Source organism: Mixophyes fleayi, chromosome 7, assembly GCF_038048845.1.
Source record: "Mixophyes fleayi isolate aMixFle1 chromosome 7, aMixFle1.hap1, whole genome shotgun sequence".
Taxonomy (NCBI): Eukaryota; Metazoa; Chordata; class Amphibia; order Anura; family Limnodynastidae; genus Mixophyes; species Mixophyes fleayi.
Genome location: NC_134408.1, coordinates 41,530,895 through 41,602,983, shown reverse-complemented (window position 1 = coordinate 41,602,983; position 72,089 = coordinate 41,530,895). Strand labels below are relative to the sequence as shown.

Genomic DNA, 72,089 nt, shown 5'->3' with positions numbered 1-72,089 from the left:
CAAGGTTAAATTCTAGTAGGAGTGGGGTCATTGGAACCAATAGTTTACATGCTTTAACTCAGTTGTAGACAAAAGACAGCACATGGGTCACCAGTGGCCCATTGGCTTTATCTGTGGTCTCCAGCTATCACTGTCTTATCTCTACTTTGTTATATATGTGACTGCACAACACACTGAGGTCACGCAGCATAATCAATCAAAGAAGGAGGATACCGCAGTAAATTCTGCACCACATGCCCTCCTTCCTCTGTAGGCTGTGCAGGCAATAATTTAATACCTGCGGGAGAGTGAGTGGCATATTGGGAGGTGTGAGTGGCATGTAAGTGGCATGTGGGGAGGTCTGAGTGGCATGTGAGGAGGTCTGAGTGACAGTGGCATATGGGGGAGTTTCGGAGTACATATGGGATCTGAGGACTGTGGGGGTCTGAAGCCATGTGGGGACATTTAATGACAAGTGGGACTCGGAGGCCATGTGGCACTCTTTTAGAGCATGTGGGAGGTCTCAGTGGCATGTGATGGAATTTTGGGATGAGTTATGTGGGGATGTTGAGGTTGCCTTGGGGTTGTTTTTTTATTCTTGAAACTAAGGGAGATCCACAGCCCTTTAAGGGATGGACAGCTGCACACATGACCTTTGAAGTATATCAGGTTGGTCATCACTGCTTTTAATTGATTTAAAGAGCTAGGCAAAGCATTTGATGGTAGTGGGTAAAGGGGATTCTATGAAAATAAACCTTATAAGCTATAGAGCATACTTGCCAACCTTTTAAAACCTTATTCCGGGAGATCCCGGGCAAGGGGGCGTGGCTGGAGGGCGGGAGGTGCGGAGCGCGTCATTTTGGCCCCGCTCCCGCGACAGAATGCCGTTTTTTCACCGGGTGGGGCCAAAATGACATGATTCATCACGAATTGCGTCATTTTGACAGCGAGTTGCCGTATGCGGGATACTTGCCTGCTCTCACGGGCGTCCGGGGGACCTACACGATTTTCAGGAGTCTCCCGGACATTCCCGGAGAGTTGGCAAGTATGCTATAGAGATGTGTTGGGGCTCACCAGTGGTTTCCATCTTATTTCAGCTCATCTGAACATAGGATGATACAAGCACTGGGATCAATGATCCCATTATCTGCACAATGGGCCTGATTCATAAGGAAAGTAAAGCAAAATTGTAACTTTGCACATAGGCAAAACCATGTTGCAATGTGAGGGGTGCAAATTAGTTTATTATTTTGCACATAAGGAAAATACTCTGTTTTCTGTAATCTGTTTTTCCATATGGGACACAAATACTTAATAGCTTTATTTTACACTGACATTTGAAGTTTATCAAGGACATAGACTACCCCAATTAGAAATCTGTCCCCATACTTTAAATTTACCTCCCACTCCAATGCAATATGGTTTTGCCAAGGTGAAAAGTTACTCTTTTTTGTTTGCTGTACTTTCCTTAATGAATCAGGCCCTATATATTTAAAGAAGTATATTCACATTGAATAACAACTTTTAACAACTGAATAAGCCAAATGTTGCAAAGACTTATCCCTTATTGTTATCCTTTATTATTATTATCCTTGAAGAACTTGTTGGAATTAATTTTGCTTTCTTTCCAAACTAGTTCCTCAGTTTCAATATTTGTTAAACTGAATCAATTTAACATATTGTGATACATCAGGTATGTTTCTTTATTCTCACCTACAAAAATAAGGGTAATAAAATAGTATTGGTCTGCAGATTGTATTCCAATGAAAGTAATGTTATTTAACAATTCTAGGAGTACAAAATTCTCCACCTCTGGGTCTCTCTTCCCCCCGTCCACCCTTCCAGTCAGGGTCCCTCAGGGCTCGGTTTTAGGACCTTTACTCTTCTCTTTATATACCTCTTTCCTTGGTGAACTCATCAGCTCCTATGGCCTCAATTATCACCTCTACGCTGACGACACTCAACTTTACCTCTCCTCTCCTGGGGGTAAATGTATGAATCTCCGGATTCTTCATCTCCGGCGTGTTCGGCCTCTTCAGCGCTTAAATTTAAAGCGGCGCTGCTTTGTAAAGGGAAGTTTCCCTTTACAAGGCAGCGCCGCTTTAAATTTAAGCGCTGAAGAGGCTGAACAGGCCGGAGATGAAGAATCCGGAGATTCATACATTTACCCCCGGATCTCTCTTCCTCCCTCCTCTCTAGGGTGTCCGCCTGCCTCTCTGCCATCTCCTCCTGGATGTCCTCTCGATTTCTCAAACTTAACCTCGCCAAAACTGAACTCATAGTCTTTCCTCCCTCTCACACCTCGCCCCCTTCTGACCTCTCTATCACTGTCGACAACACCTCTATCTCCTCTGTCCCCCAACTTCGCTGCCTCGGTGTCATCCTCGACTCCTCTCTCTCCTTCGGCCCCCACATCCTCTCTCTTGCTAAATCCTGCCGCTTCCAGCTGCGTAACATCGCTCGCATCCGGCCCTTCCTCTCCCAATATGCCACCAAATGTCTTATTCACTCTCTGATCATCTCACGCTTGGACTACTGCAACCTCCTCCTTACTGGCCTCCCCACTCTCATCTCGCTCCCCTTCGATCAGTTCTTAACGCAGCCGCTAGGCTCATCTTCCTTTCTCGCCACTCCTCTTCTGTCTCCTCCCTCTACCAATCCCTTCACTGGCTCCCCTTACCCTACAGAATCCTGTTCAAGCTCCTCACACTTACATACAAGGCCCTCGCCAACTCCACTGCACCCTACATCTCCACCCTCCTCTCTATTCATGCTCCATCCTGCCCTCTCCGATCTGCCAATGACCGTCGCCTCTCTTCCCCCCTGATCACCTCCTCCCACGCGCGTATCCAAGACTTCGCCCGCGCTACCCCCCTCCACTGGAACAAGCTCCCTCCCTCCATCAGAACTTCTCCTAATCTGTCCAGTTTCAACGGGCTTTAAAAACCCACCTTTTTCTTAAAGCCTTCCAGTCTTCCACTTAACTTCCTACCTTTTCTTCTGCCTCTTCCTCTTCCTCCCCCTTATCCTTATCCTCCGCTCCTCCATCTCTCACCCGTGTCTCTCTGTCTGTCTACCCCACCCCTTAGATTGTACGCTCCTTTGAGCAGGGTATTCTCTCCTCCTGTCTTCACCACTGTTACTCTGCTCTCCAGATACTTAGCCCTCCTCCTTGAGGACCCTCTTCCCCCCGTCCCCTCTCGCTCCCTTCTCTCCCCTTGGGGGTCTCCCTGTTATCCGTGCCTTCCCTTTTGGACTCCGTCGTTGGCGGACCTTCCCCTCTCCCCTCCCCCGCCCTCTCTAGCTGTGCTTTGAGCTCACCGAGTTACTGTGCTTATTGTTTACTGTACTGTACTGTGCTGTCTCACCTCGTATTGTAATTTTGTTTGTCCCTGTACAGCGCTACGGACACCTAGTGGCGCCCTATAAATAAAAATGAATAATAATAATAATAATAATAATAAATACAAAATTGATAGGGGAAATTCCAAAAGAAAAGTAAGGTTATATTTTACCAGAGAAACATACAAAATTCCACAGACAATTGCGGAATGAGGTATATATTCTGCAGTTTTGAAAATGTCTTGTCTCTCGTATAAAGGTTTTCACTTTCATCCACTTCAATAGGAATGATTCACTAGTTACCCCTGGGACTTGTGCCGTCAATCTGCGATAGTGAATCCTGTTGTTATCCAGTGAGACATCAAAATAAAGTCTTCTTTTGTAGATATAATGTTATTTATAGCAATATATTGATCAGTGTGAGTCAGTTTGTCAAATGACTTACTTATCCAGCTGCAATGTGATGATAATATAGTATGACACCTGAGAAGCTTAGTCAGTCATCCATTGCACATGAAAATCATGCAGAGTCTTTAAGACAATATATTGTGGAATGAGCGGTATCAAATTTGCGGGGTACATTTATCAAACCCTTTACTAGATAAATGATACTTAGAACCTGATTGGTTGCTATGTGGAACACCTACGCTTTTTTTTTTAGAAGGTTTTATGTATCGACCCCTAGGTGTTCTTACTGACAATAATACTCTGACCGTAACACCTGAATGAAGGGACGTGAACATGAAAGTTTTGCTTTCCTCTGTATTTTAGTGGGAACACAAACATTCACAGTCACGAAAGATATTCACATCTGTATTTCTACTAGAGATGTTCACTGACCCCCGTTTTCTGGTTTTGGATCTGCATTAAAATAGTGTTTTGGTTTTGGATCCCTATTTGTTTCTAAAATCCCAATTTTTTTTGCTAAAATCTCTGCATTATTATTAGCCTCAATAACACTAATTTCTAGTCATTTACAGTCAATTTTGACCATCTCACAGGTCACAATAATATTTTCATACACTTTAAAACAAAGACTGCAGCGACCTGGCTGGATGGTAAGCGACACAGCAATGACACAAACACACAGCAGTTAATAGCACATCTAGGAAACATTGCCACACAGCAGTGGCAGAAAAGAAAAGTGGTGCAAGATGAAATTGTCCTTGGATCATGAAAGTCAGTTATGTTTCTATGAAAGGAATATTGTCACGAAATCTGATGATGTTTACAGGATCCCTTGGTTCTGCCAGGTTGATACGGCTCACTCAGGGGTGCGGAGTCTAAAGGGTAGGTGGTATTCACCAGGAACCTCCGCAAGGAGGTATTGTCTTAGCAGCCCCTATCCCGCAGGTCGCAGTCCCCTGAGAGAGTACCGGGTAGGAGGAGCCATGAGCGGAGGAGACAGATGAATCTGGACACCAGAGGTAAGTAGGACTATCAGCAATAGAATCACTGGTGCAGCAGTTCTATTGAGGCCGCGGTGTGTGGATACCGAGCTGACACCATGGTAGTAACTCAGGAGTGGTAATGGACTCACTGGAACAGCGGCAGTTCGTAGAGATCTTTCCTACCGAGCTAGAGAACACGAAGAACAGGCATCTGACAGGTGAACACAGAGGGTTTAAATACCCCTCCATGATACTGTGGCCAATGGGAAGCAAGGAGGAGGTCTGAAGAAGGAGGGACGGGTTTGCACATGCGCAGAGCTGACGGGAACGTGGTAACCGCCATCCAAGATGTGGCCGGAACGCAGGAAGGAGGTACAGGCACCATTGCCCGTTTGTGGGGCCGGTGAGTGACAAATATTGAAAGGATGTGTTAGTAGAGAACTAAACAAGTTTGAGCACAGAGGTATAAACCAGTCGCAAATCATCCAAAAGGTTGTATGTGTTTTTATAGCACAGGACTGGCAGCTTTTTCCCTGCATTGCTTTAGAGATGACCCACTGGGGGGAATTCAATTTCCACCAAAGTACCGCCGCGCTAAAACCATTACTGTTATTATGGTAGTTTTAACTCGGCTTTCTAAAAAGCCGGTGTTAGATCTACCGTAATAACGGTAATTACTCTCACCATTACTGTAATAACGGTAATAATGCGCAGGCCGCGCTACTTTTAACAGTAATGCGGCCAATTGAATACCCCCCACTGTGTCTAAAGTCATCACATCTAGGTTTTCCTAAATGTTACTACAACCGAATTCCAGTAGTTCTAAATCCTGGCTACTTTTGTGTTGGCTCCACCTCCAGTTGACTTGGTCCCACCCACAGGAGGCCACTTCAAGAATTTTTTCCAGGGCCACTTTAATTTCCCAATCCACCCCTGGCTACATATGTACATTATATTACTATATATGATAAACATTAACATACAGCTAGTCAGTAATATTGTTTGCATGAAATAAAAATATTTTTTTACAAATAGACTTGAAATTTAGAATCTAATTTAGCACTGGAAAACTGTCTGCACATACTTTAAAGATATACATGAATAAAGCTACAAAGCCCACACTGAAAAAACAATTTTGTTGACAAAAAGAGATCATCTGGTGGTTCTGAAGATAACTTTATTCTTACAGTATCTGATGAAACACTTGAATCAGAAATAAAATATCCAGCTCTAGAGGTAGATCAGACCCAAGTATTCTCTTTAATACTTCTTTAATCCGAGTCCCAGAAAGAAAGGAGATTAAAGAACAGTTTTAAAAGCAACAGATGTGATACAAGGAGCCAATTTGGCAACAGATTTGTAAGCTCAGTACAGCAGAGTGTTAACGTGACCATGCACACAACAAGACAGTCGTGTTTAAGGAAAAGATTGTCAGGAACCAAGGGTATCAAAGCCCAATTTAATCATATACTATTTGATAAAGCTTGTATGATGTGATAAAGCCATTGCACTATTTCTGCCATAGATATTACATACTTCCCAACATTTCACATGGCCAAAGAGGGACACTTAGAAAACAGTTTTACAAAATTTAATTTAAATTTAGGAGCACTTAAGGAACACTTTTAAGTAAATAAATGCATTTATAAACAGAACACTTAAAATCCATCAAAATGACAGGAAAAAAATAAAAGTAAGATCATGTTGGACCCTTTTGCACCTAATTTGACTTTACTCTTGGGGCAGCATTGATTGACTAGTTTGTCAGATGGCTGCTCAGCTGCAAAATGCTTAGTGTGGCAAAATTTAAATACTGTTCATGGGACCACAGTTATGAGCATTAATATTTGTTTCATCAAAGATACCGACACCAAGAATGGCGTGGCATCTTGCTCCCTGACTTTGTAGGCGTTAAAGTGATATTACCTCTGTCCTGTTCACCCTTCGATTGTTGTCTCTGTGACGGCAATTTGCCGAAGAGTTATATTTGCATGTTGATGACGATCATGTTCGCGTTCTCTCTGGTCATCACTCATAGTTTGTCGTCTGGGTTTATCCCGCTCCACTCTTCGCCTTTTGGCTGCTTCTTGCTGTGTAGTTACTCCCAATGCAGACATTTTAGGCGACCTCGCAGTTACACTTTGTTTCTTAAATTAATTAGTATATTCTTCTTAATTTAACACTAAGTGCAAAAAAAAAGAATGACTACTAAATCAAGTCAATTTGGAATAGCAAAGGTCATTATAAATGGTAACTGACAAAAAACTTAATTAAACCAAACAGAATAAGGCCAACTAATGAGGAAAATCTAGTCAGTAGGAATAGTCAGGTACAAATTTGTTTGTGTATTTTGTGTGTGTATTTGTAAAGGTGAGGAGGAGCATTAGCCTTTTAGATAGATAGATAGATAGATAGATAGTAACATCTAGTTACATCAAATGTATTTCAGTACAGTTATCTGTTGTGTTATAACTCTTTACTGCCACCTAGTGTTTCACCACACACATGTAAAGGTGAGGAGCAGCATTAGCCATGGATAGATAGATGGATAGATAGATAGATAGATAGATAGATATACAATAGACATGAAGAGGGACACATTTGAAGGAAAGAGGGACAGAGGATTTGGGTCCAAAATGACAAGTGTCTCCTGGAGACATATGCTCTATATTATTGCTTAGCTAAAATCGTTCAATTGCCACATAGAGGTTTCTATCCCATTGGATTTCAAAACACAAATGATTGACATTTTGTATCTCAAACAATCAATTTCATTTGCAACTTTTATAACTAGAGATGATTTTTGTCAACCACACACAATTCCATGTCTGGGACAGGGCCGTCTTTCCCATTGGGCACAATAGGCAGGTGCCCGGGGGCCCTGCAGCCCAGGGGGGCCCGTCGGAGGCAGCAAAAAAAAAAAAAAACTTTGAAAAAAAAAAAAAAAAAGACAATACTTACCTTGCGGTCAGCTGGCGATCCGGCTCCCTCCATAGTCTCCTCCTCCGTGCGGCGCTCGCAGTGCATGTCGCCGCGTAACGTCATCACGCCTGCCCGACATCCATTGCGGAGCGCGACGGAGGAGGAGACCATGGAGGGAGCCAGATCGCCAGCTGACCGCAAGGTAAGTATTGTCTTTTTTTTTTTTTTCAGGTTTTTTTTTTTTTTTTGCTGCCTCCGGCGGGCCCCCCTGGGCTGCAGGGCCCATATATATAATAATTTTTTTTTTTTTTTTTGTATATATAGGGGCCCCGGTGCAGTGCTGTGCCCGGGGGGCCCAAGATGTTCTTAAGAGGGGCCCTGGCAGGGCCGTCTTCCCCATTGGGCACGCTGGGCAGGTGCCCGGGGGCCCTGCAGCCCAGGGGGGCCCTCCAGAGGCAGGAAAAAAAAGAAAACCCTGAAAAAAAAGAAGAAAATACTTACGGTGCTGTCAGCTGGCGATCCACTCCCTCCCTGGTCTCCTCCTCCGTCGCGCTGGCAGTGCATGTCGGGCATGACGTCATCACGCCCGCCCGATATCCATTGCGGAGCGAGACGGAGGAGGAGACCAGGGAGGGAGCGGATCGCCAGCTGACAGCACCGTAAGTATTTTCTTCTTTTTTTCAGGGTTTTCTTTTCCTGCCTCCGACGGGCCCCCCTGGGCTGCAGGGCCCATATATATAATCATTATTTTTTTATTTTTGTATATATAGGGGCCCCGGTGCACTGCTGTGCCCGGGGGCCCAAGAGGTTCTTAAGAGGGCCCTGGGCCCTGGTCTGGGAATATTAAATATGATGTAACTTTTGATGCACAGGTGGAACCTTTTGCAAAAATTGTCCAACAAACCGTATACAGTAGTTTGTAAAATAAACATAACATGTACCATACCTTTATATTGAATTCCTATATTACAACACAGATTGAGTTACTGCATATGAATTAAAATGAAACACACACTTCTCTTCAGTGGATGTACATACATTTCAGTCCCAGCACATCATATGTACAATCAGTTTAAGTCCATCTGTATGCAGTTATCATGGTCTGCATGTACAGGCAATATAAAGCAATTCTTATAACTCTTTTACTGATTCCGGCATAGACTCTAAATAGGTGTCCTTCCCACACCAAGGAGGCCAAAGATATAGATTCTGGATTGGTTGGCATCATCTACTGCTGTAGCCACAGTTTAGAATGGGGATGGACAACTCGATATGCTTATGATTCCCCCCAAAAAATTGACATTTTACATATTTTATATTAAACTTTAAAAATAATAAACATAAGCTAAACCCATACAAGGGATAGTGACAGTGGGCCTGATTCATTAAGGAAAGTTAAGCAAAAGTAAGCTAGTAAGGCAAAACCATGTTGCATTGGAGGGGGAGGTAAATTTAAAATGTGATAACAGATTTATATTTGGGGTAGGGCATGTCCTAGATCAACTTTAAATTTTATTGTACAAATAAGCTATGAAGTATTTGTGTGCTACATGAAAAAAACAGCCAGTATTTTCCTTATGTGCAAAACAATAAAGTCAATTGCACCCCTTGCATTGAAACATGGTTTTCTCCTGAAAACTTGAGTAAGAAAACTTACTCAAATTTTTGCTTAACTTTACTTAATGAATCAGGCCCAGTGTCATAAAATGAAATATAAAATATCAGATTACAATAAACAACAGATAATATTAGTAATCTTGCATATAATGTTATAATAAAGAAACATTAAAGGGAGGAATTTATAATAAGTCAGTAGCCTCCAAGAGTGGCATCTATCCATGAAGCTTCACCTAATAGAAACTGCAAAATATTGTATATATTCGGGGGCAATAAATAAATTATGTAGTTGAATTATCCTAAATAAAGTATTTGACTTCTATTGGCTGTGTATTAGAATGATAGTGGCCGGATGCCTGTTCCTGGCGCAACATCTAAGAGAGGGTCACCTCTATCATTCCCTATTCCTCAGGCTGTTTGAGAAAGAGTATATTATTATTCATTATCATCACTTATTTATATAGTGCCACTAATTCTGCAGCACTGTACAGAGAACTCATTCACCTCAGTCCCTGTCCCATTGGAGCTTACAATCTAAATTTCCTAACATACACACACACAGACAGAGAGCGAAACAAGGGTCAATTTGTTAGCAGCCAATTAACCTACTAGTATGTTTTTGGAGTGTGGGAGGAAACCCACGCAAACACAGGGAGAACATACAAACTCTACACAGATAAGGCCATGGTTGGGAATTGAACTCATGACCCCAGTGCTGTAAGGCAGAAGTGCTAACCACTAAGCCACCGTGCTGCCCTATTAGTAGTAGTAGTAGTAGTAGTAGTAGTATTCTTAATTCCTAAAGATCGTTAACAAATTAAATTCCTGGGAAATCCAGAAAAGAAACCAGTTTCAAGAAGACAGACTAAAAGTGAAGTTGATTAGCAGTAAGTGTTGAAAACAACTATGAATGGACCCACTAGTGGTAGAATATGATGGGGAGCACATTCAGATCACTTTTGGTCAGTTGTGGGAGTAAGAATAAGTTTTTTTGTGCAAACACTATGTTATAAATTAAATAAACTGACTTTATTACATCTGCTGCTGCCATAACAACACCAATTTCGCAATTTCCTGAAATTGATTGTTTATCACTCACACAATTAATTTCTGTAATTGGTGCTTGTTTTTTTGTCACATGAAAGTCTTATTTATTCAGTCAATCACAGGACTGCATAAACCATTACTGCTACGTTATCTAATCTAAAATAAGTCACCATGTTTATAAAATCAATGAAAAAAGATGTTCTAAATACAAGGGCTGTTTTGCACTAGAGTCAGCAGTTAAGGATGCTTTTAACTTAGTTAATTGAAGAGTTACATATCACTAACAAATAAATATGCAGTATAAATACATAGTATGTTATGAATGTATATTGCAAACTAACAACAAAGCTTTGTATGCTAAATCATACACTAATATTTTATATGCATCAGCATGATTATTCCTAAAAACATGTAAAATGCATTAAAATACAGTTTTAGAGGGAATAGCCATCTTCATAGTATTCACTTAGGGAGTGCCTCCTCAAATAAATTGTCTGCCTATAAATAATTTTTGTATACCCCTCCATCTATTTATGGTCCCTTCATAATGCTTAAGCAGTTTTTAAACTAAACTTAACTAGTTTGTGATGCAGTGCTGAACAAATTGGTTACAGAGATTGCATAATCCCTGCTCCCAGCCTGCATGAAAACCAATGTGATGAGTCTGCAGGCCTGTGTTTACATGCAGCCCTCCTGCTTGTCTAATACACTGAAATATGCTATAAATCAATATATAATTGTGACAAGACCAGGCACCCCAGGGGGAATGTTGGGCCGACCCGGTCTGTCAGTCAGTGGACCAGTTGGGCGTCATTGGCCCACTCAATTTTTAAATGCCGCCCGGTGGCCAGATCTAGCATTGCTTTATGACCAAAGAGGAAAAGGGAGGTAGCCCACAGGAAGCATGGAACAGTTCTGGACCCTGTGACATTACAAAGTAGTGGAAGGGGTTAATTTCTGGAGAAACTGTGTGTATCTAAGATCTGGAGGTGAAGGCCAATTATTACACACGGTCTTCCACAGGAATGGCCCAGACATTTTGGCAGGGAAACAGCAGGTGGGCTACTGTTGAGGTCATACTCTATTCCTGACCCTGTTATTACCTAGATTCTATCCACCACCAATGAAAATGGATAATGGCCCAGAGAGCTGGCCAAGGGAGGAGACAAGGATTGGGGGAATTTTGAGGGTGTACAAAATGGGAAAACAGGAGGGGAGAGGGGATTGTTGCTGGGAAATTTTGAAAGAGAGGGCTTGGACTGATGTTGAGTAGCCATACTCTATCAGTGCCAGATTTCATTTGAACCAGGGACCTGCTCAGCCAGATCGGGTGCTGAACCTCTAGGACTGTTTTATCATCACTCCACCGGGAGATACTCATACATTCTGGGGAATTGTTGAGCCTACATCAGTAGGAAGACTAATACCCAAAGTCCCTCCAAGCTGGTGTAGAGTTGGCCAAGCAGCCAGGATCAGAACCCCTGGCCCACTGGTGCCATTGGATTGTTCAATTGTGGCATGTGTTGCCGTGAATTTGCGCCTTCTGGGACTCTGAGCTGAGAGGTAACCTGCTGGGGACTTTGTTAGGGTTTTTACTGACATTGGTGAACTTACTGCCTTCATTCTCAGTGTCGTTTACATATTTTTCATTGTTTTAAGTACTTTATGAAGCACAACTGAACACTGGTAGCGAGCATAACACGGGGGGAAAGAGGTGTTTAGTGATAGAAAGATAATGCAAAATTAGATATGAAATGGGTGCAAGTAAGTCTGAGAAACAATAGTGGAAAATAATTTGAGAAAATATTTATATAGGACATTCAAATTATGGTTCGCTGGGGTGTATGGAGGGAGGTGTGCCTCCTGCACATAGCTTAGACATTTGCAGTGTGTCAGTATGAAAGTCACAGTACATATAATCGTGATCTCCCCTCTGGGGACGGGACCTACAATGTTGGTGACTAAGATATATATATATATATATATATATATTTAGCAAAAGTATAACAGACCAATAAATAAGTATAGTACAGCCGATACATACGCTGCGCGGTGCTGCGCAATGCTGGGTCCGACATACAGTCATTCAGTCCTGAAGTCTGTGGTCAATGTGACTACCTGCTGGTCCGAGGGCCTCTGCTTATATACACTCAGTGATACAGTGAGAACAATACAGATGATTTGGCATGTTTCCATAGGTTCAGGCTTCAGAAAGGTCCAGTGTAATGCAGTCCATAGGTCAGTTCAAATGACACCCTCCAAGGGTGGGGGGTCAGCTCTCCAGAGGATGAACACTAATGTTCCCGCCTAGTTTAAACTGGTCTATTAGCATTACACAGACAATAATATCCCAATCATTTATTCCCTATCATCCATAACTAGCATACGCAATGTGCGATCCTTTCGGCGAATGAACCGGGTGTCTGCGGATAAATAGGGGATTAGAATGATACCAAACATGACATGCTTCCTGTCACCTGAACCTTAGATATCACTAAAGTGCATATAACATTATAATATTTAACTATAAACTAAGTAACATTTGTTCATAAACGACTGTGAATTGGAACTAATATAAATATGAACTATATACAAGGAAATGTGCAAGTGCGAGTGTATGCGTACGTTATTTATCGTGCGATTGCGCCATGACACGTGGCGTACTGATTGCAATCGCATGGTAAAACAATATTAATCCTTATACTTATCCTTATACTTTCTTTCATCCAATTATTCGACTTTGACAATATATAGATATATATATATTATCTTGGAGGCTGTTATAGGAAATCATTAGAAAAAGAAAAGATCTAGGCATTGCAACCAGAATCAATGTGGATTGTTGTGAATGGGAAGTTTATGGGGGCGGGCATATACACACACTTGGGGGTATATTTACTAAACTGCTGATTTGAAAAAGTGGAGATGTTGCAACCAGTCAGAATCTAGCTTTCATTTATTTAGTGCATTCTACAAGATGACAGCTAGAATCTGGTTGCTATAGGTAACTTCTCCACTTGCATAAAACAGGCTAAGCAGTAATCTAAAAGATTAGCACAGTGAAGGACCATTAGAGCAATGGCGAATCCAGAAAGCAATTCATACATGCTAAATATGCTTTTGTTTTGTATGTTACATCCTTCAGCTCCACACAAAACTAAAAATTAAAAAAAAAACAAATTAATTATTCTTTAACTTTTAAAGCCCACAGATTTTTTTTTGTTTTTATTGAGAAAGACATTAATGTACAGAATAAGAGGATTTAGAGTGGGCAGTTAGTTAACGTTGAAAAATTGGGACATTGCCAGTGACAACTTTATTCCCTGGAAATTGGCAGCTCTGCATTTTGTTCAGCTGTTTTTTTCTGCCACTTGTACAGCGGTATACGTGGAACGCAAGATATCCAGCTAAGGGTCAACATATACAGTGTTAGAAATAATTCAAAAAAAGCTTTAAAGGTGCTAAACTGCTGTCCAAAAGCAGGGAGCAGTGATGGGAAGGACGTTTGATACAGTTTAAGCTTCTTTTTTCTGAACCGCTATAAACGCAGAAGCCGTTAAGTTGTTTAGGATTGAAGGAAACTATTCATTGGATTATTTCATAGATTCATTAGTACTTAACAAGGTTTTTGGCAATGAGTATTCTTTAGAGAAAAGTCTCGTAAACAGACCAAACTACTTCTATAGCAACAGTAAAGACAGCTCATTTAAAAGCCCCCACTAAGATACCATGTGTATGATGTCATTCCTTACAGTCCAAATAAATCACTTCCTGGATGCAATGCAAAGGAAGCCAAGAGCATAAGTGGTCTCACTCTTCAGAGAACAAGCTCTTTGTGGATAATATTTAGTTGTGATGCTGAGTGAAGTATATTTCTGAATTAAAGGTTGACATAAAAGAAAAGTTTCTATAGTGCTCTTAAAACATCTCCACGTTTTATGGATTTTAAATCCAAAACTGCTTGGAGCTAGGCATAGTTAGAGCCTCTCCCTGCATATATATTCTTTAATATTCTAACGCATACAGTGTTTACTGAAAATCCCCTGTGTCAGTGAGGAGGGACAGAAGATGTGCCTGGTGCCCGTGAAGAGGGCGAAGATGTCAGGCTGTGCTGCGCCCCTGGAGGGGCTGAAGAATCCTCAGATGGCAGTGCCCTACAAGTGGGTGAAGAAAGAAGAGGAGAAGTACTCACCCGTCCAGCGATCCAGCGGTGAGTATCGTGGCTTCTTTCTTGCAGGTCCTGTGCGCGGGGGAAGGATGAGCCAATCAGGGCTCATCTTTCCCCGCTGTCCAATCAGCGGCCGGATGCGCGAGCCAATCGCGGCTTGCGCCCGGCCATTCAAAAGATTGGCGCCGACGCGAGCCAATCAGCGCTCGCGCCGGCTGATGACATCACGCCGGCGACTATATAAGTCGCCGGGTGGCGCCATTTTGCCAGAAGTCCGTCGGCGGAGAAGAGAGAGGACGTCTCTTCAAGACGTCCATCAACAGAGCCAGCAGCAGCGGCGGCAGGGGGCCCTTCTAAAGGCCTTGAGCTACCCTGCCGCCAGAAGACTTCAATCAAGCCGCCGGAGCGGAGATCGTCGGCGGGGAGCCCTTGTAAGGGCTGAGAGCGCCCCCGCCAAGCAGCTCTCAACAGCGCCGAACCGGAGAAGAGGCGCCGCCGGTTGGAGGGTCTGGAAGACCCGGAGAAGGCGGAAGAAGACGGCGTGGCAAGCTGAGACTCCTGCGCAGAGCAGGTAAGTATACTCAGCGTTAATTCGGGCACTAGGCCCGTGGGCACAGTCGGGCACAAGGCCCGTGGCACCGTGAAGTAGGGGCACAAGGCCCAGGGACCTGGGCACTAGGCCCCAACGAAGTTAGTGGGCCAGTAGGCCATTAGTATATATGAACAAGGGGACAAGCCCCTATTAGCTAGACAGGGGCGTGAGAGCCCAGGTACAAGGGCACAAGGCCCTTAGGTAGTTAGTGGCCTAGAGGCCATAGGAAGGCCAGAGGGCCTGGTTAGGGGCTGGTAGCCCGTCTGCTATTAAGGGCACAAGGCCCTCAGTCAGTTAGTGGGCTCAGAGCCCTGAGGTAGAGAGGGGGCTGAGGCCCGTTAATCAGAGCACCAGGCTCTGTGTGTAGCTGGGCAGAGACCCATGGTGTGTAGGGTATAAGGCCCTGGTGGTGTGTGGTAGAGGCGTGAGAGCCTTGTGAGTGTAGGCGCGGTCCTGTGTGAGGTGAGCACACGTGGTTAGGAGGTACAGTAGAGCGGAGGCTCCTGTGGTGCTGTAGCAACCTGCTGGTTGGCTAATAGCGGTGTGTTCGGGTAAGTAGCGGGCAAAGTACTGTATACTGTATTTATTCTGTCTGTGTGGCGAGTGTAGTTTACATTACAGTATTTTGGTGTGCTATATAACTGTGTCCAGGGGCAAGACGTCAGGCCCCCATTAAAGGTAGGCTCTTGTTCCTGTGGTTTTCCTGTGCTAACCCTTGCTGTGGGGACAAGTGTAGTTACCAGCATACACATAGTCAGGGGAGAACACACGTAGTTTCCCTGTCCCTTAGGTCCTCGGGGTCACACTGGTACCCAGAGGGGGTGGCTGAGTGAGTCGGTGGCAGTGCAGCACACCTTGAGGCAGTTCCAGGGGCGGCCGTGGTTCTGATCAAGGGTCCTCAAGGCCGGTTCCGTGCAGGTGGACCTGTGGTTCCGGACGTAGGGACACGTGTGAGATACCCGAGTACAGGCAGTGGGGCGGTTCAGTTCGATCGGCTGTTCCGTGCGGCAGTCGGCCCGCGGGTTAGTGTGCTGTTCTACTGAGCCTCAGCCGGGCTTAAAGAACCGGTCCTTAGGGTCCGTGGGTGACCCCATAGCAAGAAGGCAGCTTCTTGGTACGACCTGGGTGAGGGGGTTAGGAACCGCCCTCCGGTTTAGGCTGTGAACACCGGCTGGTGTTCCCCGTAGCGTGTAAGTGAGCAGTTCCGTTAGTGCACCACACCTAGTTAGTCCTAGTGTTTTGACTAGTTGCGTTGCCGACCATTAGAACGTTGTTAGGGTCGGGTCGCTGTTGCAGTCAGTCCAGTTTTGTGGGTGCCATCTTAGTCTCACGGAGAGCGTAGAGGGAGGCTGTGTGTTCTTGTCATCCGCAGGAGTCGGGAAGGTGCAGGAGAACCGGATCGGAAGTGGGAGTGTCCCGGTGAGTATCACGCTCGATTCCTCCTTTCGGTTAGGCCCTCACCGGCAGGTGTGTGAGGTACTTGAGGCGGGATTAGTCCTCGGATTAGTCTTGGCCTTCAGTGCCTGTAGTCCCCCGCGTCTTGGCAAGAACAAAGTGAGGAGGCGGCAAGGAGCTTGGACTGACTGTGCCCTTGTTCTTTGCCGTAGTCTCGGACAGCCCTTACCTGGTAGGCACGGCCGTAATCTCTGCCTCTATCTTAGAGGGACGTGATTGGAGGTGACTGCGGCTGCGGATCTGCTGGGATTGGATCGCAGCTGGGAAATCGGAAGCGGACTGGAGGTGACCATCGTTTACAAGGTGAGTTCTTTTGTGTTGCGTCTGTCCCTGTCTTTCCCCGCAGGGGGCGTTACATCAGTGGAAAGGATTAAATGTGGGACTAAAAAAGATAATGTAACCTACAAAGTACAGATGAGGGAGTGTGGAAGCTCCCACAGGAAACCTTGTGAATACCTACATTGTACTTTGTGCATGCCTTCACACCCAAGGTATCACTTAATTCAGTGATAGTGCCTGCTTGCCGGACATTGGCAAAAAAGTGTGGGGTTTGCAGGTGCAAACGCAGGATTTGCAGAGGGGGGTTTCCACACAATGCCACCAGTAGGCGTGGCCAGCATGCATGGGGGTGTGGCTATAATTTTAGAGAGTGCTTGGCTGCTCTCCAACTCTTACTATCCCCATAATATACATGGGCAATGCTGCATGCACTACTGTTAGGTGCATGCAGCTCTCTCTTTTCGTGCAGAGCTGTGTGAAGCGGGGCAGGGTCCAGTCACCTCAATTAAACAGTGCCCCAGGTTTGGAGGGGGGTTTCCAGGCACTAGGGAACTCCCCCCTCGGTTTGCCTATGGTTTGCAAGCAGGAAAGTTGACCATGCAACTGGAGAGAATTGCAGATGCAACTTTGAGGGGAGGCAAGCTGCCTTACTTGAAACTTTTGGTGGCAGTTGTTATACTGGGCTATTATCATCCTGCCAGGCATTATACAGAATATTCATTGGGAGGTTTACAACACTTTCCGGGGGGAAAGGCAGCTAGAGAGCAGAGTTAAAGGTGCAGGAAACAGGAGAAGAGATGGCCCTGCTCAAGGGAGCATACAATCTAAGGGTATACATCCAAATGTATATTTAAATATATTAGTGTGAGATTCAAGCACATTTGAATCTCACCATTTCTGAGTTTGTTACCAGCACAACTTGGCAAGCAAGGTGAGAACAATTCTCTGCCCATGTGAGAAAATTCTAAGAGTTGTGTAGAGTTTGAAAAAAGTGCAGTTTTCTATGGATAATAAGCAAGTTACTGCACATGCTGAAAAAGCCCAACTAACGTTTGCATCCATATGCATAGTAGATGGCATCTTGCGCTTACGCCTGCATGTAAGTATGTATATAAGCAAAGGCCAAGTACAGTATTACAAGAGAGGCCCTAAAGCCGAACCTACTTAAACTCAATGGGCCTGAGTCATTAAGTAAAGCACAGCATAAAAAAGAAGTAACTTTGAACCTGGGCAAAACCATGTTGCATTGTAGGGGGAGGTAAATATAAAATATAGGCTCAAAGTTATAGTTGGGGTAGGGCATATCCTAGATCAACTGTAAATTTCAGTGTAAAAATAAAGCTATCAAGTATTTGTGTGCTACATGAAAAAACAGCCAGTATTTAACTTATGTGCAAAATAATAAACTAATTTGCACCCCTTGCATTGTAACATGGTTTGTCCAGGAGCAAACTTACTCCTTTTTTTTTGGGTTTGCTCTCCTTAATGACTCAGGCCCAATATGTTTGTGCGTGTGTACATGGCACTTACCTGTTAAGGATTAAAGTTTTAGTAAGCTCCTTGGCGTCAGCCAATAGAATCCATAGGGAGGGTCCTTGGATTTCCTATAAAGTTGCCCTCATGTGGTTCATCTGCCTCTTTTGCTGCACAAAATCCTTGGACCTGTAAAGTAAAAAGGCTCAGTATAAACTTGTATTACTCATTCTTCATTCCTGTCCCTTTGTGTAGTCCATTTACCTGTTGCTGCTTCTCTCTCCCTTATTCTCCTTTTATTTTCACATTCTCTTCTCCCCTTTCTTTATAACACATTCATTTTCTACCTTCTATCTTCTACAATCTCTGCATCACCCCCCCCTTCTCTTTTCACTTCTTGACCACCTTTTTCCTCGTCATTTATTACTAGATGTGTTTATTCCTTCATTTCTCACCCAAGAGTCTGTTTCGCCCCCTTCCAGGTGCCAGAGAACCTTTACCTCCCCAATTGGCTGACTGGTTATTCCATGTTCGCGGTCATGTACAATGAAACCTGACACACCGAACGCACAGATGTATGGCGTTACCTTCACATGATAAGTAACATGTTTATCATGTAAGCTCCACTGGGGCAGAGACTGATGTGAATGAGTTCTCTTTACAGCGCTGCGGAATTGGTGGCGCTATATAAATAACTGATGATGATGATGATGATGATGATGAAGTATTGGTCTGGCATACATACGACGAATATTTCAGGCTGAAGTTTAGTGGTTAGTCAAGACTGCCCCATCCAAGGGGTGTCTCCTAATCCAATAGTAGGGTTAAGTGGTTTCCAACACAGGGGAGGCTCAGTATTGCCCTGCAGAATAGGAACAGGTGCTTCTCTTTAAACAATGTGGTATGCACTAGGAGAGCAGTTTCTAGTTATAGACATGCCTGTGCCCACTGCCGCAGTCCTAACCTGGCTAAGGATTGCCCTAGGAATTCTATGGGTGCAGGTAGGGGTCGGGGAGCTGCAGGGGCTCCTTTCAACTAAGGCACATTCTCTTGGGAAACAAATTCCCTCATTCGACCTCCAGTACCACCTCTATGCTGACTACACCTAAATCTATATCTTTTCCCCTAACCGCTCCCCTTCTGTACTATCTCATATAACCAAATGCCTTTCTGCTATCTCCACATGGATGTCAAATGCTATCTAAAGCTCAACATGACCAAAACAGAACTTATCAACTTCCATCTTGTCAGAGTCACCACCTGCCCTCAAATCTACCTCACTGGCAATAACGTCACAATTTCCTCAGTCTCCCAAGCTCACTGCATTGGTGTCACACATAACTCCACATTCTGTTTGTTTCTTACATCCAGACTCTCTTCCAATCCTCATACCTTGCCAACTGATTCTTCTCTGTTTCCACCCCTGACTCATCCTCACCTGCATCTGCCCTTCCTGTTGGAGTCCCTCAGGGCTCTGTTCTTGATCCTCTACTCTTTTCACTGTATATTACCTCCCTGAGTGAACTCATCTCTTCCTTCAGTCTCCAGTATCACCTTTATACCGATGACAATCAACTCTACATCTCTTCTCCTGACCCCCCCCCCCCCATCCTCTCTCATATCTCTGAGTGCTTTTCCATCATCCCCTCTTGGATATTCTCACGTTTACTTAAAATCAACATTGCAAAAACTGAACTCATTGTTTTCCCCCCTTCTAAATTTTCATCACAACTTGATCTCTCTATCACTGTTAATAACACCACCATCTCTTCTTGTCTCCAACTCTGCTGCCTGTGAGTCACTCTCAACTCTTCCCTCTCTTTAGCTTCCCACATTTAAATTCTTGCCCAATCCTGTCACTTCCAACTACATAACATTGCCCGCATCCGGCCCTTCCTATCTCAGGATGCCACTAAAACCATTATTCACACTCTCATAATTTCCCTTCTTGATTACTGTAAGCTTTTCCTCACCAAGCTAACTCTGTGAGAATGTTATGTTATTTAAAGTAGTTTAAAGGACTGGCGTAGACTTGGATTTATAAAGAAAAATGTGGAACACGTGTAGGTGATTAACATCTCAGAACTATGGAGATAGGGTGCGCACAATAATGTGTTTCTAATATGCCCCATTCTCCTATAACAGTTATGAATATCCCACCAACTTTTTTTATTTACCCCAAACTGTATGTATTTTTATTTATCCTTTCTATTGCAGTTCTATATGTACAATTGTACTTTTGCATCTACTGTCTATTTGTCTGTATATAAATATATTGCTATTGGTTTCTTGACTTGTGTAATACAGGTCCACCTTGTAAATGTGCTGGGTCAATGGTATCCATCTGGATAAATATAGAACTTGATTGATATTCTGATCATTTGGAACACTCAATATACAGTATGTTAGGATACATGGGTTATTGATCCAAAAACATAATTCATTTTTTTATTTATTTAGTATGCACAATATACAGATGTCTCTAGATTTCTGACAAATCACCTTGGTTTGCAGAGAAACTGTGTGTAAATGAGCACAAATTTGCACAGGCAAGGAGTTTTGCAGAGGCTCTTTGCCATATACAGATCTGACACGCTGGTGTCCCTAATTTTGTAGAAACAAAATTACCTATTGGGCTGTCAGATCATTTAAATGAGATAAAGGGGCAGAGAGATTGCATTTTAAGGTGCACTTTTGAATCCTGCTCCAACTCTTCTTCTAGTCTCCTCATCCTACAATTTTCCTTATGTGTTTGTGTGCAGCCACTGACAAATTTGACAGGACCTTAGCCCTTAGCCTTTGTTGTAATGGTCCAGATGTATATTATGACAGTAACAAGTGATTTACTTGAAAGCATTGAGTTGGAAATTGTTGTTAGAAAAAGGAGCCTCAACAAAGCATTCTGCCAAAGGACAAAGTCATAATCTAGCCCATACCTCTAAAATCCACAGCTCCACCTACAATCAAGACTATAAAAACATTCTATAAAATGTTAGTCATGGAGTAATAATAATTTTCATGTGTTGGCGTAATCTCTAAACATGAGACATTGAAATTGCCGATTGACTTTGGAATGCAGCTATAGGTCATCTATCATGAGAACAAAATTTAGATAATCCATCTTATCCTGACTGATAATTTAGATGGCAATTTCTTCTAATAGTCAAATTTACAATGTTGTGCAACATGTAATACATATAATAAATACTTACATTGTTATATACAATTACATATAAGATACAGTTTTATTTTATCTACTGTTTATTTTCAACTTTTGAAACCTTGAACAGATCAGCTCCAGTCCAATAATATCGGTGGATAATGAAGATCTTATTTTCTCTATAGGAGTGGGGTTTCTGAGTCTGTATGTATTTACCTCTGCAACAGTACCACTACTTTTGTTCTTTGTAATCTCTGAATCAGTTTGCATTCTATATGCCTAGACAACTGTGAGGTGCCATATTTATTGCTCTGCTTGCTGTGCTCAAAAACAATAGCATTTGGGCCAGGCGTACATCAGGTGTAACAAGTGTGTATCCTTACACCTTACAATGGTGTAGAGATGTGACTTGACAGTGATCGTAGTAAATATTAAAGTCCCATTACTCTATTTTTACACAATATAATAATGCAATAAAGTGTTATATATTCAGTAAAGATGATCGGTTTGGATTCGGAAAGATCCGACAGATCTGAGATTTGAGGTTCCAAGTAGAACCGAAACACGACTCGATTACTTCCGCCAAAATCAGATATGAAAATGAGGCAAAACTTAATTTCTGGGAAAATATAAATGCAAAACTCGCGAGAGTTTTGGATCACTATCTTATATATATATATATATATATATATATATATATATATATATAGCCCTCCCCCTGTTCTCATCTACCATTTTAGCACAGACAGCATGTAGGGAGGAAGGTGGCTTGCAGGTTGTACTCTTAAAATAGCATGCAGTGGCCAACCCGCTGCTCTCGAGCCGCACATGGCTATTTGTCCATTAAAAAGTGGCTCCTGGCAGCTATGGGGCACATGCAGGGGTCTATTGGAACCCAGTCAGCTGCTTGACTGACAGGGAGCGTGTCATGTGGCCTCCTCTGCACAACGCAGGGAGATCACAGTGTCATCATATATCCAATCAGGGAAGGAAGAGGAGAATGTAGCTTCCTCTCCTTCCTTCCTCTCCAGTGGCTAAGCATGGGAGTTGTGACAGATAGTGGTATTTAATTATTGAGGAACGGCCTGTGACTAGTGTGCTTGGGGAGGTTGGAAGAGGCATGTTGTGGGTGAGGAGGCAAGCTGAAAACCTTGTGTCTACTGCCCCATGGACAGTGTTGCTTGAAGAGACCCTGATCGAAGCATGTGAGCAGTGTGCAATAATGGATTCCTGTCTCTTTAAGATCATGCAGCAGGTCTGATGGCATGTGGGTAAATCTGATGGCATTTAAGGAGCATGTGGTAAGATCTGGGGGTAAATGTATGAATCTCTGGATTCTTCATCTCCGGTGTGTTCAGCCTCTTCAGCGCTTAAATTTAAAGCGGCGCTGCATTGTAAAGGGAAGTTTCCTTTTACACTGCAGCGCCGCTTTAAATTTAAGCGCTGAAGAGGCTGAACACGCCGGAGGTGAAGAATCCGGAGATTCATACATTTACCCCCTGGTGTCATGTGGGGAGGTCTGGTGGCATGTAAGGAGTGTGTGGGGAAATCTGATGACGAGGTCTGGTCTAATGGGCACGTGGAGAGGTCTGATATGGATGTAACAGGCATGTGTCAAGGTCTGCTGGCATGTGGAGAGGTCTGATAGCATTTAAGGCGCATGTGGTGGGATGAGATGAAGAGGGCTGATGTGGATGTAATGGGCATGTGGGGAGGTCTGCTGGCATATGTGGAGGTCTGATGTGGGTCTAAGGGGCATGTGGAAAGGTCTGGATGTAAGGGGTATGTGGGTAAATCTGATGGCATTGAAGGGGCATGTTGTGGGATCAAGTGGCATGTGGAGAGGTATGATGGCATGTAAGGGTTATGTGGGGAGATCTGATCACACATGGTGTGGTCTGATGGGCATGTGAGGAGGTCTGATGTGAGTCTGAGGGGCATGTTATGAGGTCTGATGGCATTTGGGGAGGTCTGCTGTGGATGTAAGGGGCATGTGGAGAGGTCTGATGGCATGTGGTTAAGTCTCATGGGGCTGTAAAGGGCATGTGGGTAGATCTGATGGCATGTCGGGAGGTCTGATGGACATGCAAGGGACATTTAGTTAGGTTTGATGGCATGTGAGTATGTTGGCCATTTATGACTTTTTTTTATACCCACTTCAACGGGTGAAGGGGCACAGTGTGAACCCTCCTCTGCTGGTTACAGTAGCGAAGTAAGAGCTGTACTGATTTGGTGATTATTGTGAACATTTTGGCATTCTTGGATATTCACTTATTAAGATTTTGTAAATGATGCTATATTTTCAATGTATGTGTGTAATGGTGCCTAAGTGCCGCAAATCCCTTCACCAACACCCCAGGTACTCACCAGATCCTGAGGGACAGCTATGAGACACAGCTTACTGTTCTCAAAAGCGATCCAGTCATCACATTTCGCTAGTGATCCCCCTAGCACATCTGCCTTTAATGGGGGCTTGACTCCTGGATCTTACATGGGAATATACTAAAGGAGATAGACATGTTACACACAAAACAACAATGCACAGTAAAATGTATTACTGGCCAGCGATCACCTCACAAATGGTCACAGGCCACCTATGCCTTGCAATTCAGAGTCTACAAACAGAAAGTTACTACCTTTTACCGGCCTGGTTAACAGACCAATCCCAGTCTCTGATCAGCGAACTCTTCTTGCGTTCCTGCTACTTCTTACCTGCCCTGGGTACTAGTCTCTGCCAGCACCTACCTGCACTGCAGGCCTCCGCCTGCTGCCTGGAGCCCCGACCTCTAAGCCTGTCACTTTAGGAACTCAGGACTTTGTGTCCTTCCAGACCTGCTCAAGGGCCACGTGCCTCGGCACTCACACAGGGGTCCAGTGCCTCCATACTTATTCTAACTATCCAGAGGCCTTGTGCCCCACTGTTTTAGAGGCCTTTTGCCTTCCCTATGTGTCCTGGTGTCCTACTAACTCAAGGGCCTTGCACCCTGTTAAACCTATGGGCCTTGCGCACAGCTAGTCTATGGGCTTTACGCCCAGCTAATCTATTGGCCTTATGCCCAAATAACCACTACCTATTTCCTATTTGGCCAGGGCCTAGTGCCCGACTTGTGCAATGGGCCTTGTGGCCGACCTAACCAGCAGGAATTATACTTACCTCCTACATGCAGGTTACTCAACTTGTATCCTCCATCTGGCAGCTCTTCTTCTCCAGTTCAAAAAGGTAGCTTCAGCTGTCTTCTGGATGGGGTCACTCTTAGCCCTTACAAGGGCTCCCCTCCATGGGTGTCTTCTCCTGCTGATTCGGCGAGTCTTCTCCAGCCGCCGTTGTGACGGCACTGTGTGGTGACATGGCAAGTCTTCATTGGCTTGCCGGGGCACCAAAAGTTCAAACGGCCACTATTTTCTGTCTGCCTGCCGGGAACATGAGTATAGTGAGCTGCCACTGGATGCCCACTGGTATATGTGTATACACACATTTTAAAAGGTAATGTTGGCACTTTTAGTATCTAGAGATTTTTTTGGCCAGAAAACAATAGCTGTTCTTACTTGTGATGCAGTTTATTTCTGTAGCAGTCAGTCTGCTAGAATAGTTTGCTGATTGATTGGGTGCCAGTCTGTCAGAGCGTATAGTATTCTGTGAAAACCCACATTGTGAACTTGGACTAGACCATATGAGTTGTAAGAAAATTTGCGTTCCATTGCCTCATTCTGCCTACTGAACTGCTCTTAGTTAGCTGCCCCTGCTTAGCTTTGTGCTGTTCCAAACTGGCCCCTAAGGTTAACACTTCCTAGTTTGTGGAGGATAGCCATTAGGAACAGGGAAAGAAACGCTAGTAGCTTACACTGGAATATTTCCTACAGGGGGCCAGAAATCAGGCCCCCATTAAAGGTAGGCTCCTGGTATACCCTTTCTCGTCCGAGTATCTGGTATTGGTGTTTTGAAACTGTGTGGCTTATTTAGAGTAGTGCACGACACCTGGTGCTAGCGAATTGTAAGTACAGTACTTGATCACATAGACTGTTGATAGGACCAGGGACTGCCTGTTGTGTTATAGCTAGTATAGGTGTGGGTGGTACATACTAGCCTGAAGATAGAGTTATGGGAGGGCTGTTTTCTTATCGTCCTGTTCTAATAGGTGCTGATAGACGGAGTGTGGGCGAGTGTCAGGAGAAGACAGTGGGGGGGATTCAATTGGATGCTTTACTTGAAAAAGTAACACGGCCTGCGCACTATTACCATTATTACGGTAAATATCTTTATTACGTTTAAAGCCGCCTTTTTGCTCGTAGCTCCCTGAGCTGTAAGCAGAAAGCCTGGTTAATATTACCGTAAAAACAGCAATAGTTTTTATGCGTGGGTAATTCGGGGGGAAGTCTCTATACTCCTAACCGCCACCTTATACACTCCTTTCCTTGTGATTGTATCCCTTCCTGACAGTAATTGTGTTGCTCTCCTTCCTAGGCTGATCGGCCAGGTAGTTGGTACGCGAGGTAGAACAGCGGGGTTTTCTGGAAAGGAGTGTCTAGTCCGTATCGTAGTTGTCCCTCAGGATTGGGTAAGTACCTGGAGGTGCAGAGAAGGGATTGCGATTTGTGTGGTCCTGCTCCATAGGTACCCTTGACACTTTCATGATCACACTGTACCCTTCATGATCACACTGTGCCCCTTCATGATTACACTGTGCCCTCCATCATGCTTTTACCCCTCCATTGTTGTTTCCCATCACTATTTCCCCTCTGTTCCTTAACTCACCTTTTACTTGTCTTTTACTTCAGGCTCTGCTCTGCGCCTCTCCTCACTGAAAATGTTGGATGTGATGATGTCACGCTCAACAGTCAGTGAGAAGAGAACAGGGAGGCGTGAGCAGAGAGGAGGATGCCGGGTCCCGGCCACCCTTGTATTGGCAACTATTTTTTTTTAGATTTTTAGTTTTATTATTTTGGCCGGTGGACAAGTAGCCTTGTCCGTGGCACACCCGTGACAGCACCGAGGCACCCCAGGGAGCCATGGGGCACACTTTGAGAAATGCTGGTTTAGTTAATAAGGACATGTCATGATAGTACTCTGGCCCACTAGGCACCCTCCCCCAGGAACCCAGGGGTTACGAGTCAGCAGGGGGTTACCAGTCAACACTCCGAGGTTAGCCGATTATATTACCACCAATCACCTGCGAGTTTCCACCCTAATGTACTCCCCCATTAGCTTCATGATCGTGGGAATAATCAGTGTTATATAAACTGTGTTTTTGGGGTCTATGACTGTATCTTGTGTGATGACTAGGAACTACGCTTCCATCACGTGCCTAAGCTGTGTTTCTTGGGAATCGCTCTACCTGTTTTGCCATCTGTTGAATAAACCATGGTTTGGTAGTAACAGTTTGCCTAGGTGACTTTTGAATGAACCCACCCGGACACATGGTCTTCACATATACTATATACTGTATATATTATATATTATATATAGTATTATATTATATAATATATAGACATCATTCTAAAATTAGTATTTCTATTTGTGGGATATCATTCTAAACTAGTATTTCTTTCTAATTCTATTTAGTGGAGGAAAAACAGGGCGCTGTTGCTGTATGACTCTGAGCAGCACACCCCAAAAAACAATTAGATTTATTTAATTTAAAATCCAAAGTTTTTCTAGTGAAAGAAGCAATCTTGTCAGGGTCATTTTTAGTGACATCTCTATGAAGCAGGCAAAAAACACATTTTAACTGTGAGCAGCATCCACCAAAAAAAAACTTTTAAACTCTTTTCTCTTTTCTAGTCAAAGTAATTTTAAATTTGGTAAGGGGCAGTCTCAGTGACCTCTTTATTAAGCTTGCAAAAAATGGGTGTTGTGTTTTAGTGTGAGCAGCAGTGTAGCAGGACCCACCAAAAATACAATATATTTCTTTGTTCTAAATCTACTTTGTACTCAAAGCAAATTTTGTCAGGGGCAGGCAGTGATATCTTTATTAAGCAGGCAAAAAACAGGGTGTTGTGCTTGCGTGTAGACAGCAGGGTGTTCTTTAACTCTGAGCAGCACAACCACCCAAAAAATATTACATTTGTTTGTTAAGAAATAAGAAATAATTAGTAAATTGACATGTATTTTTACCGCTACTCTGTCACTTATTTTAGCCAGCCAGCTCGCTGCAGACTTGGCCAAAATTGGTGAAAATTTTAAAAGTTGTGAAGAGATCATTAGAAAATAGACTGTAAATGACTGTAATTGAATGTTAATGCTATAAAAAAGCCTTGTAGTTTACAACTGCTGTATGGACATCGTTGATGAAAGGCACTAGCTATTTGGGTATAATGCCAAGAAATGCAAGGGTAACTGACCTTAACACTATAGCACCCGGCTGGATGCATTCACAAATGCATGTGAACATGTCCAGTTTATATCAACTGTTGGTGTACCGCATACATAGTAATTATATGCATTATGTATTACACAAGTAAAGGCTCTTATGTGCCTCCCACTATATATTATTTGATAAGGACAATCTTTACAGGACAGTCGGAGAAAGGTCTTGCTAGTACATGCCCTCCTAAAAAATGACAGTATTTTTTAAAACGGTTTATATCAAAGTAAAGTAGCAATTCACAGGAATGCAATTACAAACTTGTGATTAGATACCCCTGTTAGACTGAATAGAGTGGTCCAAAAATGTGCTGTTGGCCCTACAAAGTAGGGAAGGACACACCTGCCCATTGGTGGTGGTTATACCTACTGACTAAGCCTTTTTGGGACTTAGCATTTTTAGTTTTTTGTATAAGATATCTCCAGATAGATATTCATGAGAGCCTTGACAAGTCTTATTTCACAATTATACTTTACCACCTTGATACATAAAAATCCCCGGCCTTTCATCTGTTAAATACATCAAAACCACTTATCCTGGAATTCTAGAAAGCAGATAAAACAAAGCAGGCGGAGGTGATGTTTGCTGCAGATGACTCCTACTATGTCGTTTAGAAGTTTTAATTAACTCCTAACAGCCTCCTACATATTAGATCCGATAGTGTTAGTGGCGTTTATTGTTTGAACGGCTGGGACCAGAGCCTGGCACCACCTTGAGCCATATTTGTTTCCCTTCTCCATTATCCCCACATTTGTCCAGGTATTTGTTTTTTCTATTCTTACAATCTCAATCATTATGTTACTTAGATGCAGAGTATACAGTAAATAAGAAGCAATAGTTGCAAGTTTGAGGAGTTGTTACTTGTCATCATGTACGTATTGGCATCCTTATCAGCTGTTGCCTGGCACTGTGACTGGTTATTTTGGCTGTGAAGGTAAATCTTTTTGTTTGTTTTTTGTTTGATAATGCACTATACTGGGAAAGATACAACATGTTTCCGGTAGTTTGTATGATAGACGAGAAGGACGCTATTTTCAAAGAAGCTCTGGTCATGTCACTCGCCAACTTCCGCCAATGTGATTTCGTTTTGCAGGGATAGATGACAACATTTGCAAAATAGCAGAATTTTGGACCAGCCGATGTTTGGAGTTGGGTGGAGCGAGGGCATTTCTTGCTGTGTATGGATTAGGCAATTCAGTGCATCTAATTCAGTGCCGTGAAAAAATCTAAATTTAATTTAGCTGAGAAAGATTTTTAGGGGGGAATTCAATTGGCCCTTTTAATGCTGAAAGTAACGGTGCCTGCGCTCTATTATTGTACAATTGTAATTGTAACCCAGATTTCTGCTCGCCTCTTCCTGAGCCGCGAGCAATAATAAGTGTTAAAAATTACCGTACTAATGGTAATAGAGCACACTATTACCATAGTAATAGAGCGCAGGCCGCGTTACTTTCGGCAATTGAAATAAACAATGTCTACTACAGGTGTCTACTATGTGGTCCTACAAATTGAAATAATTAATGTCATGCTTCCCATTTTAGACATGAAATTCTGTTACCATATAATAGGCAACACAATTATTCCAGAAGTGAACTGCTTTGTGCTTGTTATTTTGCTTTAATCCTGTGATACACAAAACAATGTAAGCATTTCACATTTCTAATTAGGATGATTCTGAAGTCTTAAAATGTAAATTTCACATAAGTGGGTAGAAATCTCTCATAAGCTATTACATTTTTGTTTGTTGCATTGTTGCAATATTAATTTATGCAACAACCCCCCAGGTTTTACGATTTATAATCCGCTTCTTTATGTTTTTTTCTCAGAAAAACATAATCTGAGGCCAGAAAGGAGCTGTAAAGAATCCTGCCAAGAATGATGTTTATATGAGTCTCACAACAATGTGTAGCTGAAAAAAATCCACTCACAATGACGGAATATGTTGAATAGCACTCAAGATGTGAAAAGAGTAGCTTATAATAAACCTAAGAAGTTGATGGGAAAGTCAGTAATCAAAATTTAGGAGTAAATAAACACATTTCAGTGGAATCTATTCTTATTTAGTATGGGTGTATAATCATAGCAAAAATAACACATTGTAGTTTGCACTCCAATAAAATTCATTTTTATCTACAGCTATAAGATTGTTCCACAGATAAGAGAACAATTATTCAAATTTTTAAAGAAAATATTGGGTTTATCTAGCGGAAATGTACCTCAACCCACAGTAACTAAGTAGTCATTTGTTTTCGTTTTGTTTACTGCATTAGAAATATTACAGTATTAAAATCATTTTATCGCTTACCAATAATCACTGTCCGCTGCGATTTGGTGTGGTTCCAACGCACAAAGTAATTTAATAGCAAAATGCAACAAATATCAATTCAATAAAATAATTATAGCCGATACATACGCAAGCGCTCTGGCCTCACATATACATAAGTCTACACCCAGGCCTCGGTTTTGGGAACCATTCCAGAAAATTAGTCTGTGCCTACTGGACATATGTATAGCTGAAAGTGTTAAAATATAATTTCATAGTCCGTCTTACTACAGCTTAAGCACCACTCCCTTAATTAATTTCAACTTTCAGTTTTACCCAAATGCTGCACAGTTTATCCTTATTTTGGTCTTATATTAATTCTAAGATTGGAGAACAATTGGAATGTCTTTATTACACGTGTCACTTTTGTGTGTTTGAAGATGTTCTCCTACATTGAGCAATGTGCACCCAGAATTGCGTTTCTCCATCAACTGGTCCCTGGAAAGTGCGAAATGCGTCTGTTTAGCAATATAGGATTAGATCAGATCTCTGGCAGCACAGATCTGGAGAAAAAGTCAAGTTATTTCCGAAGTAAAATTGGCTGTGCACCCTTCCACAAAGCAAGGATCACCCCTAAAAAGGCCCCCTCTCCACCCTTTGATCTCACATTTTTATAATCTTACTGCTATGCAAAACTAGGCACCCTGTAATTAGCAAGAAACACCCTCACTCCTACCACCTAATATCGGCTGATTTTTCCGCAACTTGCTCCTCAAACCCATGCACTTTGGTGGGAATCATACATGACCTCAGTAGTATTAAGTTAAACCCAAGATTGTTAGGTTGATTACTGTGCAAGATAAATTCACATCTGGAAATTTGTCAGTAAAGATGTATAGAATTGTAACATGAACTTTAGAAGTTATGCATGAACTACACAAACTACACAGATGTTCAAATCATCTACATTGTGGGTCATTTCAAATCTCTAGTCATTATTATTAACATGATGGATTGAGAATGAAAAGTCTACTGAAAAATCGAACCACTCCACAAGGCCATTTTTAGTGAAGGATTATTTGTCCTGTGTCTGTCAAACTGATAGACAGTCATTAAACTTTTACTAATGAAGCTGTATCTCATGCTCATGATGATAATGTGCTTTTCTATATTATTTGCCTGACACCACAGGAAGAAAAGAGGCTTTATCTTTCAGAACTGTCAGAGATCGCACCTCATCCTACAATTTTAATTGGATGCATTTTGTATCGTTCTGTTGCAAAAAGAGACTCTCATGTTTAAGAGTCTTAAAGTAGGTGCTAATGATATTTTAAAATGTTCTGAAAGGAAACTAATATCTTAATCCCAATGCTCTGTAAGTTTCACGGTTTCTTCTCCAATATTTTTAATTAAGAAAATCTTCATTTGTTTGAATCTTAGAAAATTATGAATGCAGCAAGCGGGAAGATAGGAATATAGCATACAGTGCATCCAGAAAGTATTCACAGCGCTTCACGTTTTCCACATTTTGTTATGTTACAGCCGAATTCCAAAATGGAATAAATTCCTTTTTTTCCTCACAATTCTACACACAATACCCCATAATGACAACGTGAAAAAAGTTTTTGGAGATTTTTGCAAATTTCTTAAAAATAAAAAACTAAGTAATCACATGTACATAAGTATTCACAGCCTTTGCCATGAACCTCAAAATTGAGCTCAGGTGCATCCTGTTTCCATTAATCATCCTTGAGATGTTCCTACAGCTTAATAGGAGTCCATCTGTCTTAAATTCAGTTTATTGGACATGTAAAGGCACACACCTGTCTATATAAGGTCCCACACTTGACAGTGCATGTCAGAGCAAAAACCAAGCATGAAGTCAAAGGAATTGTCTGTAGACCTCCGAGACAGGATTGCCTCGAGGCACAAATCTGGTGAAGGGTACAGAAAAATATCTGCATCTTTGAAGGTCCCAATCAGTGGCCTCCACCATCCGTAAATTAAATAAGTTCGGAACCACCAGAACTCTTCCTAGAGCTGGCCAGCCATCTAAACTGAGCAACCGGGGGAGAAGGGCCATAGTCAGGGAGGTGTCCAAGAACCTGATGGTCACTCTGTCATTGCTACAGCATTCCTCTGTGGAGAGAGGAGAACCTTCCAGAAGGACAACCATCTCTGCAGCCATCCACCAATCAGGCCTGTATGGTAGAGTGGCCAGACGGAAGCCACTTCTTAGCAAAAAGCACATGGCAGGATGCCTGAAGTTTGCCAAAATGCACCTGAAGGACTCTCAGACCATGAGAAACAAAATTCTCTGATCTTATGAGACAAAGATTGAATTCTTTGGCGTGAATGCCAGGCGTCATGTTTGGAGGAAACCAGGCACCGCTCATCACCAGGCCAATACCATCTACAGTGAAGCATGGTGGTGGCAGCATCATGCTGTGGGGATGTTTTTCAGTGGCAGGAACTGGGAGACTAGTCAGGATAGAGGGAAAGATAGATAGAGGGAAAGATGAATGAAACAATGTACAGAGACATCCTGGATGAAAATCTGATCCAGAGCACTCTTGACCTCAGTAAATGTTCCCCTCCCCAAAGTAAATGTCCCCCTCTCCCCTCCCCGCAATCACAGTAAATGTCCCCTCTCCCCTCCACTGTTAATGTCCCCCTCTCCACCCCACAGTTAATGTCCCCTTCCACCCCCCCAATCACAGTTAAGGTCCCCCTCTCCCACCCCAATCACAGTTAAGGTCCCCCTCTCCCCCCCACAGTTAAGGTCCCCCTCTCCCTTCCAATCACAGTTAAGGTCCCCCTTTCCCTCTCGCCCCCTCCACAATTAAGGTTCTCCTCTCCCCCCCTTCCACAGTTAAGGTCCCCCTCTCCCTTCCCCCTCCACAATTAAGGTCCCCCTCTCCCTTCCCCCTCCACAATTAAGGTCCCCCTCAACCCCCCTTCCACAATTAAGGTCCCCCTCAACCCCCCTTCCACAATTAAGGTCCGCCTCCCAGCCTATCAGAGTCTGGGAGGCAGAGCTGCAGCATCGCGGAGAAGGTAAGTAAAAAAAAATGGGAAACACGGTCAGTGACTGCGGGGCCCGGATAGTCCAGGGAGTCTGGACAGACAGAGAGGTCTGTCCTGGCCCCCAAGTCCGGGCCCTTCACAGCAGTACTGGCCGTACCCCCCTTATGGCGGCCCTGCCCCCTCCTACTTATTTCTGTGCTTCTCGCCCCTCAGTGTTCTCGTCCCTCACCCCCTCTTGTCACTCTGTGTCTTCTGTCAGTCTCCCCCCCCGCCAGGGGGTATGGCAGCACCAGGGCATACCTGGCAATACCAACAGTATTGGAGGTGAGCAACACATAATCGGCTTATCTCATACCTTGGGATGACCTCTTTGTACAGATATGTCACCCAGTCAATTGTGATAAATAATGCAATGCAACCAGGAGCTTCCTTCTCCTTTTAAATAAACTACTCCAATTATAAATCCTCGACCAAGCCTTATCCAAAGTGCTAATAAAAAGCCTAAGTACTAGCTGCAAGTCCAATTCAGATTTTGCCTTTCCAAACTAAAATACATATGAAATCCACAGCTAATTATCTTACTCATTTATTAATGCAGCTCTGCCCCTGTTGAGTCAAAATGATGATATATGTCATCATGTCTCTACAACTGTACATATGAAAAAATAAATAAATATATATATATATAGAATAATGTGTATTCTAGCATAAAGTAAAGCATATTGCCAATCACAGTGGAGTCAAGAAAAAAGCTTTTATAGTAAGGAAGTTGTTATTTAATGAGGGGGGTACAAAATTGGGAATAGTCAATGAGAATCTGAGCTGTGGGTGTTCAAAGCACAAATGCACAGATAGATACACATTCACATGACGTGTGCTGCCCTTTACCAATTAATTTATATAATTTAAAGATTATATTACAATGACATAGTTGCCAATATTAATAGAATTAGCTTAGAAGTATTGTTGCTGTTAACTTGCCTCTTGTTAACTTATATTTACTTGTCCCAAGTTTCCCAAAATTGTCCCATTTTAGGGGCATTTGGTTAGACTCTGAGCACCAATATTTATTCCCTCATCTCCTAGATGCCTGTATGTAACCAGTTGTGAGATGGGTGTGGCTAGTACAACCTGTATCAAATCCAGGGGCATTAATGCTATTGATTTAATATTGGGACTGATTGTTTGAAAGGCAGACCAAAGAAGTTCACTAGTTGCTCGGCTTTCCAGAAGATGAATAGTATTTATTTATTTTCCAGACAAGGCCCCAACATTCCAGGATCTGGCCAAGCAGTAAAAGAACTCAAGGCATAGGTAGCAGCAGGAAGAATGGTTACAACTGTCCCAATTGTGATGGGACTGTCCAGTGTAGACAGAACTTTGTTCTGACTACAGAAACAGGGGTAGTGGGGGCTAGGATTCAAGGCACACATGACAAATGTCTCCAACCTGGCCTGGCAAAGCAGTAAGTTCAGCCTGTGTATCACTCAGCTACCCCAGTAATAGTAAATTGCAGCGTATCAATATTTTCTATTACACCGATATCAGAGATATCAATGGGGAGGGCGTACATTACATATGCCCTCCCTTTTCTCTCTTTGTGATGTATGTTCCCCTATGATTCTCCCCTTGTATTAAGCCAATATGTGACAAAGGTAGACAATGTGGGGACCACAGCTGCATGTGACACGTACATTATGTGGCACGCCATGCAAAGTGACTAACATTAGATACATAACTCTCTGAAGCTCATAGGTCTGTTACACCTGATGTGATCAACTATATTTTCAAAGATTACAGGGGTATGTCTACAATGAGGCAAACTGAGCTGCAGGTTTGTGGGTGTGTGGTTAAATGAAAGGAATTCTTCATGCAAAAATTTGTTTTATTTATCTTTTATTTATTTAGTTGTTAGATCTAATAATGCTCAAAATTATAATTTGCCTTTAAAATGCACACAATAATAATTAACAAAGGGGAGGTAACCTCCCCCCAAAATATATTAATATGATATAGATGAAGTTTAACTTTATTCACTGGTAACTGCAACCCCTTTAGTTAGCCGCATTAGAGGGGATGCAGCGGCTACAGGGTCCTGAGATGAGCGGGAGCCCGTAGCCACCACTCAGTGCAACCGCAGTAGTTCCACCACTGGCTGCAACCTCTATTGCAGTGGTGGGATGCATGCAGCCCTCAGAGTCTTTACCTGCATCCCCCCAGCTCCTTTCTGCTTTATTGTCAAATTTGTTTGGTATAGTTTGTAACACTTGTGTCAAATGCTGCTGATATGTTCTTACAGATAGATGTCTCTTTCTTTGATTAATTGAGTTGTGTTAACTTATTACTGAGATTAAGGGTAATGTGTGGCCCTTTTGAAGGTTACAGAGCCGCATGATGCGGCCTCTGAAGTGTATCGGTTGCCCATCACCCTTTTCCAAATTTTGCTATAGGGGCTTGATGATGTAGTGTTCCGCCCCTAACTGAACTATCTTGTATTTCCTTGAATGTCAGTTGAGTGTTTACAGAGCAACTCTATACAGTATTTCAGTGAAATCCCCATAAAATAGAGCTGAAGTGTGTTTTAGTCAAAATAAGTAATAAAGTATATTGTCTGTGCGTAAGGTTATTAGGGGTAAACAGAGGAAAACATATATATAATAATAAAATTGTATATTTTTTCTGAAATTGCATGATGTTCGCTATAATTCGCAGTTCAGCCTTCAGAGCACCAGGCACTGTTTTTAAAATTGTTATTCAATATATATTATATGTCATTAAATAAAATTTTTAAAAAGTAGAATAAATGGGTTGTTTAGAAAGCAAGGTGTTAAAATAATGATGCTATTCTGTATAGTATTTACATGAATAAATGGTATTTTGGTGAGCATGACCATGTAAATGAACGATGGATATTAACCGGATACCTTCTAGTATTACAGAATGACATTCCTTGATGTGTAATGTCCAAGCAAAGTCTAAAGAACATCTGGAGGTCGAGTGTAAGAGACGTGCTATATTCCCTAGTGCAGTAATAATGGTCATTTCTTGTTTTTGCTCAAGGGATGGGTGAGGTCCCTTACAAACCTTTTTTTCGGTGACCTGGAAATTCCTACTGCAGAGTGAGGCAGTCTCCAGATGTCTCCAGAAAATGCCATGGTAACAAACCAGTGTAATGTTTAACTTCAAATTGTTACACCCAGTTGTGTGTATGTAGAGGGCTCATATGAAGTGTGTTTTTCCATGGACATACCAATACGTGAATGGTCATGTGCACCCGAACTGCTACTTATCAGCATCATTTGCCAAATTATCTTGCTTTATGAGGCTTTTTCACCATCAAAAGAAAGCTTGCCTTTAAAGCCATTGCTGTTTTAAATATCCCCTGCAAAGTCAACCAATATCAGCAACTTGCAAAACCCGCATTTTTAATACATTTACACCCAGATCTCTTATATAATAACATAATACATATAAACACAATGGTGTTTATAAAATAATGCTATTTGCACAGATGTGCTGTAACAGGAACCTATAGCAACAGGGTTGTAGCCCCATAGTAAAATTTTGAAGGGGTCCCTAAGGTTTCAGGGGCCCCTATTCTAACTTACCTTCTTTAACTACCTGGCCACCTCCTCCTTCTCAGCCTACAGTTCACTAAAATTTCCTTCCCTACCAGAGTTTCCTTCCCCACTCTGCTTGCCCTCCCAATTTTGCTGCTGCCAGACCAGGTTGTGAGCATTAATGTTGGGAGCGCATGTTTTTTATTATTATTATTTTTTATATGTTGTTAACACATCAAACACAGTTATCATTATGAGCTTGTCCACATGCCCTTGCTGTATTGCACATGAATGAGTCTGATCCACATCTCAAAGCGCAAGGTGCCGCAAGTGTTAGATGAATGCCATTTAAAATACTGCCTGCAACGTGCAAAAATTTTTACGTGCGGTACATTAAGAAAGCAAATGCACTTGCATCCAACTCCAAATAACCTCCTAGAAGCCTAATTTTGTACATATTATGTGGCCCGAACATGCACATAGAAATTATGCTGCAAAAATTTGCAGTCTTATGTGTGTATATTGAGTTGCGCATATTTCAAGATACGTCCTACTCCAAATACAGCAGTATTTCTATGTCAGGTGTATTAATACATGTACTTACACCCAATTATAGTGAAAAGATGTGCCTTAACAGTGTTAGTAGCAAATGCAAAAATTGCATTATCCTAATCGCAAACAATACAATATAATTAAGTGTCATAACAAAGAGTGAACAGTGTCTTGACTGTGTTATTAAATTATGCGATAATTGCCTTTTCCATATAAATTTTATTAAATACAAACAATGTCAGTCATTTACCACTTGGGAATCCAATGGGAAACTTCGGTAGTGCACGTGGAAATGACAAATAAGAAATCCAAATGGATGGCCATAACTTAACATAATATAACCATAATGCTAATAAATAATTAGTATTACCCGGAGGGGTTGATATGCAAACAGCCAATTAGAAGCATCTAGATAGTGCTGCAGGTATCATCATCACATAAGAAGTATATCAGTGGATTCTTCCTTTTCTCATTGCATCACATCTCCATGTGGGGGGTGGGGGGATACACTTATGTTTACACACCCTTACTGTGCTCAACTTACCCTGGCCTGTCCACCTCCCACCTCTCCAGATATATGTGGCTGCAACTTTAAAATATGTACAAATAGATATAGGTATAGATAGGTATATTTACACCACAGAAGTGAGTGTACATCCAACGTTAAATAAAGCCCTAACTGTGTAGGAGAGGTAACCACAAATTCCAGCAATACAAGATACTATGACACATATGTGGCAATGGAACAGATCTCTTTAGTTGTGGCTTAGTTAGACGGGGTCCTCTTGGAAGCATTAGACAACCAAAAGCATTAACCATCTTTGATCTCTGTTTGTGCAATTCTATTGTATAATATCTAACTGTAATTTAATTTATATTATGAATAGACTATATATTTATATCTTGTTACCTAATTATAGACCTGACAGGAATTCTGCATTTAGATGCAGAACTCTGTATCTATTTCACTTCACAGCATGTTAAGCACAGCTGATACAAGTTCACTGAGAGGCAATTAGTCGATTGCATATATCACAGAGGCGGGGAATTGAACTCCCAAGCAGTATTTAAACTTGCTCTGCCTGTCATTTCCTGCCAGAGTATCAGTTTTGCTGTTCTGAGCTTCTAAGTGCGTTATCCTAATTGATACTTCACTCCTAAATATTTGATTCAGCTTGTTCCTGTTTTTGTGAGACTTATTCGCTGCCAACCGATCCTGTTTTGTGTTACCTACATCCTGCTGACATCGACTAGTCTGATCACTCTGCCTTCTTTATTACTTACTCCGTCACCACACTAATAGCAAGTTTGGTGTACTGCAACCTGGTTACTACATGCAGCAAAATCCACCCCACCTTGTAGAGGATGGTGAAGACCGGAAGTAACAGAGACTCCCCACCAGCACTCTCTGGCTGTGTCAATACTACTTGGTGTTGTGTCCACAGCCCCGGTCTTAATAGGACTTAAATAATATTACTAATACAGTATTCACACACGTCTGTACCCTAGTTCCTTTTTTTTTAGTTTAATTACATATTCATACAACTAAGACTAGATTATTGTATGCCTCTATCAATTAATTTATTTTATTTATTTAATACATTTAGTACTATTATTATTTAGCAATAACTGTACCTTTTGATGCCTTCAACTTCTCAAGACATATTCTTACCTCAAAACTTAAACACTAGGAAATGGTATTTTAGTTCCGTGGGTTTGGTCACAGCAACACGCTGGGTATGGATGGGCAGATTGGGAGAGTGGTTTGAGCATCATTTCGTGAGGGTCACCATATACCCCCAATCAACACGTCAGATAGCTATTGAGCAATCAGTGCTCCTCTCATTTTATGAATCACTGATGCTATGTCAATTTTAATGTATCTCATAAACTGTTATATTGTTAAAGGCAGCATTTGGTTTATTTTTCTTTCTTTTTGCAGCTGATTAAATGACCTTCACTGGCTCTTAAATAACCGCATTCTACAGCCAATATTATAAATATTACTTGTACACAAATATTGCACAAACATTAACAGTAAAATATAAAAAAAAAATACAACCTATTAGACTTACTCACCTTTTTCCTAACTCAATACAGAAACAATAATAAATTGCTATGGTAAAGCAGAGACATTTTCTGGGGAGCATAGTTCAGATAGCTGTATATATTTCCATAGGCCTTAATGCTCTGTCTCCCGCTGAATCACAGCCCTCTAGAGAATTTTTCTTTCCAAGAAAGCTTCCACAGACTATTCAATATAAAAGAAAATGAACATGTTCGGTTGCATAAATCTCCTGCATGTATCCTCATGTTTATAGTTCAAGGAAAAGCACATTGTGAAGATGCCATCATCACCACTCAGGGTGATCACAGAGGAATTTCTTTTGAAATTCATCAAGATTAGTCACAAATATTCCATGTTCCATACTGGCAGTCACATAGTGGAAACCCTTCACATATTAAAGCAATTAAAGGGAAACATTGGTGCTCTTAATGTCTGCAGTGAGGAAGTTTTTTTATTTTGCTACCATTCTATTATTATTATTATTACTATTATTATTATCCTTTATTTGTTAGGCGCCACAAGGTTCCCGCAGCGCAGTACGCAGTACAAACAGTAGACTATACAGGGTGAAACAGTACAAAACAATAAACAAAAATACCAATACTTCAGAAACTCAAGGCTGGCTATTGCAATAAACACGGAGCAGAAGAACAGGTAGGGAGACAGGAGGGAAGGGGGCCCTGCTCATGTGAGCTTACATCCTAAGGGAGGGAAAACAGAACAGGCACAAGGGGAGCCAGATGAGGCAAGGGGGAGAGAGGGAGAGCGAGTGGAGGAGATGAAGGGGCTATGTGGATGGTTGGTAGGCTTTAAGGAAGAGGTGGGTTTTCAGTGCACGTTTGAAGGAACACAGAGTAGGAGAGAGACGGATGGGATGAGGGAGGTCATTCCAGTGAATGGGGGTTGCAAGGGAAAAGTCTTGGATTCTGGATTGGGAAGAGGTGATAAGAGTGGAGGAGAGGCGGCGATCATTGGCTGAGCGCAGGGAGCAGGCAGGAGTGTGAATGGAGAAGAGGTTAGAGATATAGGGGGCAGTAGAGTGGGAGAGAGCCTTGTAAGTGGTGGTGAGGAGTTTGAAAAGGATTCTGTAGGGGAAGGGAAGCCAGTGTAAGGCGAGGCAGAGAGGGGAGGCAGAGGAGGTGCGGCGTGAGAGGAAGATGAGTCTTGCGGCCATGTTGAGTATAGAGTGGAGGGGGGAGAGATGGGAGTGGGGGAGGTTGGTGGGGAGGAGGTTGCAGTAATCCAGGCGGGAGATGATGAGTGCGTGGATGATAGTCTTGGTGGCATCCTGAGAGAGAAAGGGACGGATGTGGGCGATGTTGGAAGCGACAGGCTTGGGCAAGGGAATGAATATGGGGGGCAAAAGAGAGAGAGGAGTCGAGGGTGACACCCAGGCAGCGGAGTTGGGTGACAGAGGAGATTGTGGTGTTGTTGACGACAATAGAGAGGTCATGGTGGGATGGGAGTCTGGACAGAGGAAAGACAATGAGTTCCATTTTAGAGATATTGATTTTGAGAAAGCGCTCGGACATCCAGGAGGAGATGGCAGAGAGGCAGTCTGATACCCGAGAGAGGAGGGTGGAAGAAAGATCAGGAGAAGAGATGTAGAGTTGAATGTCGTCAGCATACATGTGATACTGAAGACCGAAGGAGGAGATGAGAGCACCAAGGGAGGAAGTATATAGCGAAAAGAGTAGAGGGCCGAGAACAGAGCCCTGCGGGACACCTACAGGGAGAGGGTAGGGGGAGGAGGAAGAACCAGACGTGGATACAGAGAAGGAGCGGTTAGCGAGGTATGAGGTGAACCAGGCGTGGACAGATCCAGAGAGGCCGAGAGAGAGAAGAGTTTGCAGTAGGAGGGGGTGGTTCACAGTGTCAAAGGCTGCGGAGAGGTCAAGGAAGATAAGTAGGGAAAAGTGACCCTTGGATTTGGCAGATAGGAGGTCATTAGTAACTTTGGCCAGGGCAGTTTCAGTGGAGTGGAGAGGACGGTAGCCGGATTGGAGAGGGTCAAGGAGGGAAAAGTCCGAGAAGTATCTGGCGAGGCGGCTGCAGGCAATCCGCTCACGTAATTTGGAGGCATAGGGGAGAAGTGAGATAGGGCGATAATTAGCAAAAGAGGTGGGGTCAAGATTGGGTTTTTTAAGGATAGGAGAGGTAAGAGCGTGTTTAAAAGAGGAGGGGACTACACCAGAGGAGAGTGATAAGTTGAAGAGGTGTGCAAGGTAAGAGCAGGCAGTGGAAGAGAGAGCGAAGGAGGTGGGATGGGATCGAGAGGACAGATAGAGGGAGGAGAGGAAAGAATAAGGGAGCGAACTTCTTCACCTGTTGTAGGGCAAAAGGAGCACCAGAGTTGGTTATTGGAGGGAGGTGAGGCGATGAGGGTGGCGGGAGAAGGCGAGGAGGAGATGTTCAGTCTGATAGCCTCAATTTTGGAAGAGAAAAAGGCTAAGGGGCCTATTTATCAAGAGAGCTCTAATCGTGGCAATAAGGCTGATTTTTGTTGTTGTTGGTGCTTATGATTGCATAAAAAAATATGTATCAAAGCAATTCAAATAAAAAAATATTGCAGAGGGAACTAGTTGATACTCAACTGCCTTGAGATAATGGCCCTAAGAGATAAGGGTTAACAACCAGATTTACTGGGTCAGCCTATGCTCCGGCCTGCCAGTGGAACTAAAAGCCCCATAGATGAAGCCTTTGCCGGTAAACCTCACCTCCAGCAGGGGCTATTATCAGTGGCAGTAACCCTTTGATGTTTAGAAGAACATGAAGAAAAAAAAACCTATTGCAAATTGGGGTTTTTTCGCCCTGCTGCAATAGAAATAAATAAAACAGAGAGGAGAGGCAGGCCTAAGTGTTGTGGAATAGATTTGTTCCCCATCTTTATAAAGGTAAATGCTATATAACAGACCCTCTAAAAGGCCACTTCCACCTGGTACAATGTGCTAGTCTCCCAAACGTCCCACTTTATTTTACTGCTGAAGTTACCTGTGCTGAATCAACTAACTGATGGTAAAAAAAAGAAAAAACACCATTCTCATCAATTAATCTGAAATACTAAATTGATAGAGAGTCATTAGGATCCAGTCCAGCCAGGGTGAACGTGGTAACTTGCATTGTCTTGGGGTGAATCATGGAAACTGAACTGTGATTGTATATTTCTAAATATTGTTCTGACTGAGGCAAAAGAAAGTGCTATTTCCTTCATATTCGCTAACTGTACTAAATTATTAGATAATAAAACATTGCGCATGAGGACGTAGGAAATACTTGTTTATTTAAATCTGTTAAGTTATACAAGGGCTGCATAACTGTAGGCCTTGAGGTTCAAAAAAAGTGCAGAATTTTGGTTATCCTGATGAATGGTGACAGCCGCCTGTCATTAATCAGTAATATCCAGAAACTCTGTCCTCTGTTTGCCCTGAATACCTGCGGTTATCCATACCTGAGTTATACACATGAATAAAGTATATCACAATACATACAGTACAGACATGTAACACACACTTTTGTTAAGAAAGAGAGAACACCGTATCTTTTACTCTGCTGTAGGAAACCGCATCACCAGGGTTACCAGAACCAAGGGCATAATTATTGAACGTCAGCCCATGTAACTGTAGTGGGGCCTGGCAGCAGAAGTGGTTTGTAGCTAGATGAAAATATGTGCCTCTATGGGTCCCATTAGACTGGTGACAATTCAGGTACCTAGAATTTGGGTTTTTCCCAGACATTCCGGGAGAGTGGACAAGTATAACATATATAGGATCAGATTTGGAAGCTTCCAGAAACAAAATGTGTCAAAGCTTAGCCTGGTCATATGTGCAGGGATTAAAAATGTCTGCCCCCACCTTAACAAACTTGCTTTGCAGCAATAGGTGTTGAGATCTCAGTTAACCCACGTTTCCTACACAATCTAATTTACTCACTTGTTAATGTAAGCTGCATAGCTGTTGTCATTGCGCATCCCGTACACCTGCCCTCTTTTTTTCCAGTCTTTGATCACAAAAGGCAATGTTGGTAATGCTCCATGTGAAGGGCAAGTTCAACGGGGGAGGAGGGGGGGAAGGAGTAAAAAAAAAATCACTGTTTGCATCAAATAAGCAGCGCAAGGACAGAGGATTAAAGTGCCAGACTGTGGAACCTTCGGGAGACCTACCAGTTAGGGAAAAGCTAAACTGAAGCTAAATAGAACTCTGTATTGTATCGTATCTTAATGAATTCCACCAAAAGATAGATTTGGATAAAATTCTCCCTATATTCCACAGTTAGGGTACTAGACAAATTTCAAAATATGCAGACAAGCAATACATTTCTATTTGCATAAATGCCCCCTATATATATCTGTCTTACATATAACAAAGAGCGCTCCATGGCATACCATTCTTCTGGATTTTAGAACTGCCCCCAAAAACACAAAATGCTTGTGACTTTTTGTGGGTTTTAGATCTGGCTGAAAATTTGAGTAAATACATCAATTCAAATCCCAGCCTGGTAACACTTCATTAACACTTTAGAACCACCCTCTTCATTCATTTCAACGTTTCCATTTTTTCTCCTAAGCTACTGCTCAGTATCACATTTGTGCCTGAATGTTCTTATTACATTAGTAGAAATGTGCCTAGAAATGGGCTTTGGAATATATACTGCATCTGATCGGTGCCAAAGGCATCCCACTGAGAGCACAGGCTGAGTTCTGGTGGTTCTCGGAGGAGGTAGAAAAATAGGTTACCACTAAATGTGCCTTTTCTACCCTTTAAATCTCATTTCATGAGTCTGATCCCACAAAACCAAATATAATGTTTTCATGTGGGTGCAAATCTAAGTGCATTTAGCAGGACGTCTGATCCCCTCCAGCTTATTAGAATATGCAAAATATTGCACCCTCGTAGACGTCACCATCTTGGTCCACAAATCCTTGTGCTTCCCCATAGAAGGAGCACTCATTGTAAAGTGTGCAAAGAAATGGTGGAGTTCCAGGAATTAGTGGCGCTATATAAATAAATGATGATGATGATGATTGGCTGAGAATGGAGGGGACAGCATTGACAACATGAGCTCCAGTCTATGGTAAGTGCAACTAGGAGTTTTATATTCATATAAAGCCATATGGGTAGGTTCTGGTAACATTCATATACACTTTAGGTGTCTGTCTGTTTGCATGTATACTTATTTTATATATGTTGTGCTTTAAACTGTGCGATCATTATTTAATTTCCTTATAAAAATGTGTGTATTATAAGAGATAATCTGTAGTAAATTATTATGGTGACTTTAAAGTTCTATGACTTGTATAAAGCGTGTGGCCTTGTACTTTTATATGGTGAGGGAACTGTTCCAAGACATGTAATATTATAATAATTTACCGTAGGGAATACGTAATCCTATATATAATATACTATTCTTTGTACATACTGTTAAATTGGCTTTGGATGGGATTTTCGTGGGACTCCAGAGATATGACTGGGATTGTCTGTTAACAATAATATACACATTCTGTATCAAAACCTCTTCTCTTAGTGCCATAGTGAGGATTATGTCAATTACAATTCTGCAGAGTAAACAATTGCCCAAAGTTCTGATTTTCAGACCATCCATTGAGAGGTCACATGTGTGTCATAGAATGGAGCTTGCAGACAAAGGGAAATTCACGGCTGCAGCTGTTGTCATTCCAGGAACGTAAGGCTGGTGGGGGAAACAGATCAATGTAAAGTTAGTGAACATACTATATAAAGTTATACAACTACAATCAAACTAAAAAACGGACTTTATAAGGCATCTTATTACATTATAGGCTGGAAAGGAAAGGGCCCAGTCAACAAAATAAGTTCTGAAAATAAGCTGTGCTCAGGGATCAGGTTATGCTGGGTAGCTAAAGTGTCCTATGCCAATCATTGATCTGTGGCTCAGGGAAAACATAATCCCAGTGCTGAACCTAATATAAATGGTCTGGATGGGTAGATTGGGAGATTATGCAGAGAGATATTATTACACATGAACATAGCAAAAATGGATATAATATCCAAGGGTAAGAGTCACATCAATGGAATAGTAAAAAAGATCAGAGTCAGGGGTACACAGTGGGCACATACAGCATAGGATCAAAACCAAGAGTCAGCTAGGCAAGTGTCAACACCAGAGGGCATATTTACTAAACTAATGGTTAGAAAAAGTGGAGATGTTGCCAACCAATCAGATTCTAGCTGTCTTTTGGTAGAATGTACTAAGTAAATGATAACTAGAATCTGTTTGGTTGCTATCAACATCTCCACTTTTTCAAACCCGCCATTTAGTAAATATATCCCCAGGACTCAAAAGAAATATAAACAAGACACAGACACAACAAATTATATCATACACGACTAAGGCAGAAATAAGATATGGAAGGGAAAGAGAAAGTACAATACATTTAAACCACTACTGGAGATCAATTTCTTGTTCTTAGAGAGCTCTTCGTTAATTGGTAGCTCCCTTTCTCCTGGCGGTGACTCACTACAGCTTGGCTCATTAGGGAAGAGAAGACAGAATAGACAGACAATACACACAATCAGAGAACCTACACAAAGATATAGCACAGCACCTGCCCAACAGCCTAATGGCTGAGGAACATTCGACGAAGAACAGAATCCGAACTACCATGTCCAATGGCAGATCATGCTGGTAGATGTAGTGTTTTAGTCTGTATAGAGTGTAACAGTGTTATATTCATTTCAAGTTATGTTGTCTATGTATTTTGTTCTTTATGTATCATGAAATGTGTAATGGATCACTGCTTTCTGTATATGTCATACAGACCTTTTGTGGTGCCTTATAAATAAAAGATAATAATAATAATAATAATAATAATTAATAATAATAAATAGGTGAAATGCTCTCTTGTATAGAATGCAGTTCTATGTACTATGATCATACCAATGTTCAGATCATGTTGGCCATTATATCCAGAGGCTATAATGACAAAAATGATATAACTTATCACACAAAATTCACTACTCCTCAACAAATCATCTCACAATTAGTTTTTTAAGTATTGGCAAATTTGTATGATGCTAGAATGAAATATGTACTGGAATCAGCTGAAATTGCAGCCAACGGTGTTTGACGAGAAATGTGTTCCTCTCTTTGCATGTCTCACTTGTTACATTGTACAACCAGTAATGTAAGTACAGTGAAAATTTCACAAACATGTGTAACTGGAATTAATGGCCCCATAGCAACATTATAAAACGTGCACATGTGCCTCCATGTCACAGCAATGCTTTATGTGATCCATCCCAAATCTATATCCAACACGGCAATGCACTAACCACATTATTGCCAAGTCGTCATATGTGTCTGAACTGGACATATATATTTTTATATTCCAAAACGCTGTCAAATCTGCCTATATAGATCTGCTGTATCTGCTCCGTATTTACTCCATATGTCTGCCCGGAGTTTCTGAAGCATTGGTACTTTGTGTTTATTGTTCTGTAATGTTTCACCCTGTATGGTCTCCTGTTTGTACTGTGTATGGCGCTGCGGAAACCTTGTGGCGCCCAACAAATAAATGATAATAATAATAATAATAATAATAATAATAATATAGATCAGTATGCAGCCAGATGACATTTATAGAGTTTCATGTCAGAACATTGAACTGTGTGGTGTGGTTGCCGACACAGTTGGGTACACTTAAGGCCAAATTTTGCCGTCCAGTTCTGGCCTGGCCAATTAAGAGTTATATGGTTTACATAGGCCAGTGTTGGCTAACCTGTGACACTCCAGGTGTTGTGAAACTACAAGTCCCATCATTCCCTTCCAGCAATAAGCTGTTATATATTGACAAAGCATGCTGGGACTTGTAGTTTCACAACACCTGGAGTGTCACAGGATAGCATAGACTCTAGTGAGACACTAGAGAACAAAAGCACAGTAACCAGTGGTGGGACTACCAAATTGCAGGCGGTGTGGTGGCTACAGGACCTGGCGGTGAGGGTGGCATGGGCATGTCTGTCTAACTGCTTCCAAAGTCCCGCTCTACAATACAGAGCATGCGCAGTGGCCGACATATGTGTGCTGCAAAGCAATGTTTGGGCTTTCAGTTTACACCTCAAATTTTGCTATGGGGTATTATGCCCTGACAATACCAATACCAGTCATTCAGACATTAGCATGAATCAGGCTAGGGCAGTGTTTCCCAACCTTTGTAGTGTTGTGACACATCCACCAACACAAATGCCACATGGTTTATTTTTCTGTGATTCATTAATGTAAAATGATTGTTCTAAAACTAGAATCATGATTAAATATCTGCATGTTTGAAAATCAATGCAAATTATATCAAATGTGTGTCATTAATGTTAAAATACTGTTGTTATATAAACTGTATTGCATATATTTAACACATTTTAATTGCTTTCTCCTGTTACTCCTTAAGGTTAATGAAGGACAACATCATATTGATTGCTATGAGTTACAGCACATTTGTGTAATCTCCACCACTTAATTTCAAATAAGCCTTAAATGCTGTCCATAATGTGTGTTTGTATTTTGACAATATTAACTAATGTGAGATAAGTAATAGAATGGTTTAACATTTAAATTACCGTAAGTTAAAGGTATATAAAGAGTAGGATATGTCGTAATAATAGGAGCAGAATTAATAACACATTTACAATGGTGGACCTACTTTATAAAGAATGGAAAATGTAGTCAGTATACTCCAGTTCTTTTAGCTGATGTTAGAATAATCTATTGGGAATCTAATTTATATGGAAAATTCACAGATATATTCTGAAATTCACAGTGTCTGCTGTTAGATTGGTCTTCACCATGCACCTGTTATTTGACAAGTATAATCTGGATTGACATTGTACCTAATTAAAATTCAGGATCTTTTGGAAAATGACAAATAAGAAATGAAAGGGGGTCAGAAAGGCAAGGATACAAAGAACGTAAAGAGCATCATGTAAAAGATGCACTGTTGAATTTGATGTCTGGAGGAACACAAGGAAACAATTTAGAAATGAAGACAGAAAGGTACAGTATAATGGGACAGAGGTGCGGAGAGCAATGTAGCTTGGCGCCAGGATCTTTTGTTTGTAAAGGGGAGATAATTTGCAGTACACAAATTTTATAGGGAGAGGGACGAATGTATCACCAAGTAAAAAGATAGTCATATTTATTCTAAAATCTAAATAATCTCTTAAAAATAAATAAATGCTTAATTCAAGCATGACTCTAACAAGTTTGACAGTACATACATACAAACATTTTTGTTTTGTATGTACTGGAAAAAGAGGAACTTCTTACTTTTGTGACATCATTATTTGGGTAATTTTGTAGATTTTTATGGTGGAACACCCATTTACGAGAATCATCTGACAAGACTAACCACATTAAAAACTTAAATGTCCTTGACCCTCCGGCCAACATACAAGACGACACAAGGATATTGATGCACTCTACAAATTGTTCTCAATTATTCCTCAAAGTCTTATATAGAGTGCACCATTGGATGTTTGCAAACGTTTGTAGGAGTGACCATAGCCGCAAATGACATTCTAGCTATCATTTATCTATTGCATTCTAGAATGATAGCTAGAATTTGATTGGTTGCTATGAGCAACACCACAAATTTTCCTTTTTAGAAGTTTTAGCATATCTACTCCGTCTTTAAGTCTATTGACTGACACAGACATGTGTGATGCTGACCACACAATTGCATTTGGCACTATATTGGCCAAATGCAATTGGCAAGATGACCACAATATATAATAACGCTAGTACAGGACTTATAAATACAGTCTGAAAAATGAAACGCTTTGGACCTCTATGTTGTTTCATTTTCTGTCTGTGCTAAAAGATCTCCGTGACACCACATTTGAGCTGGCTGCTCCACCCTGAGCCCTAAACGGCAATGTGAACACTCACGAGTGGGGCAGGTTGGAAATTGACACTTGGCTGCATGATGTCTGTGATCAGCTTTAGCTTAACAATAGTTAATGATATGAGATGATAGATTGCACTCAGGCGTCTATTAATCATTGTTGGGCAGTGATACTTAAGGATAAACATGTACCACTGTTCTTCATGAATACTTACCTGCTGTGCGATCCTAGGTGAAAATCACTCTCTTCAACAAAACTTCTGTTTTGTTGCGAAAGGTACCGGCTTCATTAAAGTGACAGAGTGGACTTTCTGCGTATGTGTCAATGTGTTCTTCCCACATGAGTAGTAAAGTCAACTCTGGCCTAAGGAAGGGAGGACTATGCAGTGAGCCAAGAGGATCCCCTCCAGCAGGACCACACTCCATTAGAAAAGGTAAGTTATGTCATCCTGAGATGGTGCTAAGTTTTGAGGGTCAGCAGTGAAAAACAGTGCAAAGGTATCTAGCCTTTATTAAATGGGACAAAGCGGTGAAAGGTATTTTTTCCAGCTGGATTTTAGGCCCCTCATCACTTCATAAATAGACCCCTCAGTTACATTACATATAATATAATGCCAGTCATCTATTTATGTCATTAGATGACAACTTTAACATATTGACAGCTATTTTATATAAGCCAAAGTGTATTTCAGGTTTGGTGATCCTTTAGTTCAGGATAGGTAATTACAATTGGAAAATACGTTGGCGAAATTAGGGCAGAGTACTGTATACTGAGTGAAATGCTTTTGATTTGGAAGGTAAGTAGTAGGTTAAAAATGGACGTACTCAGATGCTCCCTATAGACATAATTATTCAGTATCAGCCCCTGCAGTCCTGCAGGGTAATGGATTGTCCTACTTCTCCATCCTCCTCCAGATGCACCACTGGGTCTGTCCTCCTCCACATGTGTTACACAATATAACTCTCTGATACTTTAATATTAAATAACACTGGTAGCAAACCTTAAAAAGAGCAATCTAATCTTGTTATGCTGTGATATAATTATGGTTGTCCACAGCTGCTCTGCCAGAGATACAAACACAGCGCTAGGCTTGCTATGACAAATTAATATTACTGTCTTAATTGGTTTTGTGACAGAAATGGGAATAATCTAAAAAACAGAGACACGATTCTGGATTCCTGGGGAATGACAGGAGGTATGCAAATGAGTAACCTTTAGATGGAATATGCTAATAGGGAAGTGTTATGCATCCACCCTCAGACGCAGATTGCATTGGCACAAACACATCATGTCACCCTCTACTGTGACAAGCTTGCGTACAGCCCTCTGATATACAAAGCACAGAGATCCGACAGGATGAAGAGAACTCAGTAGATAAGCATCCATTCCTGCCATCTACTATCCCAGTGAAATGACAGCCTCTTTCCTACCTAGCAGTGAAAGGGTTGATAAATAACACATTAGTCTCACTGAGGGGGATTTCTTTAGGTGTGTGCTCATGCCATGTGTGCAGACTACATGACCTGGTATGGGGTTTGATAACAGTTATTTTCTGGATTAGGTTTTGGTAATGGTAAACAAATGCAGATGTTTCTCTTACTGGGGGTGGGCAGTGTAGACGCACATACTGTTTTAAAGGTAAACATGTTCTGAAATCTCTGCGATCACATGTAGGCAACCTGCAGCTTTCCAACTGTTGTGGAACCAGAAGTCCAACATGTGATGCCAGCTTTTTGGCTGGATCTGGTTGCTAGATCCCGTCATTCCACAACAACTAGAGAGCACAAGTTGTCTAAACCTGCCGCATAGAATATTATATATCAGAGGTGCTCAAACCCAGTCCTCATAAACCATACTTGCCAACTCTCCCGGAATGTCCGGGAGACTCCCGCATTTAGCGAGAGTCTCACAGACTCCCGGGAGAGTGTGGCAATCTCCCGGATCTGCCCACTTCACTAGGAAGGGCCCACTTCCTAGTGAAGTGGGCAGAATTAAGTCCCAAACGCCGCGATTCCCGGTAAATCATGGGAATGACGCGTTTGCGTCATGACATCACGGGGGCGGGTCCAAAATGACACACATTTTGGAGGCCCACCCCCCATCACGCCCTCCTACCGCGCAGGCTCCCGGATACCAACATTTTAAAGTTGGTAAGTATGTCATAAACTACCAACAGGTCATGTTTTCAGGTTTTATGTCTGTAGGAACACCGAGGATAATTACATACCCAGAAGAATAGATTAACTCACCTGTGCATGATTAAAGAAATTCTGAAAACATGAACTTGGTAGCGCTTGAGGACTTTGGGCACCTCTGATATATATCACTGTTGGCATTGCATTTTAGGACAAATTTTATATTCTCCAATCGGGACAGTGTGTGAGTGCCACAGCTTAGCGTGGTCACGCTACACAGGGTCGTAGCTGCGTCATAACCCCTTGAAGCTTCAGAAGCCTTCCTCTAAAACCCCTTCGATGCATTGATGAAGTACCCGTTAGCTTCACAACTGTTCTGTAAACTCAAGGGGGCATATTCAATTAAGCACGAAGCCCCTCCGGACCAGACCCGAAGGCACTTCCCGGGTATGTTCCGGTCACCATGGTGGGTTTTTCTAGGGAAACAGTCCGAAGTGCTAGGCACGTTACCCAAGGGGTATGACAACTCCCCCTTGTGTTTGAATCGCCGCTTTGCACCTAGACAGTGCTTGGAGGCGCAGTGATGTGTTGGACCTAAGATTCTGGGGAGGACTGACCCACCCTATCAAGGGCAGTTAGTTATAAAAGGAAAGAATATTAAGAAGTGCTAGCATACAGTCTAATAATTAAATACTGTAATTAAAATGCTGTCTTAATTACAATCAAAGCATTTATTAAAAAATATATATATTTATTAAAAATATTAGTACAGTAAAATTAACTATAAGAAGCAACAAATATTATAATTGCATCAAATAATTTATATTCCATTATGGACCCATCATACAGAATCATTTCAAACCCCTAATTGGGTCAGGAATACACTTAGATATATGACATAGTCTGTAATCTTACATCTGTGTAGATAAGTGAGTATCATTAACCATATCTGATTAGATGACAGTGAGACATATGGACAACAGCTGTATACATAAAATGTATGGGTGTATATTAAAAAAAAAGACATTGAATTACGTTGTAGGGTTAGATATTAGGTCATGCCTAATTAATACATACAGTATGTTGTTTGTAAATTATTGCCATATTGCAAATATTAATATTTTAGTATTAACAATGTTAGAAAAACTGCCCATTCTAAAGTGGCGCAATCAGTTGTAACTGGTCTTCTAAGCTGTCCTGAAAGTGTTACTAAGTGCTTCTACTGACAGATAGCGTCAGTGCCGTAGGTCATATCCATAGTTCCCAACATTTGAAATGCTCAGAGATACTGCTATAGATTAACGGGAACAGACTCACTTTTCCACACGCATCTCAGCAGTTTTTCAAATTCAGGTTCCTATAAATCACAACTTATTATACACAGCCATACCTCAGACATCCTAAATTAAAAACATACACAGTCTTGATGTTATCATACTCTATTTGGGAGACAAATATGAACTTCATGGGGGGTATTCAATTGTTGCTCCGGACTGCAAAAAAACGAGCGCGTTAAAACTATTACCGTTTATACGGTAAATTTGCGCGTAAAAACCGTTAATACGGTAGTTTACTCGCTGAATTTCAGCTCGCAGCTCAGGGAGCTGCGAGATGAAATTCAGCGACTAATTACCGTATAAACGGTAATAGTTTTAACGCGCTCGTTCTTCCGGCGGCCGGAGCAACAATTGAATACGCCACCATGAGTCAATGGAGGGTTGTAATCATACAGATCTCAACATTAGACCAAGAAAGGGAATATTTAAATGAAAAAGGGGCAAAAGAAGACTGGTTCCTTTTAAGGGTGTGCACCGGCCACTTTTGGTGTTTTGGGTTTTGGGTTTGGATTCTGATTAGCTTGAGGTTTTGGGTTCTGATTTGTTTTGCCAAAACACCCCACAAAAGGTTTTGGTTCTGATTTTGGGTTCCGGATTCTGATTTTTTTAAAAAAAAAGCATAAAAAGTGCTAAAATCTGATTTTTTTCCCTGGCGGAAGTAACCGAACAGTGCTCGGATCCCGTCGGATCCGCACTGTTTGGGTGGGCTCGGATTAGCGGAATCCGAGCCCGCTCATCCTTAGTTTTTTTTCACTCCTACACTATTATTAACCTCAATAACATTAATTTCCACTAATTTCCAGTCTATTCTGAACACCTCACACCTCACAATATTGTTTTTAGTCCAAAAGGTTGCACCGAGGTAGCTGGATGTCTAAGCTAAGTGACACAAGTGGGCGGCACAAACACGTGGCCCATCTAGGAGTGGCACTGCAGTGGCAGACAGGATGGCAGTTTGCAAGAGTTTGCTAGAGGTGCAAGATGGAATTGTACTTGGGCCCTCCCACCCACCCTGATGTTGTTGAAATAGGACATTCGCACTTTAACAAACCAATCAGGAACAGTGAACGTAGTTTAATCTCTGGTACTAATATTTCTGGACTGCAGGAACAGTGAACGTAGGTAAATATAGCAGTACTAATATTTCTGGACTGCAAAAACAGTGGACGTAGGTAAATATAGCAGTACTAATATTTCTGGACTGCAAGAACAGTGAATGTATTTTAATTTTGCAGTACTAATATTTCTGGACTGCAAGAACAGTGAACGTAGGTATTGCAGTACTAATATTTCTGGACTGCAAGAATATATTGCACTGGAATTTTTTTTATACTTTTTAAATTCTTTTTTTATATTTTTTTAAAATTATTTTTGTATATTTTTTTTTATGATTTTTTAATAATTATAAAATTACTATGGACTTAGCAGAACAAAGCACAGGACAAAAGCACCACTGGACTCAGCAGGACAGAGCACAGGACACAGCACCACTGGACTCAGCAGGACAGAGCACTGGACAAAGTACTACTGGACTCAGCAGGACAGAGCACTGGACAAAGCACCACTTGACTAAACTGATCAGCAGGACAGAGCACAGGATCTCCCAAATAACCACTGAACAAAACTAACCAGGACAGGGGCTCCCAAACAACCTTCCTCTTCAGTGATCGCAGGGAGAATGAAGATGGCCGCGAGCGGGGAATTTATGACTTCCGAGTCTCGCGAGATCCGACGCGAGACTTGGATGTCATAGCCTCGTTTTGGATTGCTTTGGCGGCCGGAAGTACCCGAACAGTGCTCGGATCCCGTCGGATCTGCACTGTTCGGGTGGGCTCGGATTAACGAAATCCGAGCCCGCTCATCTTTAGTTCCTTTTAAGGTAGAGTATCTAGTTTTTCTACCTGGTGGTCTTTGCCCTATCAAGGAGCATCCCAGCCATGAAAAGTCTTTATGTTGAAGATTGCCAACATAAAAAAAGCTGGAAGTAAACTCCAAAGTACAGATACAATTTAAGCGGAAAAACGTACAGGAAGTAGAACTGAGGGATGCAATAAGCCTGAGGAAAATTAAAAGCTGAGGTTTGTGTACATATCTAGTCTGGCCCTCACTAGAGGTTAACAAAACAAAGTCAGGTACACCCAGGTGAGTGTCATGAGGGGCAGGCTTAAGGGAAAAGCTATAAAATGCCGGGGAGGAGTCATTTAGCTCTCTTGAATCCAGGAAAGCTGCCCTCCCTCCCATTCCCATTTCCTGGATATGGAGTTTGCTGCTGGATCTGGAATTCATATTCCTTCTGGTATTGCCTGCGGTAAGGGAGGTGCTGCCCCATCTCTCGGTCGGGTTCTGGTGCAGACCTAATAGTGTGTGAAGCTCCGTGGTACACAAGCTCTGTTCTCTAGGTCAGTTTCTGGTGCAGATCCAATGGTGTGTGAAGCTCTGTGGTGCACAAGCTATCTATATAAGTTTATGGCCCTACGGCTAGTGCAGCCTTTGGTTTTGCAAGGGAACACTGTACAGTCGGCAGGCAGGGTTAGTTAAGCGCACATTGCTTGTATTGAGGCGTTTGGAACCCATTCCCTTCACAGAGTCGACTTAGGTTTGGTGTAAGTACCGCTCCTGTGGGCTGACTTGTGGTGCGTTACTATTAGCCCAAAGGTGTTCAGGTTCTGGAATGTCTGGGATTATTGTCCCTGTTTAAAGACAAATGACAAGGCTGCGCTCAGGTAAAAATGGTGTATAAGTGTTGATGTCCAGAGGGTTGGTGACCATTGATGGGACATCCAGTTTGGTATTGGACTTTTGCCATCTGCTAACAGCGTTCTCCCCACCATATAGTGATTTTATTTGGTTTAAGTAAACAACTTTCTTTGCCAACAAGTTTGGCGTGGTGTTTTTTATTTATATGATAGTGTTAAGGATAAGAGTAAGGGTTATAGTTATGGCATCAACCATTAAACACTTTAACGTTGACCTTCTTCATTACTCATTGCAGTAAACTACATAAAAGTAGTCACTAATACACTTCAAAATTTTGGCAATACAGTGGTAACTGTTTAAAAAAAGTACTTTTGAAATGATGTTAAGTTGAAATACATATTGAAAATATAAACACAAGTGTTCCTAGGAGGACAAGCCCTGGACGCTGTGTTTACTGAGAGCACTCTTGTATATTAAGCCCCATTTGTGGGCCCATTTTCTGTTAGGATCTTTGATCCCTATCATATTTTCTGTTTGTGTTCAGTTCCCCATGTGGTCAACCCACACATATGAGGTGGAAGTACATTACTGGTGTACATTCCCCAAGAACAAGAAGTTCTACTAAGCATGAGTCCTGCAGTCCCTCTGTCCATCTATATTACCCCTCTTTTTATCCCTTAAATGGGTCTTTACAATTGTTACATTTTCCATGGCAGGTAAACTGTGTGATTCCTAAATTACATTCACCTTGCAAACATTTTTTAAGTGCTTTTTGATGGTTTTACTTGGCATATAAAGATATATGGCCTTATCAGTGTGGAGTTTGTATGTTCTCCCCGTGTTTGCGTGTGTTTCCTCCGGGTGCTCCGGTTTCCTCCCACACTCCAAAAACATACTAGTAGGTTAATTGGCTGCTATCAAAAATTGATCCTAGTCTCTCTCTGTCTGTCTGTGTGTGTATGTTAGGGGATTTAGACTCTAAGCTCCAATGGGGCAGGCACTGATGTGAATGAGTTCTCTGTACAGCGCTGCAGAATCAGTTGCGCTATATAAATAAATGGGGATGATGATGTGATGATATCTTATATCCGCAATAAGCTGCAATAAAAATTCCTACTCAACACAAGTATTGGGGACCTATTGATAAACATGCCCCTTAATCCCAAAAAATTAGCTCTGGTCTTCTACTGCTGCCCCTCCTCCTCTCCTTTTTATGCCAGCACTTGCAATGCTTTGGAGCAGTAAACTGCGCTGAGAGTGCTGTTGTGGAGCAGTGAAGCTAGTGGTGGGGAGACATAACATACTGAACATGCTTATTAACAGTCTCTTTCCCAGTCTCAGTGCCATTTCCTATATATATATATATATATATATATATATATATATATATATATATAGTTCTTCTTCATACAAATGATATATGGAACAGACCAATACATCAATAAAAATTATAGATTCCACTGTCGTTGCTATCTAGAGGAATGGTTAAGAGTGTATCAATGCAGCATGACCTTCATTATCATCATCAACTGTTTATTTAGCATCACTAATTCCGCAGCGCTGTACAGAGAACTCACTCATATCAGCCCCTGGCCCATTGAAGCTTACAGTTTCTAACATACACACCTTTTTGTTGCCCCACATCTACTGTTACTATGCATCTTCCCAACATTTGGTTTGCCTCCCTAATAATCCACATTGTAAAGAAATACTGCTACAATGTATGGACATATGTTTATAAGTTAAGTAAGAAGCACATGTAGCAGTTTCACGGCCACAGTACTTACCACTGTAGTATCTGTACCAGATCTGTACACAGTCCTCGTCTTCTGGGCTACTGTTGCTGTCATCGTCCGGCTGATTTCCATCCCAGTAACTATAGTCATGGAGTGTTCCATCTGTCCACTCAAACTCACCTTCCTGTCAATGAGAAGGGAGATCATAGCTCAGCATCTGATACCCTAAATTTGCAGCACATAATAACTGAAAGACCCAATCAATAAGGTGTTCGGTGTCTTTCGTGTCAGGAAATATTTGTGCCTGTTTCAAGGAAAAACAGTGAATAATAAACATATAACAACAAGTGGCAGACATAAGCCCTTGTTTGTTGTTCAATATATATTGATTCAGAATAGTCAAGGCTAGATTTACATGGCAGATGTCTGTATGCATCATACACTTGGCACTCAAGTGGCAGGTGACACTTCTTATCAGTGAAATATAATAAAGTTTGAAATTAACTAGATGGTGCATGGTGCAGTGGGTAAAAGCAGTCACAGGATAACTGTTTGTATCGATGTATTATAGTTTATATAGCGCCACCATCTTACACAGCGCTGTACAGAGAATATTTATCATTCACATCAGTCCCTGCCCTGTTGGTGCTTATGGTCTAAATTCCCTATCACAAACACACTGAGGTTTATTTTAGTCAGCAGCCAATTAACCTATCAGTATGTGGACTGCACACAGATAAGGCTCTGGACAGAACTGAACTCACGACCCCAGCACTGTGAGGCCCTAATGCTAACCACTGTGTCATTGTGCTGCCCATACATTGGTATGAGGATTATTGTTTTCATTATAAGTTTGGCCTTGGGATATAATAAGTTGAGATTTATGGTGAATGAGATTAAAGCTAATAGAGGGCAGCACAGTGGCTAAGTGGTTAGCACTTCTGCCTCACAGCACTGGGGTCATGAGTTCAATTCCCAATCATAGCCTTTTCTGTGAGGAGTTTGTATGTTTTCCCCGTGTTTGCGTGGGTTTGCTCTGGGTGCTCTGGTTTCCTCCCACACCAAAAACATACTGGTATGTTAATTGGCTGCTCTCTAAATTGACCCTAGTGTCTCTCTCTCTCTCTCTGTCTGTGTGTGTATGTTAGGGAATATAGACTGTAAGCTCCAATGGGGCAGGGACTGATGTGAGTGAGTTCTCTGTACAGTGCTGCAGAATTAGTGGCGCTATATAAATAACTGATGATGATGATGATGATGATGATGATGATGATGATGAATAGAGCTTAATGGAACGTGTGAGTCTGTGAGAGCTGCCTAAAGATCAGACAGTGGATCACTACTTACATTGTATATAATGGTACCTGGAATTCTAGATTTCCTTGTAAAACATGTTTCACTCATAGTTGGACAGTTGCACCGTTGTTGCCTGTATTATTAGTTATATAAATTTTATGATAATGTACATTATCATAAACCGTGGATATAGGACATTCACATATATATATGTTGTGGCGCTGTGTGATATAAGCTAAGTCAAGAACATATGTGTTCTGCCCATGTGTAATATGACCCTTACCTGTCTTCTATCACTTAATCCTATCCAGATATCGGTGGGTATTCCGGGCACTTGGCTGTTCACAAGATCAAATACAAAAATATTTTCATCCCAGCTGAGAAGAAAAGAAAAATACAAGATTTTGAGGAAGTAATGCATTGAGTTGGGAACCTCCATTGTTGGTGCCTACATGCAAGTCTCACATGTAACTTTCCCAAATGTTATACCCCATATACAAAAATGTATATTCTGTCTAACCTGCCCCCAACATTACACAGAACTGTAGGCTGCCATATAATGAGAGTATGTTTTGTGCACTATGAGTCTGACTTAGAGATGGACATAAGTAAATTAGATCCCCGGTTACGTACAATAGGGGCATGCACACTGTTTAGAGCAGACCGTATCTCCAGACAAAGATCAGTACATATCTTTACTAGTTCAAAAATAGATTTAAATAAATGAAGTGGCATACACCTCCAAAATATCTAACCAGCACCAGTGTTCTCTGGTCACCTATAAAACAGGGGGATAGAGTTGGATTCCTCTGCAAAAGCGGTAACCGACACGAGGGTATGGCAGGATGATCACACTATAGCAGCATGGGGTCCTCCTGTGGTCACAATGGGATGGGAATTCCTTATGGGAATCTGGCACACGTAATATCTATCTGAAGATATGTCCAATTCACAATATACACATTAGGCAGCAATTGTGTGGCCATAATTTTACACTTATGTTCACAGAAAGGGTAGTGGATAAGTGGAATAGCCTCTCATCAGAGGTGGTAGAGGCTAATACAGTGGAGCAATTTAAACATGCTTGGGATAGACATAAGGATTTCCTTACAAAGATTAAAGGACCAAATAGGTTTGAGGTTACCATAGGTTAAAAACTGGGCAGACTGGATGGGCAAAGCGGTTCTTATCTGCTGTCAAATGTTATGTTTCTATGAGCTGCAAAATCACTACTAAATCAATCCTTATGTGTCCATGAAAATAAAAGTGTTGTATATCACATCCTACATTGTAATGCTTTTGTGAATCAATTACATGTCACAAAATGTAATGTCACTCTTTTCAAATGGCAGAGACAAATTACAAAATCTTTTTTGTGGCCTAAAAACAGCTGCAATCCCACAAAACTAATTTAGCACCCCTGAAAAGAAGGGATTTTTTTTTTTCAACCAGAAATATTATCTTGTGCTGATAATGTATTTTATTATGTGCCACAAAACATTTTTTGCACTGCAACATTAATTTAATCCATTCCTTTAATATGTGTACCCAATTCTGTAAGCAAAACTTACAAACCGCATATGAAAAGGATACATTTTGTATAGATAGATACAATTCACAAATGATATTATTTTCCAGAATTATAGAGAAATCACAATTATAAAAACAGCAACATAAAGCCAGGATCATTGGAAAAGTATAAGGCAAGTTAATATAAGCCGCTATTATGAAAATCGAGGGAGGAAAGTTTCTGAAGTGCATGGCTTGGTTGTGCAATGCACAGCGCTGGCTGTTTACTTAGTTGTTAAGAGTTGAATGTAATAAAAGTTGCTCGTATTTTGGCTCCCGCAGAGGAGTAGCTGTGTACCATACCTGTGGATAGAAGCTAATTTGGCAGTTGTCCTGCCGAGTGAAAACTCAGCACAATAAAAGTCTGCTTCTGCCCATGTTTTATTCATTGGGAAGAACCTGTAGCAGTTCCCGTTGTACTCTGTCCAAAACAGAGGGCAGGCAAATGGCTGGCTAACATCTGTAAATGCTGTGGGAAAAAGAATACAAAAAATGATGATTTGTTTAAAACAAATACCACTGTGTTATTTACTCTGCGCTGTAGAAGTAACAGTTGTACATGTGATGACATGTTGTGTGCATGACAATATTGGACGACATTCAGAAATGGACACTTTACGGTGCATAATAAAGACCCGCTGTGTGAGTGCAATCAGATTACCAATGGGACACGTAGGTTTTGGAGCATGATGGCAGCAGTTTCAAGGGCAGCACAAATGACACCAGCAGAGTGGAGGAGCTGAGTGGAGTGAAAACATTCCTAGTGATGTACAGAGTTCCTCATACGAGCCGCAGCACAGACACAAGTTCTCAGATTGCGGAGCAGGATTTGAATGGAGAGGGATTTTCATTGGCAAAAGTATACCTTGCAGAGTTACAGTAAAGAGGCCTCTCCTGCAGGTGCAGGATAGGGCTGTACCTTAACGTCCACTGGGCAGATCATCGAAACGCACTACAGAAATTAGGGCTTGTTGCTGTGCACATCGGGTGTGCTTCGTAAATGGCCTACACTACATTTGGTTGGCAGAACATGTGTCATTTTTTTGGAGAATGCACATTGCAGTTATGTGCAGGAAAATCTATGTTCCTATAGAATTTGGGAGGGGGGGAGGGGGGGTTCATCTGGGGAATATGTGGCAAGTTCTAAAAGTTTGAAAGTTAATCTGTAGTAGACTAAACTTCATGTTACCAAGAGGCCTGAATGATCAGGAGACTCTTTGCATACTGTGCAAATCTTCTCTGACCGGGCCCATATTGGTGGAAAGGCCTGGGACAATGGCTGCAGAATTGCAGAGGAAGTCAAGCGTGTGTTTTCATAATTTTTTATTTTTAACTTTGTTTACAGTTTCTTTCCTTCTCTTTCCAATCTTGCCTACTAGTGTGCACCATCATGGCCAGCTCACCTCTGTATGATGATGTGAATCTGCAAATTGCATCATTAAGGTCCCACTCACTTCACGAGAAAGAGAAGCAGGATGAGGTAGGGTGGAATATTACCAGAATGCGGTGATAGTCAGCGATGAGCGATATGAGTGCCAGAGGTTGGCTGCCAAATTTTAGTCTGTGGGGCGAGACTCTGATCAGCAGCCTATTAGGAACACTTGAAAGTAAAAAAAAGGCAGGTGGCCCAGTGACCCAGCAATGGTAGCCCCACTATGGGACCGGCCCAGTGGGCAAGTGCCCCCGTGCTCCCAGCCCAATGCCAACGCCGACTACCCCGACGACACTTACCACGACATGATGATTCCGAAGGGTTCCTTACTGACGATCACCGATGACAACTACTGTTGAAAACAACTTGCACCAATACGCAAAGAAGTAATAAGCCGGCTCCACTTCATGACATGTCACCATGGCGACGAGATTATCGCTGTTTTAATGGGGTTAATGTAAGAATGCGCCCATGTACAATGCAGTTTACAAAGCCTTCTACACTACAAAGGCATCTAAGAGGGGAGAATTAAATCCAAGTTTGTTTCTGGCTTTCCTTGAAGACACAGGATTGTGCAGGATTTATGTGTATAAACTTATTATTGCTGCCCATTCTAGGAGGAATGAAATTGGATTCTTACATTCAAAGAAACAGTAGCGGAAAAAATGATTATTTATGTCTATAAGAGACGCCATACCTAGCCATAGTATACTGATTAAGCTCAGATGTCTCTGCTCTGAGAGTACAGCTTGGGAAATACTATCTTGGGGCCTGATTCATTAAGGATCTTATCTTGAGAAACTTCTTATTTCAGCCTCCTGGACAAAACCATGTTACAATGCAAGGGGTGCAAATTAGTATTCTGTTTTGCTCATACATTTTTTCATGTAGCACACAAATATCAACTTTAAATGTCAGAGTACAAATAATCTATCTAATATTTGTGTGCTCCATGAAAAAACAGTCAGTATTTAACTTATGTGCAAAACAGAATGCTAATTTGCACCCCTTACATTGTAACATGGTTTTGTCCAGGAGACTGAAATAAGAAGTTTCTCAAGTTAAGATCCTTAATGAATCAGGCCCTTGGTGACTAACAAATAGCAATGTTATCTATTATCCTGTTTTTTAAATGTAATATCATATTCAGTTTATGAGAAATCATTGTACAATTAAAGGTGCCGTCGGGCATTGGGGTGGTGTCACACTGGTGCATTAAACACTAGCGTTTTTCCAGTTAGAAAGCTTCATAGTGCTCATCGGGGGCTTGTTGGGCTGGGGACAGAGGGGCACCTGCCCCTTGGGCCGGTCCCATAGTGGGCTACCATTGGCTGGGTCACTGGGCCACCTGCATTTTTTTTCCCTTTCAAGTGTTCCTAATAGGCTGCTGAGCAGAGTCTCGCCCCACAGACTATAATTTGGCAGCCAACCTCTGGCACTCATATCGCTCATTGCTGACACATTGGACAGAATAGGGAACACTCATATCCACGGAAGCACACTGCAGGCATTTCTGAGCATAGGTGCTCCTGTGTGATAGTGGATAAGCGTTCAGCACAAGCGATTGGAGTGCTCTAATCTCATCCTTTATTAGCTGGAAATGCACCGATGTTCAAATGACATTATCCTTACATCTGTATTTCCAAATTAGCTCATCAGGTCCTCAGACAGGTTGTATATAAATTGTCCCCAATTCTTGTGATATGATAGCACTTTTAAAACTAGCAGTATTACACACTTCAAGTGCTTTAAAAAAATATTACTCGGGAAAGTGCCTTTCAAGACATAATTTATCGAACAATGCAAATATACCAACTGTCCTGAAAGTTATGTAAACAAGTCGAGCATCAGCATCCAAAAGTCTAAGTCGTTCTAACTAGTGGACTAATAAAAACTAGCATCTATTTGATTACAATGCAATTTGTGCCATATAAACAAATACACGTCCAACAAACGAGCTCATTCAGAGGTGAATACTTTCAATCTGTTGTGGAACGTCATCATCCATGATATGTAGATAACAGTAAAAGGAGCACTTATATTGTCAAGTATTACTTAAATGCTGTAAATATAATCTAATAGGGCTTAGATGAGGATTATTGGGATATATCTAGTACTTAGTGATATTTAATCAAGTGGACACTGGCCAAAGCATCATTAGAGTAGTAGAAGAAGCTGGATAATTGTGGGATGTTAATTACATAGTATAAACATCAACTCTGCATACATATAACTTTATACCATTAATATACCATATTTTCATTTCAATAGGCAGTTTATTAAAATAATTATGTCTAAACTAACATTACAATAGTTCTACTGATAGAACATACCAAATAAAATGTCTTCTTTATAGGAAACATGAACCAATTGAACTTTAACCTAAAGCACAGAAAGACTTATTTAATTTTAAGAGATTGTGCACAGCAACACCCTTTAAAACAGATGCAGTGGATCATTAAATGTCATGACAACACATGGTGTCGTTAAATAATATGCCACATGTGATGGTGTATCTGTTTGGTGGCTGTTTAACATGTAGTAATATTTTTTTTAAATTTGATCTCTAAAAAAGTTATGAGACAAAAGTGGAACGTCTAAATGAAGTGCACTCACCTTGACTGAGTTTAATCTCTGTCTGGGGAAAAGCTGGTGCCGTGAGTATAAATAAAGCAAGGATTGTGAACACGTCCCATTGAACTGAAGCAGTCAGACAGTGTTTCATTTTCAGGTTTTAAGACAGCTTTAGTGAGATGTCAAGCCCTCTTGGAGTCAGAGTTGGAAGCCTTTGCTTTGCACATTAAGTTTCCTAAAGCAGATGTGATCTTCCTGCAGAACACACCCCTAAGAACTGTCAACCACTTGTGGGATAGGCTGGACAAAATTCTCCCAGTCTTTTACCAGCTCCTGAACAGTAAAATACTATAGCTCCGTTGGGTCCATGGTTTCATTTAATGGAATGACCTTTTGACCCAAGCAATTTGTGTTAAGGAATTTGAAGGTAACACAATCGCTTAAGTTTGAAACATGGTTCAAACCCCACAGTGAATCTTCGCATGAAAGTTCTACTAACCACAGGTTGGGATTAAGAAAATCTGTGCCATTAAAGAGTTCCGTCATTAAGTAACAGGACTGGACAATTATGGTACTCCTGCTTCTTGTGAAAGCTGCATACTCAGCGTACTACTGTAGAACATCTGCTCATGACATGAAAATCAATTTGCAGAAGTTAAATAAGAGTGGTGGTTGTCAGCGCAATTTTATAAATTCCATACCTATAATTATCATGGTAGCTATTTAGTAATATTGGGAGTTGTTACTGACTGTGCAGAAAGCTCACAATGACTGAAGTGCCAGTATGGGTATAATCATGCAGAAAAGGGCATTTGTCTTAAGCTACAGGATATAGAAGTGGGCAGCAAAATCTATGGTACTACATATAAAACATGCATTTTTTTCTTTTTGTCACAGTCTATATAAATTATTTATTTTATTTGGTTGACAAATCTAATAATGATCAGTTACAATTCATCTTCATCACCATTTATTTATATAGCGCCACTAATTCAGCAGCACTGTACAGAGAACTCATTCACATCAGTCCCTGTCCCATTGGAGCTTACAGTCTAAATTTCCCAACATACACACAAACTTTACAGTCTACACTTTACTACTACATCAAGTCCACCTAGCTAGCTCAGTAGGTGCCTCAAGTGTAATGTGGTACATCACAGCTGTGGTGAGGGACATGGTTAGGGCAGTTTTCAGGGGAAACATGAAAATGTGCCCCTATACCTAGCATATGACTGGGAATGGGGTTTAAAAATGCAAAATAAGGGTTGTGGCTATGGAAATAATGGCAAATTTAGGAGGAGTTCATTGACAACTCATGAGCTTCAATAACAGATTTATCACACTCTACCGTCTAATCTTGACACAGAGCAACTTTCTAAATGGAAAGTTACCCACAGGCCAGTCATGGCCCTGGACTAGTAAAGCGAACCACTGTTTTCTGTTTATTGTATTATTTGGCAAATCTTCTTAAAGTGCTCCCACCCACCCCATCTGGATTACAAAATGGAGTCTAGCAGCCATGATTGTCCTTGTATACTACAGCTCTAATGAAACAAAGTTTTGCAAAAGATGAGTATATTTATGTTGTTCATGTTTCATGCTTCTTGGAATGTGCTTATACAAGGCCGTACTGTCTCATTCTAGTGCTTATTTAGAAACATTGATAAGAGACTTAAGGGTATATTTACTAAGCTGCGGGTTTGAAAAAGTGGAGATGTTGCCTATAGCAACCAATCAGATTCTAGCTTTCATTTTGTAGAATGTACTAAATAAATGATAACTAGAATCTGATTGGTTGCTAGAGGCAACATCTCCACTTTTTCAAACCCGCAGTTTAGTTAATCTAGCCCTTAGTGTCGCCAAACCTCAAAGAAAGGACCTCACTTTAACATGTTGGGTCTGAGTTATTGAGAAAAGTAAGGCTAAAAAAGGAGCAAATGTTACAATGTAAAGGGTAAAAATTAGTTTAATATTTTGCACATATGTTAAATACTGGCTGTTTCTTCAAGTAGCACACAAATACTTCATAGCTTTATTTTTGCACTGAAATTTAAAGTTGATCTACGACATACCCTACCCCAACTACAAATTTGTTCCCACGTTTTAAATTTATCTCCCCCTCCAATGCAAAATGCTTTTGCCCAGGTGCAAAGTTACTCCTTTTTTATGCTTTGCTCTCCTTAATGACTCAGGCCTGTTGTGTGCAAGGATGCACACTCTTTGGGTAGTGGTGCACGTAATTAATAGTTATCCAATCAATGTATATGCCAAGCTAAATGCCCCTCTGCGTATGGGTGCCAAGATTATTGCTTATAAAACATATATGCAAATGTATTATGGTTACATTCTGATCTGTCTTAGGCCAGATGGTCCATATACACGCTAGTTAATAAATTTGACGCTAATTTAATATTATATCTTCAGACTCCTTCATTGAAACAGCTAGAACACATCATTTGGATTTATCACTGGAGAGCTATGACAATATTCAATAAAGTTTTTTCGTTCAAGACACCCAAATAGTCAAGCTTACACATGGGAGCAATATTTAAGACTTGGCAGTTTGAGTAAGTGTGCTGGAAAAATGAAAGTGTTAGGGGCCTCAGAAGGTGTTTTGAGAGCTGAACCAAAAAAAGTTCTGAAACACAGTGAGCTGCCTTGTGTGGTGAGAGTTCCCAAGATGAAAACCTTGAACAGAAGGCATCATGGTATCAGTCACTTCACTGATTGATATGTTCCCTTGGAAATGGATGTACATATTGTGCAGATGCTTTGAATATATACTAGTAATCTTACCTTGTAGCATACATCTATTGTACTTCCATATTCCACATCCACTTTCTTGTCCAGCCAGCATAATTCAATGGTCTGTACCTGTGTATGTCCAGGGCCATCTTAACAACATTATGGGCCCCCGAGCAAAGCAGTGCACCGGGGCCCCTAGATATAGATATAGATATAGATATATAGATGTATACAGATACAGATATAGATATAGATATATAGAGATAGAGATAGATAGATGTACTTGCTCAGTGACCCTTGAAGGTTTTTTTGCAGGTTTTTTCTTTTGCAGGATTATTTATTCTCATTAACAGCCGTGCCTATGGCCCTCCTACCCCCCCCCCCCCCCCCCCCCCCCCCCCCCCCCCCCCCCCCCCCCCCCCCCCCCCCCCCCCCCCGGCAGCTGCCCAACCGTGCGCCCAATGGAAAAGATGGCCTGTGTATGTCCAGCACTGATCTTCAGCATCACTACAATCAAGTGTTGCCCACTTCAAAGTCAGATTAAAACAGGAGCAGGATGGACATAGCTGTGTTTTAGTATGACTTTTGTGTAACAGTCTTATAGATGGGTGGATGGGGCAAGGAATGCTTTTAACATTGTAAGCTTTCACAACTAGGGATCCTTTAACGTTTTTGGTAGATGGTCTTTCTAGTGAGTAGTTAAATTTAACAAAGGGCATCAAAAACAATGCACCATAAATATGAAATTACAAATTCATCATGTAACGTTTTCAGACACAATGATGAGAAACTGTACCAGATTGAAGATGGTTTTATTGAGGAGTTGTTTCCAATGTCAGCATATCCATTCATATTTTTGCTTGCAGTCAGTGGGTTGTGGTAGCATTGCATTTCATTTCATTGCATTTTTCTAAACATTTCCTACTCCATTTAATGTATTTAATGCAAGTTAATGGCATTAGGTTGATGGAGTGACCTTTAATTTCCTTCCAAAGAAAACAAAAACATAAGTTAACACCCGCATGTCAAACGCATTTTTATTTGACAAATGATTTCACTTACGTTTGAATTTGTGTTTTTCAGTAGAAATCAAACGCTAATGGATACCCATTCTAAATGCTGCAATGCGAGGTTACTTCATATACTGATAAGTTAGATGACATAAGTTTAGGGGATTCCAAAGTTTGCATAAGCTCCAAGAAAATCCTATTCAGATAATGTCATGCATAAACCAGATAGGGAACAAAACACATTAAAGCACAAGTGATACTATGAAATGGAATGGAACTGATTATAAGTCTAGGCTGTAATAGAGTGAAGTGGGTGTTGAGGATGCCTGGTGAATGATGCAAAATGAGTAACATACAGTAAGTTGAGACAAAGACAGATAAGATGTGACATAACACATGTGTTTTAGAAATGTTAAATAGTTTTATTTAGCCTCATATCTCTGGCTGCATAGTAACTCAGTCAACACTCCTGCTACACTGGGAGGAAGGATTTTACTGTTAGGCTGTTGCAGGCAAGAGACATGAGGCAGTTGTGAACTAAACAGTAGATTTATCAGAATAGTTCAATATGTACAGACAATCAGTGCAGATATATAACGAAAGCAGGATAGGAACTTAGCAGGTATGAAAGCAGGCAAGGCAATATTATATAATCTGTACAATGATGACAGAGTCAGAAGTCACCAATATCCAAAGCCGATAGCCAGAGCCAGAAGTCACCAATATCCAAAGCCATTAGTCAGAGCCAGAAGTCACCAATATCCAAAGCCGATAGCCAGAGCCAGAAGTCACCAATATCCAAAGCCAGTAGTCAGAAGCAGAAGTCACCAATATCCAAAGCCTGTTGTCAGAAGCAGAAGTCACCAATATCCAGAGCCAGTAGTCAGAAGAAGAAGTCACCAATATCCAAAGCCGATAGCCAGAACCAAAGGTCACCAATATCCAAAGCCGATAGCCAGAGCCAGAAGTCACCAATATCCAAAGCCAGTAGTCAGAAGCAGAAGTCACCAATATTCAAAGCAAGTAATCAGAGCCAGAAATCACCAATATCCAAAGCCATTAGTCAGAGCCAGAAGTCACCAATATCCAAAGCCATTAGTCAGAACCAAAAGTCACAAATATCCAAAGCCGATAGCCAGAGCCAGAAGTCACCAATATCCAAAGCCAGTAGTCAGAAGCAGGAGTCACCAATATTCAAAGCAAGTAGTCAGAAGCAGAAGTCACCAATATCCAAAGCCGATAGCCAGAGCCAGAAGTCACCAATATCCAAAGCCGATAGCTAGAACCAAAGGTCACCAATATCCAAAGCCGATAGCCAGAGCCAGAAGTCACCAATTTCCAAAGCCAGTAGTCAGAAGCAAAAGCCACCAATATCCAAAGCCAGTAGTCAGAAGCAGAAGTCACCAATATCCAGAGCCAGTAGTCAGAAGAAGAAGTCACCAATATCCAAAGCCGATAGCTAGAACCAAAGGTCACCAATATCCAAAGCCGATAGCCAGAGCCAGAAGTCATAAATATCCAAGCCAGCAGTCAGAGCCAGAAGTTACCAATATCCATAGCCAGTAGCCAGAGCCAGAAGTCACCAATATCCATAGCCAGTAGCCAGAGCCAGAAGTCACCAATATTCAAAGCCAGTAGTCAGAACCAAAAGTCACCAATATCCAAAGCCAATAGCCAGAGCCAGAAGTCACCAATATCCAAAGCCAATAGCCAGAGCCAGAAGTCACCAATATCCAAAGCCAGCAATCAGAACCAGAAGTCACCAATACCCAAAGTCAATAGCCAGAGCCAGAAGTCACCAATATCCAAAGCTAGTAGTCAGAAGCAGAAGCCACCAATATCCAAAGCCAGTAGACAGAGCCAGAAGTCATAAATATCCAAGCCAGCAGTCAGAGCCAGAAGTTACCAATATCCATAGCCAGTAGCCAGAGCCAGAAGTCACCAATATCCATAGCCAGTAGCCAGAGCCAGAAGTCACCAATATTCAAAGCCAGTAGTCAGAACCAAAAGTCACCAATATCCAAAGCCAATAGCCAGAGCCAGAAGTCACCAATATCCAAAGCCAGCAATCAGAACCAGAAGTCACCAATACCCAAAGTCAATAGCCAGAGCCAGAAGTCACCAATATCCAAAGCCGATAGCCAGAAGTCACCGATATCCAAAGCCAATAGTCAGAGCCAGAAGACACCAAAATTCAAAGCCAGTAGTCAGAAGCAGAAGTCACCAATATTCAAAGCAAGTAGTCAGAGCCAGAAATCACCGATATCCAAAGCCAATTGTCAGAGCCAGAAGTCACCGATATCCAAAGCCATTAGTCAGAATCAAAAGTCACCAATTTCCAAAACCGATATCCAGAGCCTGAAGTCACCAATATCCAAAGCCAGTAGTCAAAAGCAAAAGTCACCAATATCCAAAGCCAGTAGTCAAAAGTAAAAGTCACCAATATCCAAAGCCAGTAGTCAGAAGCAGAAGTCACCAATATCCAAAGCCAGTAGTCAGAGCCAGAAGTCACCAAAATTCAAAACCAGAAGTCACCAATATCCAAAGCCATTAGTCAGAACCAAAAGTCACCAATATCCAAAGCCGATAGCCAGAGCCAGAAGTCACCAATATCCAAAGCCATTAGTCAGAACCAAAATTCACCAATATCCAAAGCCGATAGCCAGATCCAGATGTCCCCAATATCCAAAGCCAGCAATCAGAACCAGAAGTCACCAATACCCAAGGTCAATAGCCAGAGCCAGAAGTCATCAATATCCGAAGTCGATAGTCAGGAACTCACAAGACGTTAAGCAGGTTACAGAGAAAAGAAGCTAGCGTAGGGAACACTGTCACCGACAATTGATAGCTGGACAGGTGGGGACCTTTATCTGAGAGATCCCTAATCAAGTTAGGGTGATGACATGCCTCTAATGACGTTAGATCATCTGACCACCCCAGTTGTACACAATGCTGCCAAAAGGAATCTGGCACAAGACAAAATGATCATATGCAAATTATATGCAGATCACAACATTTAATTTCTTATTAAATAGGGTGAATTTGTGATATTAAATCTAACTGGATCTCTTCTTAAAATTGTCTAGTACATGAATTTCAGTGATGTTTGGGTATTTTTTAAACTTCTACCAGGACACTCACCTCGAATAACCACTTGTCTTAAATAATTTTATTTTCATACATTTATCTGATTTATTGCCGGTTCTAACAGGCAATACAGAGGAGCTTAGCATTAAGACGGACAGAAAGAACTTAAACTGGATTGTCACTAATGCTAGAAATCTCCCAAATAAGATTAGTGAATTAGAATGATTGATTAATGTTGGAGAATTATGACTTAATGCATAACTGATACATGACTTGATGAGGCACATGACTGCAGGAAATGTGCTAGGGAATTGCATGTTTAAGAATGATAGAAAAGGAAGGAGGGGTTGTCTCTATATGTTAAATCTTGTTTAAGATCTAGCTTGCATGACGATATCTGTTTGGAAAATAGAAGTGTATATTCACTACATTTGTAGGAGGAAACACCAATAAATTGCTGATGGGAATTTATTATGTCACCAAACAAAAAATATGTCCATATTTTGTGTAAAATTGCTCAGTGCATGTTTAGAAACTGACTATATGCCAGTGAACACAAGTACATACAATTCATCTTCAAACGCAAAGGACACTTCCAACTGCATATGATTTCAACGGCGGAATGGGGGAGGGAAGGGGAGTAGTCACGTAAGCAATGTACAGTAAGGGCGTGTCAAGGTCGAGTGCACACACTCTGAGGTACATCATTATTAGCAATATCATTTGCACCAGCTACAGGTCAGGTGTAAGTGCAAAGTAATAGTGATGATGTTTGCGTAAGCATGCCAGCACATTTTTTTTCAATTGTGACAAAGTCACTGGATTAATGCTAAATCACAGAGATATTGCCTGGTCCCAGGTCTCCTGCCTTGTGTACGCTAACAGCATGGAGATTGTTTAGCAGAGTATGTTTAGAAGCAAATTAATTAAGAGTTGCACCTATAGGGGGTCTGTAAAAGGTTGCAGCCCTGATCACTCTGTCCCTCAGACCTGGGGAGGAGGCTGGATGCCTCCTGAGAGAATCTGCTAAGGGTGAGCAAATAACTTTTGTTTGCTGTTTAAGTCTGGGACACAAGGTCTCAGACTTGAGAGTGGGCCTCTAAGGAATGTTTAGTTAGTGCCGGACAGGCAAGGCTTTTCCTTATGTTTTGTTTAATTGCACATGCTGAATAAAACTGTCTGAGGTTAGTTGTACCAGAAATCTTGCATTTTCGTGATTTATGTTTTGTTGTCTATTGGATTTTTGACTCGTCTTGTTTATTGACTTATTGTTCCTGTCTGCCGCCTCCCTGACCACAGCCTGTTTATTGATTATCCTTGTCTGCCACCTGCCCTGATGGTT

The 72,089-nt window shown here is 41.6% G+C and overlaps 1 protein-coding gene across 1 annotated transcript; it reads right to left on the bottom strand.

Annotated features, from left to right (window-relative positions):
- Positions 1-42,516: 42,516 nt before the first annotated feature.
- CLEC19A (C-type lectin domain containing 19A) lies at positions 42,517-64,107 on the bottom strand. The gene is made up of 5 exons (XM_075181506.1): positions 63,948-64,107; positions 60,203-60,368; positions 58,614-58,707; positions 57,086-57,218; positions 42,517-44,942 (listed from the first exon to the last, which is right to left on the bottom strand). Exons 1-5 carry the CDS (start codon positions 64,054-64,056, stop codon positions 44,863-44,865), a joined length of 582 nt encoding a protein of 193 aa, XP_075037607.1. The 5' UTR covers positions 64,057-64,107; the 3' UTR covers positions 42,517-44,862.
- Between the last annotated feature and the right edge of the window lie 7,982 nt (positions 64,108-72,089).

Bases quoted from the DNA above. Each gene is read 5' to 3' on its own strand.
- CLEC19A (XM_075181506.1), bottom strand. From the start codon at position 64,056: ATGAAACACTGTCTGACTGCTTCAGTTCAATGGGACGTGTTCACAATC. The intron at 60,369-63,947 runs GTGAGTGCACTT...TTTTTCCCACAG, and splicing joins AGAGATTAAACTCAGTCAAG to CATTTACAGATGTTAGCCAG. The intron at 57,219-58,613 runs GTAAGGGTCATA...TCTCATTGACAG, and splicing joins GATTAAGTGATAGAAGACAG to GAAGGTGAGTTTGAGTGGAC.